At 36.0% G+C, this 72,089-nt stretch overlaps 1 pseudogene; it reads right to left on the bottom strand.

The window, feature by feature from the left end:
* Positions 1-32,887: 32,887 nt before the first annotated feature.
* On the bottom strand, positions 32,888-61,075 carry LOC114081405 (zinc finger protein 721-like; annotated as a pseudogene).
* Between the last annotated feature and the right edge of the window lie 11,014 nt (positions 61,076-72,089).

Below are 72,089 nucleotides of genomic sequence, written 5' to 3'. Positions count from 1 at the left end.
GCGGCTCTACTCTGCCCCTACTCCAAATGGGGTGACGTGTCTGTCGTACCGGCAGGCCACTGGGCCTGTCCCGCTGGTCAGTCGCAGATCTGCCCACCTTTCGGGCACGGGTGGAGGCTCTGCTCTGCCCCTACTCCAATTGGGGTGTCGTGACTACCCTGCCTGCAGGACGCTGGGCCTGTTCCTGGCACGGGCGGCGACTCTGCTCTGCCACTACTCCAATTAGGGTGGTGTTTGTACCACGCCGGCAGGCTCCTGGGCCTGATCCGCCGGTCTGTTGTAGGTCTGCCTACCTTGGAGGTGTGGGCGGCGGATCTGCCCTGCCCTTCCTACCACGCCTGCGGACCCCTGGGCCTGATCTGCAGGTTGATCACTGGTCTGCTCACCCTGCGGGCATGGGTGGTGGTTCCGCTCTGCCCCCACTCCAATTGGGGTCACGTGACCACCACACCAGCAGGGCCTGATCCGGGCTTGGGAGAAGGATCTGCTCTGCCCCTACTCCAGTTGGGGTGACGTGTGTACCACACTGGCAGGCCACTGGGCCTGACCCGCCAGGCTGTCACAGGTCTGTTTACCTTGCAAGCGCGAACGGCGGCTCTGCCCTGCCCCTCCTACCACGCCCATGTACCACTGGGTCGCGGGTCTGCCCACCTTGCGGGTGCGGGTGGCGGCTCCGCTCTGCCCCCTCTCCAATTGGGGTCATGCGGTCACCACGCTGGCGAGCCGCTGGGCCTGCTCTGGGCGCTGGCGGCGGCCCGGCTCCTCCCCTCTGGCTCGACGACAAATTGAGGAGACTCGGGTGACTTTGCCTCACCCCCCCTACCAGGAGACCAACTGCTTATGTCACCGCTGGTATTGATGAAGTTCTCTCCTCCGCCGCTTTCTGCTGACATCAGATCTCTGCCATGTTGGTATCCTATGCGAATGGCAGCATTTCGTTCCCCTTGCTGGGCAACCAAAGCAACGGGTGAGTCCTGACCGGCCCTCAGCAGGACCCGGACCGAGAAGCAGTTTCCGCGGGCTCCTAGCCCCGGGCCAGGGAAGTTCCGGGAGCTGGAACTCGGCCGCTCTGTGCTCGGTGTAAGCTCCTATAAGTGTAAGCTCCAAGAAGCAGTCCCCGCGGGCTCAGTTCCGGGAGCCGGAATTCGGCTGCTTAGTGCTTGGTGTATGCTCTGATAGGCGCAGGGTCCAAGAAGCAGCCTCCGCAGGCTCCGCAGCCCTGGGCCAGGGCAGTTCCGGGACGGTTCCGGGAGCCAGAACTCGGCTGCCCCGCGCTCGGTGTTCGCTCTGATAGGATCAGGTTCTAAGAAGCACCCAGACGCTGAACCCTAGCAATCTGTCTGCAAGCCGCAGGCGAATTGCAGCCTGAAATTACCTGATCTATGGCTGAATGAGCTGCGGTCAGTCGAAAACAGGGAAGGTGACGTCAGTTTACCAACATGGTGGCTGCTGGCCTCCTCTGTGGTCTGACCGGTGTGGAGAACCGAGATGGACCGCTTCCTTCCCCCGTCTCGAACCCAGAATTCAGCCCTGAGTACGGTGCTTGCGCGGCTGGCAGAAACTGCAGCGCTGTAACCCTGCGTCTCTATCCCAGCGCGCGCTGCAGACTCTAGCCGCGGGGCGATTTGCTGAATAAGCAGTGTTACCCTCCGTGCGACAAACCTCTCACGTTTGAGTCCCCGTAGCTCATCCTCGTGCAATGGAAATCCTTCCTCCAGGTTCCGGAGCACCCCACTATTGCTGGAAATTCCTAACAAGATATCCTTTAGCCTTCCTGACTTGTCATTCTCCCACACAGTGAAGCAGCACACGGGGGCAATGCACTCCCCTCGCCGCCATCTTCCCCCTCTCTGATTCAGCACATTTGTTTTTAAAGACAAGCCAAGTTATCACGAAGATCCTTAAGGCCCCACTGAGTTGCTGAGTCTAGCCTTGAACTTAAAATCCTTCTTCCTCAGCCTCTTGACTCACTGAAATTACAGACATGCATTACAATATTGGCTCTTGTTTCATGGTTTATGAATAGGCAAAATTGAAATGCTAAGCAGAGAAGCAGCTGGTTTAATCACCCCTTTATTAATTCTGGCGCACTTCCTAAGGTTTAAATATTGAAACCCATATTTCAATGTATATTGAAGGTAACATTATCTATTGTAGTCAACAGTCTGTTGGTCTCCATTTTATCCAGACAATTTTTTACTGCCTAAACTTTGATTTAATTTGAAAATGTTACTCAATTTGTTTGAACTTCTGTTTTTTCTTCTGGCATTATTAGGATACTCAGTTCAAACCATTCAGCTTATGGAAAATTATGGTGTGGTTATAGCTAAAGAGAAGAGTATATGATAAATAAAATTTAAAACTCATTAGGATGAGGTATTTTCTTTATTTTTATGTATCCTTGGAGTATAAGATACAGAGTACACAGCCAAATCTTAAATCATACAGAACAGGCTCTATCTCTAGTTAATAAAGAAAAATATCAAATACAAAAAGTTGTGTTGCAAAATCACATAACAGTTGGTTTGTTATCAGCAGCACAGGAATGGGTTTCTGCCATATTCAGTTATATATATATATATATATATATATATATATATATATATATATATATATATATATATATATATATACTAGATCACCAAAATAATATAAATATGACTTCAGAATATATGATATCATTAGATGCAGCCATAGAGCAGTTTATCAATGATAAGTTGCAAGAATGATGAGCATGTTTAGATACCATCTGGAGATGGCTTTTAGTAATCCTAGACAGGGGGATTGTGTTCTAGTCATATCACAATACAGCATATTTTTGAGGCCTGTGGATGCAGAGCTCTTACCTCCTTGCTAATAGATCATTGCAGAAGACTTCATGTGTGTAGATTTTTGATGACAAATCCTAAAAGGGTGGATCATTGGAAAGGCCAAACATGGCTATAGCTACACTGTTGTTGATGCTTCCAACAGTTTACTGTTATTATGTTGATGATGATGATGATTAATATAATTATCATTTATTCAAGTAATAAATACCTTGATTTAGTGTATACATTCATTGCATTGTCATAAACATTTTCTTCTGAGCATGTGTTCACTATGTAAATTATTGATCATGCACTTTTGTTTTCTGGCCTATATATGAAAAGGCCTATGGAATGATGCAGGAGTCTGAGGGCTAAATGCTCTGGGCTACCTGGGAGCTATTGTTACCTCTGCATAGGCATGACTACACTGTCAACTCTGTCTCACATCTCTCAATTGCTAGAGACCAAAATTTTACATCCTGGGACTCAACACCCACACAGCAACTGGCGTAGTCTTTAGGATATTTGCAGGTGAGAGATATCTCAGTCCTGATAAATTAATGGAGATTGTTATGGGAGTAGTGGCACATGTGGACACCCAGAAGCATACAACACTTAGTTGCCTCAGTCCTATTACAGTGAACTGCTATGGAGAGCTGTGACATAATGGGATGGGTTCCTTGTAAACAGAAATAAGGATTCTGACAGCACAGTGTGCAAACATGAACCTTGAAAATTGAACTATCAATGAATTGCTGAATCCCAGGCCCCAGCCCCTGGCCAAAGAAAAAAGTGGCAGCAGTGGCAGCAGTGGCATAGATGATTTGGAGAAGTAGTCAAATGAGTCATGTGCAGCTGCTCTGGCCATGGGATGAATGGTTTCTATAGATCTGACAGCAAAAACTGATGCAAGTGTATGAGAGACTACCAGAATGAGGAATTGCAAGATAATCAAGAAGTCTAGGAATCCAAAGTATATCCAGTAGAGTAAGATCTCTGTATTTTGAAAATACCCATCAACCTTCCTCATTGTGATGATTGAGTCTGGGGAGAAGAAGAAGGATGAAGGCCTAAAAGTCCAGTCAATGGATGATGCATACAATGAAACAACAGCAGCCAACAGCTCCAGTGAACAACTGGCATGGCCAGCCCAGGTATCCAAGTTTACCCCATTTTACCTGTTAAGCATAACTGGTGGAGTTAAAAATTATTTACCCAGGTGGCAAGAGAGCAAGATTATTATTTTTTGTCTGTAAGAGTTAGAGATACACAGCATTCTGTGTTGCACACTAAAAATGGAGAGGTTAGCATTGCTCCTTACAGTAGAAGTTGTAAAATGCTCAATTCCATGAGGCATTTAAGGACAAAAAAAGACCAAGTATGTTAGTACCTGGCCAGGCTTCCAGAGGGCTGTATTTTTAGCAAGTAGCCAAGGTCATAAACACTCAGATTCAATTTATGTACTCAAGGTCAAAAGCATTTGTTTGTGAGCATGTTCTTACATCAGTCAAATGTTGTTGATGTGCCTTCTTTGTCTGACCTGAATAAAAAAAAAATTCTATTTAATAACTATGGGGGCTGAGGGATAGAAGCTAGAGGCTGGTTATGGGCTATTGCTGCCTTCAGAAGTAGCATGTCTACCATCCCAAAAGTTCTTCACATCTTCTTTCAAGTGTTTGAGCCCCAAACCTTGCTTTTTTGATATGAGTCACTGCACAACAGCCACAGATGTGAAATCATTTTTAATTTGAGACTATCACAAATCCTCTGCATTATGCAAGGAGTATTGTGTTGTTTTGTAGCATTTCTGTCTGGTAAAGATCAATGATGTTTCTGATAGGGATAGCTCTGATTAATTGCTGCTGAAATTCCTGAGCTGAATGTCAGAGCCAGGAAATTAACTCTTAAATGAATTCAAACATAAGAAGCACACATATCTTGAACTTGATACAAACCAAGAGATTGCAAAGAAAAACACAAGTAGCATTTCTGTCTGGTAAAGATTAATGATGTTTCTGATAGGGATAGCTCTGATTAATTGCTGCTGAAATTCCTGAGCTGAATGTCAGAGCCAGGAAATTAACTCTTAAATAAATTCAAACATAAGAAGCACACATATCTTGAACTTGATACAAACCAAGAGATTGCAAAGAAAAACACAAGAGACTGCACTGCATTCATTGTGACACAAAAGGTCCTCATTCTGTTTGTGAAAAAAAATGTACCAGGTCATTGTTCACCAAGAGTTGTTCTTTTGATATTGGCCTGCCTGATATGTAAAAGAAAAGAAAAAGTTCAAGACCTAAGTCTTGAATTCACTCATTAAACATATATTAGTTCTCCAAAGTTCTGGCTCCCAAGTCTTAATGCTCAAAGTCATATTAAAAAAAATAAAATAAAATCCAGTCAAGTATGGGGCATGCTTAACTGTCTCGGAATTAAGTTAGCAGACAGAAAGAATAAGAGCTGACAATAGTAATTGGTAAATTGCTATCGTATCCTGGCTGGGAGCTTGGTCTTATCCCAAAGGAACCACAGAGGACCACCTATAAACAGTGCCACACAAGTGTCACTAGATGATAATTTCATATCTAAAGAATTGGGTGTCCCTGAACAAATCACTTCACATTTCAGTTTTGTTTCAATCTTCCATAAAATGGATATAACACTAGTCTTGCTGATAACAAAGTGGGTTGTGAGTTGAAAAGAGGTACCGGATGTAGCCTACTTTGCAAACTATAAGACATGGTGCATGCCCAGGGCTCTACTATCGTGGCTGCTGTGTGTGGCTGCTCTCTGCTCTTTGTCCAGGTTTCTTGCCACCCTGGGGAGCAGCTGCAGTTGACATGGGGAAGAGATTGGGGGAGGTGTTTGAGGTCTCAAATAACTGTCTCCAACACTTGCAACAATCACTGCCTTGTAAAATGCTTCTTTTGATATAGTGCATGTGTGGAATCCCCTGCATTTCTTTATTCACGATGTAGAAAGAAGATGTGAGATGTCAGGTGATAATGCTGCTTTCACACAATTGTGATACAGCTCTTGCAAAAATTAAAAAAAAATCAATCTGCTGCATGTATATGAGGCTTAGCAATGATAGATGAAATGGCTTTCTTAGTTTTAAGATAGTGACTGGTTAACATCGTTGGCTCAAACACATCTCTTGGGAGAAAATGAATAGATAGAAAACTATATAAATGTACATGTTTTCACTCTGATTATAGAGAATGTTCTGAGTTTGGAGACAAGGAGAAAAATGTGATATGGTAGACAGATTGAAGTCTAAAGGGAAAGGCTATAGGAAACAGTACCACCTCTAAGAGAAGAGAAATTTTGATCAGGAGAGACCATATGAACTGAAGAAAGATAATTTCCAAGCAAAAGCTGCGATATGGTATAACCAAAGTATGATGGCCAGAAAACATCATATATATGGAAAAAAATTTTTCAAAGTACTTACTGCTCTAGCTTGCACTTCACTGTTTCAGGCTACCCACTTCTATTACCTGTCCCTGCTGAAGGTGATAACTGAGACCCTCTTGTAATGGTTAATTTGAATTGTCAACTTGATTGGATTAAGAGAAGCCCACAAGGCTTATGAATGTGTCAATAAGGGTGTGTCTACGAATGATTGGAAAGTGAGATAGCCAGCTGCATTGGAGACTTTCCCTAAGCATGGAAGCACCATCCAATAGGATGATGGGTTAGATGGAATAAAAGTTAGAAGAACAAGGAAGCAGCAGCAGATGGAAGCTTGAATCTTCTTGGAGGGGTTCTTGATTGCTGTTGGGATCCTCTGAGGACATAGAACTCTCACTTCTTCACTCTTCCAAAGCGGACTCTGCCAGTGATTCCCCTGAAGCGTTTGGTCTTGGACTAGGGTAGCACCATTGATCTATTTTGTTCTGCAGCTTCAGCTTCTTGGACTGAGCAGCTGCTGGTTCCTCCAGCTCTCCAGGCTGCAGATGGCCATTGTGGATTCTCCAACTTCTGGTTGCATAAGCCAGTCTAATAAATACTCTTTTTATAATAATACTTCCTTTTGATTCTGTTCCTCTAGAGAATGCTAATACTCCTGTCAATATTGGCCTGGGCCTTGGACTTTGCTTTGACCAATAAAACCATTAGAAGTGATCTGTGCTGTTTTGGAGCTGAAGCTTCATTGTAGTGGAAAACACTTCTCCAAAGAAAATCTTAACTGGGCTTCTCCAGAAATCTTCACCATAATTGATTTTAGGACTATCAGCAAAAGAGTCTCTACAAAAGAGTTTAAAGTAGGTAAATTTTCTATTTTCCTGTTGTTCTATTTTACTTGGCCACTGGCCTGGAAGGAATCAACACTCCTGGATTTGGAACCCCCTTAACTGTTTTTTCACAAACTTGTATCCAGTATAGTAGTTTGTTGAAGGGTGTTTGCAAATGCAAAATGTGATTAAAATATAGACAGGTCCTTTAACAAGGCCTCTGATCTTTAGCTGGAGCTTCATATAAATGTCTACATTTCTAAGATAAGAGAATTTACCAGCTGGATTCCATGGTAATAGCTTGCAGGGGGGAAAGAAAGGGGAGAAGAAGCCCCCCCCCCTTCTCATGTGTTGTCCTTGAAGGTTTAACTTGCCTAAAACAATGAAAGAAAAGTTGTTTTTTTTTTTTTAATGTGAACTTCTTCAGACTGAACTTCTGAGCCCCTTCCTTTTACATGCTGGGTATAAAGTTCTGAAACTACCTTAACTCGGGGTTCAGGGGATTATTTGATTATAGAAAGCTGCACCCTATGAACCTGGCTGCAGCCAAATACAACTGTTTCCACTGTCTTCGATGTCATGCCTCCTTTATCTCCACAACATCAAGAGTCATCACCTCATATACAATCACTCTTCCCCATTTGCCTTGAGACAGGGATTGCCTCAGATCACAGATCACAAGTAATTGGGAAATTGCTATCAAATCCTGTATTGGAGAGTCTGTGACCATGGTCATGGTCACATGACGTGAGAATAAAGTGTGTATTTTCTGGAGTCTCTAAGATTTGGGACTTGCTGTTCCACCATAACCTCTTGAGACTTGGAGAACACAGTGTGTTTATTCCACTGCCCTCTTTCCTACTGTGTCTAAGAGCAACATTTAACTAAATGCTGAGGAGGAAACTTTGGTGAAAAGGTTGATGCCTCCATCTGGAAAGTCTTCTACTGAGGGACTGGCTTGAAGGAAACCCCTCTGCCACATTTTGCATGCAGCTTTATCCAGCCCTGCCTATGGATGATGGACAAAGACAGTGACAACATACATTTGCAATAAAGAATAATTAAGAAGATTATCCCTCATAATCAAGAGAAATTCATCCCAGGGATGCAAGAAGTTCAACACAGGAAACTCAATAACCATGATATACCACATCAACAGAATGAAAGACAAATACATATCACCATCTTAGTAGATGCAGTTGGTGCCTTTAATAAAATACATCAAGTCTTCATAATGAAAACATTGGGTCTATTAGGGACATAATTTAACATACTATGGCCATTTTAGTAAACCAATGGTGAGCACCATAACTAATGGAAATTAGCTGAAAGCAGTCTCAAGATCTGGAGCAAGACAAAAATGCCCATCTTCATCATTGTCACTCAACAGAGTTCTGGAAATGCCAGCCAGAGCAATTAGGCAAGAGAAAAAAAAAGGCATCCAAATTGGAAAAAAGGAAGTTGAACTGTCACTGCTTACAGATGACATAATATTCTATATAGTAAATCCCTAAGATCCATTAAATTGCTTTTAGATCTAATAAATGAATTCACCAAAGTTGTAGGATGCACAATGAATACAAAAACTACTAGCATTGCAATATGCCCATAGTAAATTATCTGAAATGAAAATCCAGAATGCAATTCTATATATAATCACTAAACACACACACACACACACAAACACACACACACACACACACACACACACACACACATATAGCCCCCACATACATCATGAGGAATAAATTTAAACAAAGAAGTGAAAGAATTCTGCAATGTGATTATAAAATATTGGTGACAGAAATTGAAGAGAACACACACACACACACAAAAAAAAAAAAAACTGGAAAGAAATACATTTTCATGGATTGGAAGAGTCAATATTGTTAAAATGCCCTAGTGCCAAACTTAACATACATATTTGATGCCATTTATATCAAAACACTAAGAATTTTTTTTGTAGATATAGAACCAAACAAATCTAAAATGTATATGGAACCACACATTCAAACACACAAAAAAAAAACCTCCAAATAGCTGAAACAATCTTGAGCAGAAGAAAAAAGTATGAGGGGGCATTCTGCTACTTGATTTTTAAACTATCCCACAAAGCTGTAGTGATAAACACAGCACAGCAATGGTAACCACAGGCACAAACCACTGAAACAGCATAGACTAGAAGTAAACCCACACACTTGCATCCAAATGATTTTTGACAAATCCACCAAAAACATTCATTAGAGACAGGGTAGTCTTTTCAATAAATGGTGCTAGAAATTTGGATATCTACAGGTACAAGAATGAAAATAGATATCTGTCTCTCAGCAGTTACAATCAATAACTCAGAATATATTACAGACTTAAGCATAAGACCTGAAACTATAAAGCTACTAGAACAAAATATAGAAGAAATGCTTCCAGATGTTGAAATGGGCAGTAATTTTTTGGACAAGATTACAAGAGTTCAGGAATCTAAAAAATAGTTTTGTAAATAATATGAAAGTCAAACTAAAAATCTTTTATACATCATAGGAAACAATTAGTAGAGTGAAGAGACAACCTAAGAAATAGGAGAAAATTTTGTAAATGTTGATTGGGTTATTTGTTATCTTATTGTCTAATTTTTTGAGTTCTTTGTATACTCTGGATATTAGGGCTCTATCTGAAGTGTGAGGAGTAAAAATTTGTTCCCATGATGTAGGCTCCCTATTTACCTCTCTTATTGTTTCACTTGCTGAGAAAAAAATTTTCAGTTTAAGTAAGTCCCATTTGTTGATTCTTGTTTTTAACTCTTGTGCTATGGGTGTCCTATTAAGTAATTTGGAGCCCGACCCCACAATATGTAGATCCACATCGATGTTCATAGCAGCACAATTCACAATTGCTAGACTGTGGAACCAACCCAGATGCCCTTCAATAGATGAATGGATAAAAAAAAAAAATGTGGCAATTATACACCATGGAGTATTACGCAGGACTAAAAAATGACAAAATCATGGAATTTGCAGGGAAATGGATGGCACTAGAGCAGATTATGCTTAGTGAAGCTAGCCAATCCCTACAAAACAAATACCAAATGTCTTCTTTGATATAATGAGAGCATCTAAGAACAGAGCAGGGAGGAAGAGCAGGAAGAAAAGATTAACATTAAACAGATATATGAGGTGGGAGGGAAAGGGAGAGAAAAGGGAAATTGCATGGTAATGGAGGGAGACCCTCATTGTTATACAAAATTACGTATAAGAGGTTGTGAGGGGAATGAGAAAATAAACAAGGAGAGAAATGAATTACAGTAGATTGGGTAGAGAGAGAAGATGGGAGGGGAGGGGAGGGGGGATAGTATAGGATAGGAAAGGTAGCAGAATACAACAGTTACTAATAGGGCATTATGTAAAAATGTGGATGTGTAACCGATGTGATTCTGCAATCTGTATTTGGGGTAAAATTGGGAGTTCATAACCAACTTGAATCTAATGTATGAAATATGATATGTCAAGAGCTTTGTAATGTTTTGAACAACCAATAAAAATAAATAAATAAATAAATACATAAATACATAAATAAAAAGAAAATAATACAGAAAATCAAACACTTTAATATGGAACTGTATACTAGAATAAAAAAAAAAAAGATAGAGAGAGTGACAGCTACCCAGGAAAAGAGTACAGTTTGTGTAAAAAAAAAAAAAAAATTGTAAATGTATACATCTGGTTGATATCCAGGATTTACAATAACTTCAAAAACTCAATGACAAAACCAAATAGGCTGATTAAATTGGTGCACTACATCTAAATAGGCATTTCTCAAATGAAGATATACACATGGCCAAAAGATGCATGAAAATGATAAATATTACTAATCATCAAGGAAATACAAATTAAAACAATAATGGGATCTCACCTCACCCTAGAGAACATGGCTATTATCAAAAAGACTAAAAGAATGCAAAGAAATAGGAACCACTGCACCCTGTGAGCATGGATATAAATGTGTAGGTCCACTATGGAAAACCTATATATGTTCCTTAAAAATTAAAATAGAACTACCATATAACCCACCAATCCCACTTTTGGGTATATATCTAAAGGAATTAAGTCAGTATTTAAAAAAAATCTATACAACTATGTTTATTGCAGCCCTGTTCACAATACCTAATAGTGGGAAACCACCTAAATGTCCATCAAGTAATGAAACAGACAATGAAAATGTGTTATGCCAGCACAATGGAATACTATTTAGCTATAAAAAGCATGAAATTTTTGTCATTAGCAAGAACATTGGATGGGCCTGGATGTCATTCCACTAAGTGAAACAGGCCAGGCACTGAAATACGAGAACTGCATGAGTGAGATCATGTGTGAAATCTGAAAGAGTTGATTTCATATGAGTTGAGAGTAGAACAGTTGTTACTAGAGGCTGGGGAGGTGGTGGGGAGGGAAAATGGGGAGAGGTTGATCCGTGGGTACTAAGTTGTGACAGGGGTAAACACTTGTGGTGTTCTACAGTACTGCTTGGCTACAGATGATGGTAACATGCTACATATGTCACAAGCAAGAAGAAAGGATCTTGAGAGTTTCATCATAAAAAATTATGTTTAAGAAGAAATGATGTTTTAACTTGATTTAAACTTTACACAATGTATACAGATATCAAAACACCATAGAGTACTTCATTAACATGTATTTTTTATGTTTTTACATATCATTTAATGTTATGGTTTAGATATGAAGTGTCCCCCAAAAGCTCATGTGTGACACAATGCAAGAACATTCAGAGAGTTGTAACCTAATTAATGGCTTAATATACTGATATGCATTCATAATTAACTGGCTGGTAACTGTAGGCACGTGGGAGGTAGCTGAATGAGATGGGTCCCTGGGATCATATATTTTGTCCATGGTTAATGAAGTTCTCTCTGTTTCCTATGGTCTTCTTCCATGATGGTCTGCTTCCTCTTGGGCCCAGAGCAAGGAATTGGGCCATCTATGGACTGAGATCTCTGAAACCAGGAGCCCAAATACATTTTCTTCCTCTAAAATTGTTCTTGTCAGTTCTTTTGTTTACAGCAGTGGAAAAGCTAATAAGACATTTAAGAAGTAATTGAATTCAATAAATAAAAAATATTCAAATTCCATCCTCTGAAAATAATGAACAAGAAAAGCTGTCATAACTTGTGATGGGGACATAGGAAAGGGGGCTCCAATATCCTGCCAGGGAAAGAAATACCTCTTTGAGATGGTATTTTGTCATTTGCAGACCAAGGCATGAGGATGAAGAGATAAAGGCCTCCATGCAGGCAGAGCCATGAACATGGTGTGTGAAGGAAGAAAACATGGAATCATTATGGGGAGAGTCCTGGTAGGTAACTAGAGGACATGTGGCAGGAAGGGTGGACATGAGGGGAGCAGGTGTGTGTTGGCATGAAACCCTACTCCATGCTCAGTGCAGGAGTGGTGTAGGTAAGGACGCCTCAGAGCAGAGGTGATCTTCCTATACTGGGTTTAGGGTATAGGTACTAGTATAGGTATATATTCCTATACTATTATTAATGTCAGCACCACTGCCCCTTCAAGACAAAACCACAAAGCTCTCATCACTTCATCATCTCTAAACATCTGCAGTCCACTTTATTAAGCATATAACTCAAGGTGGGAAGGGTGCCTAAGGGATTCTTTGAGGCCACAGCATCCCTCCCTGGCTTGGGTTCCTGACCCCAGAAAGTCAGTATAGAGTAGACTGTGCTGCAGTAATGAGTAACCCCAATTGAAGTGGCTTAGAAAATCAGAAAATGATTTCTTGCTCACACTAAGTGTCACCAAAGGTGAAAGGACAGGCTCTGCTTAGCAGAGAAAATTTGGAGAAACGTGGGTTGGCAGTTAAATATTTATATTTGGAAGTAACAGAAATCATCTTAGCTCACAGTTTGTCACCTAGAGCAGGTAACTTGGACAGGAATAAATTAAAGGGGATAGAGAAATACCAGCTTTTCAAGTCTGCTGCATTATCTTCAGGTGTTAACCTAAGAATCCATTCTAATTTTAGTGCCATAATTTATACCTCTCTAAAATATCTCCAAAGATTATTGCATTCAATCTGTGCATCAATGATTCTTTGATGCTTTTAGCATCCTCCTGACTGATCAATTCTTGGTTCTTCTTCCTGGGATATAAGAGGCTGCCCATGAATGGATGGTCATGTGATTAAGATTTACAGAAGCTTTTGAAATATTACAGCTTGAGCAAGAAAGAAAGGGGACTGGACTTCTGACCCCTGTCACTATCACCAACGTGGCCACCACCCTTATCCTCGTGACCTTTATATTTACTGACATTCTTTATGTGCCAGGCACTGTGCCCTTATCAGTGCCATTATCTTCACATTTTACAAAAGAGGCCCAGGAAAATGATGTTATCAGCTGAGATAATCTCCAGCAATTAACTAGAAGAGATTGGGTTCAATTTGAGTCCAGCATACACGATGACTGAAATTCTCAACAACCCCACCACCATGAGGGCTGGGAGAAAGTGATAAATATATGAGAATTTGGGTTATCATTATGAAGAATAGAATAGATGGAATTGGATACAGAAAATACTTCAAAAACAAGTGACCAATCTAGAATCTAAGAATTGGGATAGGGAAAAAAGTACCAGAGAGATTTGAAATGCTTTAAAGATATGGAGTTCAAAAGACTGATATAGAACAAGAGAAAGAGAGGAAATGAAAATGACCCAAGGTTGCAAACTCATTATTGTTAGGGAAAAGCTGGGTAAAAACTGAGAAGAGGAGCTATTCTGCAGGTGCAGGTGGAGAAACAAATTCATTGCTGGATTAATTGAGTTTGTCAGCAAATGGGCTATTTGTAAAAAAAAAATAGCTATCAATTCATTCACTCATTCATTTAGTATGTGAAAAACACACATCTATGCTAGGCATTAGATAATACATTAAACACAGCTCTGGACACATAAATCCCAGTGATGTACATTTGAATGAATCCCACTGATGTACATTTGAGCTTCAGTGGTGAATTCATTCAGGCATGTACTGGGGACTCTCCAAAGTATGTGATAAATAGATCATAGCACAGAAGAATTTGTGAACATAGATGTGATAATCAAGGAAGTCAGCTAAGAAGGTGGTGGGTGAGGAGTTTGAGGACCTAAACTCACCTGAATGCCTAAAATCAGGGACAGGGCAGAAATATGAGAAACAGGAAAATGAGCAGTGGTAGGGGAATTGGAAAATGAGTCCAAAACCAGATATTAGAGAGATTCTGTTGGGTGTGTGGGAGACTCCCCGCTGAAGTTAAGTTTTCATCTCGCAAGAAAATCACATAATCCCTTACCCCTACCCTTCCTCTCCAAAGGACACCAAATTCAAAAGTTTTCTTGACCAACCTCCACAGGACACAGTGTCTACTAGTTGTTCCTGAGTCATCCTGCCAATCTGCACTTGCCATGTCACTTACACAACCCTACTTAAGCCAAAGCTTGGAAGCTCACACTCTCTGACCTCTTCCTCTCTGCCCTCTTACTCTTCGTTTTCTCCTCTCTCTACTCTCTTCCTCTTCCTCTCTTCCCTCCTCTCTCCTCTTTCTGGTCTCTGCCTCTCCTTTTCTTCCTCTTTGGGCAGCCCCCCAATAAAATGTCTTAGTTGAATCTTCATCTCGGGTGAGACACTCACATTTCAGATTCTAGGAAAAGTAGGAGGCTAGGGAGGACCCAAGACCACAGAGATTTCAAGGAGGATGAGAAGCATCTACAGAAGTGGTTTGGAGGATTTAGGAATGTGTCTGATGGAGAGGAAGCACGTAAGGTTAGTTTTTAAAGAGGCTTGGTGGAACGGGGAAAGGAACCAAGATGGTCCTATGAGGAAACAGTGCCACAGGGGAGTTTGTCTTTAGAAGTTTGCAAACAGAGCTAGTGATACGGAGGTGTTCTCAATGTGAGAAAAGGAATTGCAGGAGGTAGGTGTTTTGTTCAAGGACATTTGCTGGGACATGAGAAGGAAAACAGGGTGAAGGTCAAGGGTGACCTGCCTGCTTTTGGAAGACCAAGAGGCAGGATGTCTTGGGCTGCCCTAGCAAGATACCACAACCAGTGTGGCTTCAACTAAATCAATAAATTTTTTCACAATCCTGGAGGCTGGATGAAATAAGATCAAGTTGTCCAGAGTATCCTGCTCCCTCTAGAGATTCTAAGAAGAGATTCTATTGGGTCTTTCTTCAGCTTCTTGTGGTTTCTGGGAATATTTAGCATTCCTTGGCTTTGGGGCAGGAAGCTGAACTCCTTCTCTGCCTTCAGACAGTATCTTTCCCCATGTGTGTTTCCCTGGATCTCTCTTATTATAAAGACATAGGTAATTGGATTTAGGGTCCCATCCTAATCCAATGTGACCTTATCTCAACTTAATGGCAATGTTTCCAAACAATATCACTTTATGAAGGTCTAGTTGGTCAGAAAATCTGGGGAGATATGATTTAGCCCACTACAGTGAGCAAGAACATCTTGGTTTTTTAGCCCCTTTATTTTAAGCTAAATGTTTAAGCTTTTGCCTTAATCATCCAGCAAGTCAGTATTATCTGTCTCAAACTAAGAATACTGGGCTTTAACTTTAATGTTTACAACTTTACACTTATTTTTTTTTTACATAACACAATATCTTTATTTTATTTATTAATTTATGCAATGCCGAGTATTGAACCCAGTGCTCACACATGCAAGGCAAGTACTCTACTGCTAAGCCATAACGTTAGCCCCTTTACAGTTAATTTAATACCTTTTAATTATGATCTGCCTACAGATGATGGCTTTAACTATAACATCTGGGAGCTCATCCGGGATCCATTTCTACCCTACCCTCATGCCAAATTTGTCTTCGATGTTGGTCCTTTGACTTCAGGCCCCAGAGAAGAGGGGAGCTCCTGAGAGACATTCCTCAGCCCCACTCTGGGGAATATTCTAATACATTTTATGACACTCTGAGAAGCCATCTGCTGGCCTGTCAGACCTGGTGAGTTGACTCTTCTGACAACAAGGACAGATTGGATGCAGTCATTTACACAGATTCTTGGAACAGAATGAGACAAGACATCACTGTCTCCCTCAAAGCTCCCCTATGGGGCCTCATCTGTGCCTGGGGGCAGGACAAGAGTAATTATCTCTGTCCCACTGAAGGTCTTCCTGTGTGACCTCATTTGTTCTGTGCCAGGAGCAGGACAAGACAGGCCTCCAAGTGGGGTCTCATCTGTTCCTGGGGGCAGAATAAGACATAGTCTCTGCCCCACTAGAGGTCTCCCTGTGTGACCTCACTGGTTGTTGTTTGTCCAATGTTTATCTTGCTGTTTGTCATTTGTCATTGTCTAACTTGCTGGTTATTTGTTCTGTTTGTCTAGCTGTGTGTTGTGCATGAACCCTTTTTGTTTTCATAACTGCTCTTCTTTCATCAGGACTCTTTCACTCCACCAACATCATGGGACAAGAAAATTCTACAGAGAACTGGCCTCCCTAAGTCACATCTGGCTCTGGTTTTTGTCTTTGTCAGTGTCTTTGTCTGTTGGGTTTGTTTTTGTTTGTCCCCTTTGTGTTGTGTGAATTTCTACCTCAGTTTGTTTCTGATGTTAAAAAAAAAATGGTTAAAAAGGTCTTAACTGTGCTCACCAAAGCTTGCATTAAAATGTTAAGAGCTGCCAACAGGAATAAAAATGACAATAGTAAAAACAAGGTAATAAATAAATAAATAAATAATTCTAGAGATTGCCTTCATTTAGCAACTGGACCAGATGGTCAACAGGGTACATCATGTCATTTCCTATAGAGGAAAGATTGGAAATAGAGTGTTTTATAAAATTATTATTCCTAAATTGAATAACAAAAAGCATATTTTTTTCTAGGAAATTTGGCTTTTGTTTCTCAGTATTTGCCAGCATGAATAACTCCCAACTATTAAAAAAATTGTCCAAATATTTTTCAATGTCTGGCTAAATTTTGGTGGTCACTATTAGGAAAAAACAGTGTAAAATGGAACCCAGGGGCTGGGGATGTGGCTCAAGCGGTAGCGTGCTCGCCTGGCATGCGTGCGGCCCGAGTTCGATCCTCAGCACCACATACAAAACAAAGATGTTGTGTCTGCCGATAACTAAAAAATAAATATTAAAAAATTCTCTCTCTCTCTCTCCCTCTCTCACTCTCTCTTTAAGAAAAAAAATTAATAAATAAAATGGAACCCAAACCTGGGGGACTTTCCCAATGTAGCTGCATCTTTGGGAAGTTTCTTCAGGAAAAAATAAGACCCCTTCATTTGTCTATATTCCCTTAACTCTTTTCAGCTTTGATGACCAGGACCACCTTAGGAAAAAGGTCAGAAAGGCTTTTAAAATTCTGTATTTGTTAAATTGATGATTTTGATCTGAAATTCATAGTTTAATGTTTTTTTGATTACACTCTGCTTTATTCTAAGGCCAGTTTATATGGGTTAACTTTCAATCAAATAGGTTTAAAAAAAAATAAGCTACAAAGCTTTTGTTTGTCTGTTTGCTTTGTGTAGGTGCACCATTATAGTCTCCATCTCCATGCGTTGCCATATCTACATATATTCGATACCAAAAAAAAAAAAAAAAAGACATATGAGCTCATAAATTTAAAAAAAAAAATGGATCCAAATGCCTTTGGTTAATATGATTTAAAAGGTTCAATTTAAATTAAGAAAATAAATAAAATTAAAAATATCTTTAAAGTTACCAATGAACCAGGTTTTTTTCTAGGTGATTAAACAGTTGTTAAAATGTTGTCTACAAAGTGTCTAATATCCATTGTCTGCAGGATTTTTCATTAACAAGAAAAAAATTACTAATGCAATTTAATACAATTGTCTGATACTTTATTTAAAAATATGTAAATTAGATCTGATATGTATGAAATTAATCACAGATATGTTTGTTAAAACATCTAATAGGTTTACAAATTGAAAATGCTAACTGTTAAATATAATATCAAGTACTCTTAACTCCTTAAATTCAATAAGGTAAAAAATTTAAAAAATGTTCGTGTTTTCAAAAATTGGTAAATTAAAAAGAAATTTGAAATTATTTTGTGTTATCAGAAAAACAAGGTTACTATAAATTAAAAGTCCCAACAGGTATAATTCTACATACTAGATGTAAAAAGTTTTCAACTGCATTTCAATTCAACTAGTATAAGTAAGAAAATATTTCATCTTATTAAAATGGATTAATTTATCTAAATTCATAAATTTATAAGGGTTATTTAAGGTATAAATAGAAAAAAAATCAATGGATTAAAAATTATTAAAATGTTCTAAATATAAAAATATTTTAGTTAAAATATGCTATAGTTAAAGATGTTACAGTTAAAGCATCATCCCACTCATGCTTAATTGAATCAAACATTTATGGAAGCACAGCAGTGATGACTAACCAGAACATAAAGTTGTTACTGTGATAAGCCCTGAACAATTGCAAGGGCGCTCTTTATAAGCCTGAAAACTGCAAAAGGGACATTTGGTGGGTCTAGCCAATGCAAATAAGCCAAGTTTCTGAAGCGAGACAGTGCAGTCTGGTGGTGGGGCACTTAGCCAGTAACAATTTGCCCAGTCACCCCAGTTACAGAAACAGAGGCCCATTACCCTAGCTTTAGAAACAATGCCCCATTAGGTAGTTCCACGTTCTTAAAGTTTTCTATAATAAAAAGAAAAAGAATATCTTGCCCTGATCATGACCCTTCTACTTGGCATGATTGTTTTACAAAATGGAGTCACAAAACCAAATGGAGTCACTTTTGTTTTACTATCACAATTCTTGTCATTATACTCAGATATTTGGCAAATAGAAAAATAATCTTAGGGTGTATTTTTATAAAGCAAGACATAATTATTATGCATATATGTAAAATTATAGGGTAAATGATTGATATAATTTTTACTTGCTGAATTTTCAAATTTGCCAGAGCTCTTTCAATCTTATTTGCTTGTTCTTGTTTTTATTTTTGTTTTTGTACCTGGGATTGAACTCTGAGGCACGTAACCATTGAGCCACACACTCAGCAATTTTTTTTGTATTTTATTTAGAAACCGTGTCTTGCTGAAGCTGGTTTTGAATGCATAATTCTCCTGCCTCAACCTCCAGAGTCACAGGAATTACAGGGGTTCATCATAGCACCCGACTTTTTAACTTTATAAAGCATCACATTGACATTGGTAATTCTTTCTGTGTGTGATCATTTACAATATTTTCTAATTTTGTTCTTTTGCTTAAAATTTTTGATATTATATTTATAAAATTTACTATTTTAAGCTATTGAGATAGATGATTTGCTAATACATTTTTAGTCATTTTATGGCTTACTAATTTCTACCTGTATATTTTCTTTTTAGCTTCAGATTTAGATACATCCTAATTTTGACACTCTTATGAAGGTTTAATTTGAAAATATTAAACTGTATATATCTTAAGTATAAACTGTTATGATATGTGTAAAAATGCACAATACAAGTATCACAGTCAACAAATTTCTCATATCAATTTGTATAATGTGTTCCTGAATGTCATTTTAAATTTCTCCATTTACTCCCTCCTACAAACTTTTATGTAGCAAATTTGATCTTACTGTGCACAAGAAGAACAGGCAAACATAAAAATGATAGAGATCCTTGAATTACCACAAACAAACATACCATGTTATATTTCCTATATCAAAAGATACAGCATTAATCATGCCCAGAAAACCACTTGATTCCCTTTTTCTCTTAATCCCCTTCTATAGAGCTCAGTGGTAAGTATTATTATTCTTTTCTATCTAGTGTTATTTTTTTTTCTTTTTTTAATAGTTTTTGTTAGTTGTAGATAAACATAATATCTTTATTTTATGTATTTATTAATTTCTGGTATATAAACCAGTATGAGACAATTGTTCTACCACTGAGCAACAAACCTGGCTCCTATGCATTTCTTTTAAACAAAACAAGCAAATAATAAAAGAGAAGTGTTACTTCCTCTCTACTCATTAATACAGAAAAAGGAAAAAAGGGGGGAAGCTGTCCAATTCTTTTCAAACCTGACCCTTTCCCAGCTTGTAGATGTCTGATAGAAGAGGATTTGAAGTAAATCTAGAGATAATGGAGAGGGCTCGGTGGGATGTAATGCAGTGGCCTAGCATTTCTGGTGCTATTCTTCAAGCTACAAGCAGGTAAAATGTTCACATCCTAGGTTTTTTTTTTCCCCACTCTTATTTTCCAAGGGAATTTGCATCCCAAAATTCATGGAAGGGTTCTCCTCCTGTCACCTCAATTTCTGATTTCTGCCAACTGGGCTTTGCATTATCTTTTTTTTTCCCACATCTTCTACATCCTATTTATTCCCCTCTACAACCTCAGCAGGGTTTTTTTCCTTCCCTCAGCCTCCTTCTCTACCACCTTTTTATTTTTCTCCTTCTAGTTTGTCTTATCCTTCAGGTCCTTGGCATTCAAGAGACCACTACCTTTTGCTTTTCTCTGAGATGTTGCTAAGGCTGTGTTTGAACTTGAGTGAAAATTGTGTTTCACTGTCCATGTATAAGAGTCCTGAACTGCTGAGTTTTGTGCCAGCTGGAGAAACATTTCCCAGTAGTAAAGGCAGCAGTGGTATGGGCCAGTTAGAGCATTCTCATAGATTTGTTTTTTTCTACTTCAGTTCTGACTAAGGTTAGAATTAATGGTTCATAATGTATACCTGAGTAGATAGAACCACTCATTTTTCAAAGTGGCTTTGCCATTTACTTTGCCACAATATACTTGACAATTCCAATAATTTAACAAGTCTGTGACATTAGTCGTGTTTGTGTGTGTGTGTGTGTGTGTGTGTATGTGTGTGTGTGTGTGTGTGTGATTTATTTTCTTCCTGGTGAGTGTAAAATAGTCTCCATTGGCTTGAATTTTGACTCCTTAAATATTACCTTGTACATTCATATTAATATGTTTAATGTGTCATTTGAATATTTCCTACTTTGTGAAATCTTCTGAAATTTCTCATCTCTGCTGTACACTGTTGAAATCTTTCCCCAAAGTAAATGCTTCAGAGTGGGATTCTCAACCTCTTATCATATGCAACAAGTATCAATCATACCCCAAAGGAAGGAGAACTCACTCTTCACTGTATGGGCAAGCTGTTCTGACAAACAGATCACTGATCACAGTATGTCTTTAATGTGTGTATGAGAACTTCAAGGATATACCTTGGTTCTCATTTATACATATAGTATTAACACCTTTTCTGTTTCAGACATCTTAGAGCAGGAGCTGCTATAAGACTGGCAATTTTAACTTGTCAATGAAAGCTTGGAATTCTGGTGTATGAGTCAAGTATTCTGTGTGGGGGCTGGGGATGTGGCTCAAGTAGTAGCGTGCTCGCCTGGCATGCATGTGGTTCAGGTTCGATCCTCAGCACCACATACAAACAAAGATGTTGTGTCCAACGAGAACTAAAAATAAATAAATAAATATTAAAATTCTCTCTCTCTCTCTCTCTCTCTCTCTCTCTCTAAAATAAAAAAAAAATATTTTGTGTGTTCCTTTGAAGGCCTCACAGGAGTTTTGCTCAAATATGGGAGAATTTGACCGTTTTATTTACCTTTTGTATGGCTGTGACCAAAATTCTGTACCAGAAAAGTTTTTGAGAGAAAAGCTTTTTCTAGGGGCTAACAATTTCAGAAGTCTCAGTTCAGAGATACCTAACTATATTTCTCATGGCCTGAGATGAGGCAGAACATCATGACTGGAGAGAGTGATGAAGGAAAGTAGTTGGGAAAATTGTGCCAGTAAGCAGGAAATGCTGTGCTCAAGAAGTTCACAACATAAACCTAAAAAAGCCTGAGCCCAGGGACTTTCTTCCTCCCACCATTCCCTACATGCTTCAAGTTACCACTCGATCCCTATTAGAGTATTAATGCACTGAATAGGGAAGACTCTCATAAACAAATCATTTAAAATCTAAACCTTCTTTCATTGTTTTGTGCATGAGCTTTTGAAGGAAAACTAATATCTAAATTATAACACTGACATTTCTAGAAACCTATTTACCAGTTTTTGGTTCCTGACTTCAATAAGAATCAAGATGACCAGCCTTAAATCTGACATTAAAATTATGCTCATTGCTAATCTGGAATCCCAGATAGGTGACTTATTTACAAAATGGAGCCATCTCAGTGGACACCTCATTTCCACATGAGGTGAGGTGGTTTAATGGAGCAATATATTATTTGAAAATATGAGTGAATACTTGGGGTTGGCTGCAAGCAGATCATCCTCATATGGTGAAAAATTTCTTTCTTTCTTTTTCTTTTATTTCTTGCTCTTTTTTGTACCAGGAATTGAACTCAGGGGCACTCAAACACTGACCCACATTCACAGTCCTATTTTGTATTTTATTTAGAGACAGGGGTCTCACTGATTTGCTTAGTGTCTTGCCATAACTGAGACTGGCTTTGAATTTGGGGTCCTTCTTTCTCAGATTCAACAACTGATAGAATTACAGGACTGTGCCACCAAGCCTGGCTAAGAAAAGGATTTCTTTATTTAACCATAACCCTCAAAGCTAACATTTTTGATAGACTTTCTTAAATTCCATTTTCATACACCTCAGTAAGTGGCTATATTCCTGCTGCTGTGCTAAAGAGACAAGGCCTTATGTGGAATGGAGCTTTCCATTATCTCAAAATCTTCTGGTCTTGCAACAAAGTTTTCTATCCAGGATGACTGCTCATCAATTTTAACACTTTTCAGGTTGATGGCATCCCATTTGTGGATGTTTGATTTTAATACTTGAACTTTATGAGTGTATTTTAGGAATTCAGTTCCTGAGCCTAGATGTTAGAGTGTTGGGCCTACATTTTATTCTACTAGATGCAGGGGGTTCTTGTCTACTTCCAAGGCTTTTGATATGCTTTGAGTTCTGTTCTGATAGGGATTAAATTTCATTTGACTATATAAGAATTTCCAGTTTTTCCAGCACCATTTGTTGAAGAGGCTATCCTCAACACACTATAGTGAGGCAGTTACATCAATGTCTTCAGCAGCACAATTCACAATATCTAAGCTATGGAGTCAACCTAGTCAACCTAGGTGTGTTTGTGTGTGTGTATATATATATCAGCAATTATTTAGAATGACTTTATAACATTTGCCAGTAAATGGATGGATCTGGATATTACCATGCTAAGTGAGATAAGTCAATCCCCCAAAACACAAAGATCAAATGTTTTCTCTGACACTTGGAAGCTAACCTACACTAAGGAGGGAAGAAGGGAAGAATAGAAGTTCCAAGTATTAGACAAAAAGAAATGAAGTAAAAAGAGAAACCGGTAAGAAAAGGAAATAGTAAAAAAATGAATGAACCTGATAAAATTTTTCTATGTATATATAGGAGCACAACACAGAGAATGTCACCATTGAGTGCATCAACAAGCCTGGGGTCCTAATCAGAATAAGATATATTTTATGTTTGTATCTGATATCAAAATGGGCTCTACTCTCAGGTATAACTAAAAAGAACTAATAAAATAAATAAATAAAATATGATACTTTTCATTTTCATGTCTAAGTTAACAATCCAGTTTTGAGTTAGACTTGTTCCCCATGAAAATCCCCAGAGAAAGATCTATGTGCTATTAACTTAAAAAGGCCACATTCCCAGCAGAAAAATGTAATAATGTCAAGGAAGTCAGGTACAGAAGGTTAAAAAGTATGAAATTTAAGGGAAAGTAGCATGTGTCTGAAAGATGCTCATCATAGGGTTAGGACCCTAACTGACTGGGCTTCCTCATGGCAGTTATAGGGAATAACAGGAGAGCAGGCATGAGAATAGAGCAGAGTTCAGAATGTAAAAAGAAAATGTAGATAGAAGGGCAGGCCAGGGCTACAAGGCCGTGGAAATACAGATAAGACCAAACACAGGCTCTATCTGCTGTTGGAGACAAGCAAAGATGAAGGCAAATCACTACAGAAGTAGGAGCTACAAACTTATATAGAGATAAAAGGAGTCAATCGCATTCCAGAGCCACCATACCTGATCCTTGATGGCCAGAGAATCTGCATACAATTTTCCACTTGCTAAACAGAATTTTTCTTCTGATTATCTTCTGTTTGCAGAAACCTGTAGCATCGTTAATGACATGCTCTGGAAAATCATGTGTGTTGTCAGGTGACCCTTGTGGCTTTTGTACACAATGAAATTTTCCTCAGCATTAAAAATAATAAAATCATGTCATTTGCAGGTAAATTTATGATGTTGGAGAAGATAATGCTAAGCTAAGTTAGCCAATCCCCCCCAAAACAAATGCCAAATGTTTTCTCTGATATACTGAGGCTAACTCAAAGTGAAGTAGGGAGGAGGAGCATGAGGATTAGATAAAGTCTAGATAGGGAAGAGTGGTGGGAGGAAAAAGGAGGGGCAGGGGATTAGCAAGGGTGGTGGAATGTGATGGACATCATTATTCAAAGTACATGTATGAAAACTCGAATTGGATGTCAACATAATTTATATACAAACAGATATGAAAAAATTGTGGTATATATGTGTAATAAGAATTGTAATGCAAAAAAGTACATGGATAAAGGCATTAATTTGCATTAACATACTCTATATACAAAGGTATGAAAAATTATACTCTATAAGTGTAATAAGAACTGTAATGCATTCCATTGTCATGTATTTAAAAAATAAAATTAATAAAACTAAAAAAAAAAGAGCATCACTCTCTATCTTGGCATAATTTTTCATTGGAATGGAAGCACCTAAATTCATCTCTGAAAATAAAACTGCAGAAAACAGGTTCAATTATCACCTATGACCTTACTCTGACACACTCTTCCACAAAGAGGGTCACCAAATGAAGAAAGCAGCTTTGGACAAGGAAGTCCATGAGTTGATATGCAACTTATAATGACTCTAATATTTTATTTTCCCTTTATTTTACTTTTAGGCTTCTTCCACATTTAATAATGATAATTTTTCCAGGAGACAAAGGTACTCAAAATGATAAAACAAATGTGCAAATAAGAGAATTTGTAAAATCCAATAGAGCCTAGATATATTTGCCAAATACTAGGAAATCACACAGAATGTAGGTTGTGCTTTTGGAAAGAAAGGTATAATAAAATTCAAGCAAAATCAAATTAGAAACAAACACATTAAGGAAAAGAAAATTCATCCTAAGGCACTAAAAATATGCATAATAATGATATAATCCATGTATACCCATTATGTACAATATAACCTCCATATATGAACAATGTGTAATACACACATGGTGAGTCTCTATATTTATCTGATGGACAACTGCTCTTTTGGGCTGTTGACTCCACCTGTGCATGGGAAACTTGCATTTATGATATGTACAGACTCATATGTCCACTCTAAGGCCCTTGGGCCTTCTATGAGGAAGTTGAAAGGAGAAGAGGGTTCAGTAAAAATCCCAGTTTTGTGGCTCAGTGGTAGAGCACTCTCCTAGCATGGGTGGGACCCAGGTTTGATTCTCAGGACAACATAAAAATAAAGGCATTGTGTTGTGTCCATCTACACCAAAAAAATGAATATTTTAAAAAACAACCTTTTAATAAACAAACAAATAAATAAATAAATAAAGTCAACCAGTTGATAAAGAAGGCTTTGAAATAACAATGAGTTCATGTTTATTATCCCAACATGATTAATCCTAGTCAATTATTTTGGAGAGAACATTCTACAAAAACACCAGGGCATTAGATGAAATAAAAGGGATTTATTGATCTTGATCCATAGGCAGAAAAGATCATGGAAATAAATGGTGGACATAATTTTTGGGGGAGATAGCAGAGAATGAACTCAGGAGCACTCAACCACTGAACCACATCCCCAGCCCTATTTTGTGTTTCATTTACAATTAGGGATTCACTGAGTTGCTTAGCACCTCACTGTTGTTTCTGTTGAGGCTGGATTTGAATTCATGATTCTCCTGTCACAGCCTCATGAGTCACTGGGATTGTAGGCCTGAACCACCATGTCCAGCACAGTGGACACACTTTAAGTGTAGAATTAGTCAGAGTCTGTGAAGTGCTCATGATGCCTTCCATCTTAATTGCAACCTACATGCAAATATATGGCTGACATAGCAAAGGCCACAATAAAGAAACCTGACCATGCCATAGGAAAATAGCAAAACTTAAGATTCACCTGACCTCTCTACCTACTCTGAAACAAAATGAGTCTCCTGGATCTGCATGCATATGTCTCAGTCTACACGGTAGAGTTGAGAGTAGAGAATTTGTGCTTTCCCAGGGAGACAATGTGGATTCACCTGAATTATGATGGAAGTACTCACTGCCACCATTCACAGCAGAAATGACTTTAGGCTCATCTGATGGGAATACAGAGTTTCTGACAAGTTCTTTTGAGTCAAATGAGTCAGGATGACTAGAGGGTTAAAAATATTTTCATCTAGCAGGAGATCACTCTCTTTATCCTCGTGCAGTTCAGCTCAGCCAGAAGCCCTGGCAGTTAAAGAGTAAGCAAAGACCCAACCTGATACCTCTCACCAACATAGTCTCCAAAACATGAGCAGGAACCATCTAATTCAAAATGTCCTTGCTGAGCCTCGAACTAGAGGCTATAGAAAGAATTAAACAACATGTCACATCTGGTGCAGGAAACTAACCCACAGCAGTGAATTTGCTTCCTGTGAGAGCCCTGAGAAGCAGGCAAGCCTCTATGACCAGCACAGAGGTGGCCACAGGTGGACTTGATTTTAAATGGATGAGTTGGACCAGTAAAAAGGGAGCAAAGAGAGTTGAAAACAGGAGAGTCAGTTTGAGCAGAGGTGTAGAGGCATAAAAGACATAGAGCACTGGAGATACTGTAGGAAATAGCTCTAAGTATGGAATGGGTGGCTGCAAATGTGATAAAGATGTGAGGTCAAATGACAAGATTACAACAAACCTAGTAATAAATTTAATTGGCTTTTATTTATGATTCATTAATAGGATCCAACTGCATCCTACAAAATGGAGAGCTCCCTCTGGAAAACAATTGTGTTTGGAAAGGGGGAAATGATGAAAGACAACAATTTAAAAGGACATACATTGGTTAACTTTAGTATTTTTTTGTTGTTGTTGTTATGGTTAACGCAGAGGGACTTCCTTATTACATTTACTCAGATATAATCTCATATTTTCAGCAAAACTTATTTGTTTTGAAGTATCTCCTTTATTAAAGCTTTGGTTACCATAAATCACTCCATTTTGGTTTGCTCTTGTCTGTTGGAGCCTAGTGTAAGAGCTCAGTCCAAACAGTAACCTAATAGCCTCGCATAAATTTTTGTTTAAAATATGTAACCTCAAGGAATTCACAGTTGGAACAGAGGATAAGATCTCACCCAACTGTGTGTTTAGAGCATAACATGTCATGAAAATGGGCTTGGATGCTGACTAATTCAAGGAAAGGGCTGGGTCTCCAGTTTCTTTCCTTACCCAGTATTTTTCAGGAGAAAATAAGTCTGTACAACTGAGTTCCTCTACCTTCCACTGGATTGCAACTGTATTAGTAGCTTTCAGGGACACCTGTTGAGAGCAGGATTAACTCTCATTCACCTTGTATAGGGTGATCCCCACACTTTGAAGAAGAATATCAATGGTCAGTCATAAACAAAGGAACTAAAACTGGAGGCTAAAGGGAAAAAATAATAATGAGCACTTCTTCCAAAGCAAAGGTCTATTTCAAATATAAATGACCTTGAGCCTTGGGCTAAGGTGGGGTTAGGGCTCAGTTTTAAAGCACCTGCCTAGCATGTGTGAGGCTCTGGGTGCAATCCTCAGCATCACATTAAAATCAGTCAATCAATAAATGGTTGTGTCCATCTACAACTAAAAGAAAATATTAAAAAAAAAAAAAAAAAAAAAAAACTTGAGGCTCACCTGTGGGAACACCTCCAGCCAAATCCTTTATTCTAGAGGTGGAAAACAGAAGGTAAGGGTGAACCCAGATAAAGTTATAGGAAGAAAGATCAGGGTAAACCCACAATAGTTTTGGTACTTCTTCATGCCTATTAAATATATATCTTGCTCTATGCTCTACCAAGAACCATATCTAAACTTCTAAGTTGGCACAACAGAATGGGTATTTTGCTGTCAGGTCTTTTCACACTTGATAGGAGTTCTATCTCTTTTCACTTAAATACATCCTGCTCTATTGAGTCTTCCCTTCCATGAATGACTGTGAAATTCATTCTTCAATGTTTGTGTGAAAGAAACACAGAGGAAACTGGAAAATTGGGAAATCTAGTCTCAAATCAAAACTCTAGTTTTAACATGACTCTCAATAAGCCCTCCTGCCCAGCAACTCTGCTCTGGAAGACAGCAACTTTCCTCTTCCCCTGAACTGAGCTATGCAATCAGCCAGTCTCTTCTAGAAGGTTTCCTAGAGGAGAAAACTCCTCAGTGAACAAAGAGGCAGATAAAGAGGTAACATCAGGTTCTGGGGGATAAAGATGTGTTTGCAAGAACACACACAGAGAGAGAGAATTTCAAAGAACTATAGGGGTGGTTGGGTGACACACTGGCCAGAGAGTTGAGACAGAAGAGGGACTTGGGAAAAAAAGGAATCAATGTTTCCAGGATTTCTGTGGTAGGAAGGTAGAAAGTGCAGGTTAAGATTCCCCTGCAGTAAATAGTCCTGCCTGAGCCAGGCAAGAAATCTACCCCAGCCTCCCAGAGATCTGGAAGCTTCCATGCCCCTGCAACTCCTGAGGTTGGTTAACCAAAGCAGTATGGCTTCATGTATTATGGCTAAAAGTGTGCAGGAGAGGCCAAACCCGGTATTTGTATTAAAATTAATTGGGAGTGCAGTGGGTAATGGAGGTTTTGAGAAATTCATCCCCCCCAGTGTGATCCATCAAACAATGGTGTAACTTATGATCACTCTGGCCCCCAGAGGCCCACATCAGCATGTTCATGGAAACTTCTGGATGAAATAATAATAATAATACATAGGAATATTTAAAATCCAAAGCAGATACTAGTGATGTGGAGGACTCAGGCAAGAACCCCTTCCCACCTCCAACTATTTTTAACTAAGTAAGCAAAGACAAATTTCACCAGGGAAGCAGCTTGTCAATCAAAAAAAGAAAATCCCTCTGCTCACACCCAGCCCTGATTTATGGTGATTCACAGGTGAGATGATGCCAGGAATGGTGCAGGGCCAGGACAATTTTATCTGTCTGGAATCTTACAGAGAACAAGAGGCCTGGAAATTTCTGAGGAGGTTGGGATCTGCTGTGGTCAAAGCACCTCTGTGTTTTCTCAGCCGGCTCCTGTTATTAGTTAAGAATTTGCTGAGGGGCTGGGGATGTGGCTCAAGCGGTAGCACGCTTGCCTGGCATGCGCGCAGCCAGGGTTCGATCCTCAGCACCACATACAAACAAAGATGTTGTGCCCGCCGAAAACTTAAAAATAAATATTAAAATTATTTAAAAAAAATAATTTGCTGAGGAAAAGAATCAGGTGAGGTTTTTTCCATCATTCCAGAAACTTCAGCTTGATCCCCAGGCAGCAGTACTCCTGTGACCTCCTCGCCTAAAAACCAGGAACCCTCTCCAGGGGTCTCCAACCTCAGCTTCAGACTGTAGCTTAAATCAAATTTTTTTTTCCTCTTTTCTCTTACTATGGAAAAATGATAGCAAATCGAGTATATCTTTTGGTTGTTTGTTGCATCCTATATTTAGCACACTCAAAAAGCAGGGTTCAATATGAAAACAAATTAATTAATTTACTTTTAATTCTCACCTCTGGAATGACCCAGTTCTTCCAAGGTGTCCTTTTCACTTATTCTCCCTGACACTGGGGCACCAGAAATCCATCATCACCACCAAACATGAGGCTGTGAGTTTAGAAATGAAAACAGGAATTAGAAATCAGTTCAAAATTCTGCTGAATGGCAAATTGTAAACAAGTATACAAGATAGTGGCAGAGTTTAGGGCCACTATCCCTAAATATGGCCCCTTGGCTCTTAAAGAAAATGATAAAAGCAAGATCTCCCTGCCCTTCTGCCATTCTCCCCATTGCTATAAAAGAGGTAAAATATGTATTTAAATTTTTATCCTCTATTGCCCAACTTTCAAAACAATGAACTGGTAGTTCAGTATCTTCCTAAGTTAGCTAGAGGATTTTCTGTTTAAGGAAAAATATCATGAATTCATAAATTTATACCTAGGTGACAAGATCCAATACATTATGCTAGTTATTTTTAATCAGTTTGAATTGCTAAAAGAAATATTATGTACCAACTCTCTCTGCACCCTTGAACATCCACCTTCTGAGCACAAGAGCAATCAGCCTTCCTAGGGGCGCATAAGGTGACTGTATTTTTTTCACCCCATTGGAAAGTTGACTACAGCTTCTTTATGTACCATCTAAGATCCATGTGTGTGCAGGCTCAAGACTCAAACAGGAAGTCAAAACATTCTAGAACCCAGCCAGGTGGTGAAAAGAACCAGAAACACCCTAGTTTACAAGGGAGACACTGGGATTAACTTTCCCATGGTGGAACTGTATCTGGTAGGGCTAAAGTTTAAATAGACACTGGCTTTAAGCCTCAAAATGTGTGTGCTTTCATGTGCATGCACACACACACACAAACACACAATTACACACACACACACTAGTCCATGCACCCAACTGCTGTTATTGAGAAAAATTATTCCGGGGCTCATGTTCCTACCTGAAGAGCTCAGAGATAATTTTGTCCTTCATAATTGGCCAACTTATCCAGTATGTAAAAGAATAGATTCTTTTTAAGGCACAGATACCTCTACATTTATGTATGTTCAAATTTTTACTAGTCTGATCTTAAGATTCACACTGGCTGGAGCTGAGCAGTGAAATTCTTAAGTAAAAAGTAGATGTCTGATTTAAGAGAGAACTCTTAGGCCATCTCCAAAGCTTTCAAATGTTTACCTGTATTATGGGCATTTTTCTGGCTTACAACAAGATGTCGAAGGTGAATTATTTGTACCCCATAAAACTATAAGAAAGGAGAGAGAGAGAAAGAAGAAAAAAAAAAAACAATAATATTTGTATGGCTGTTTTTCAGTTCACTGCTAATCTCATTATAAATATTTTAGTCTCATTGTACTTTTAAATGGAAAATTCCAATTTTGTACTGTCACTGAGGACAATGCTATTTATTTATTTAAAATACTTTTGCTGAATTAAACATTAAGATAGACACATGCAATACCAAGAGAAATTTATAACAATACATGCATGAATTTTACACTTCAGTATAAAGTTTGAGAAGGCTGTGTGTCTACAAACATCAAATAACACATTTTTTTTTCACTAATTACTGCTACCTGCCACCAAATATTTCAATCCTACTATTAAGTATTTCAGTAACTTTCTGCTCTAATTTATGTGGCAACAAATGAATCTCCTGCTTTATCCAGAAATGCAAATAGCTGTGTTGTGACTTCAGTAGCTTTCCATTTTTATCCTAAAATTTCAGAAAAGAAACCTAGAAATGGCAATAATTGGACCTCACACATAACCCAATGGTTGGAGTTTTCTCAATCTAAAACAAGATCACTCAGAAACCAGTTAGTTCAATACCTGAAATAGAATAGTTGAACACTCAGAAGTTGTGAACATATAATCATGAATTCACCTTTCTCTTTTGTGACTCATGTCGTGTGACCTTGGGCAGTTTGTGTAACCCATCTGAACCTTGAGATGGAGATAAATGATTTGTTCTATTTCATGGAAACATTGTCTAAGTAAAATATTTAGAATATGGGGAATACCTATTTATACTATTTCTACAGTTAATGCTCAGGATCAAACCCATGTTTATTGACTTTACAACTCTTGAAATATTGCTCCTCAATTCAGTTCTCTAGACTTAACTCCTGAAAGATTCCACTGCCTATTCTAGGTCCTGCATCTGCTGGGTCCTGACTTCAAGTTACTCAAAATTTTGTCTTGTCTTACCTTAATCTGAGCTTTTCTCGCTCCAAGACAAACTTTGTATGAAATATATATATTTCACAGTTATCCTGCATTTGGCAAATAGTAGGTAATGAGGATTTTGACTTCTCTGTTACAAAGTGCACATGAAGCTTTTTTATAAAACTCTTAGGGGAGTGAGGATGCATACTCTCATTTTTCCCATGTTATAGGTGAAAAAAAAATGAAACTATAAGGAAAAATGATCCAAATAAATAGAAACAGTTCAAAAAAGAGAATGCAATCAAGGAATATCCAAATTAAATTAATCATTTGAGACCATGTTTCATCAAGTAGATTAGTATATGAATAAGAGCAAAATGACCTCTGGTGCTGGCATAACTATATGAAGTCAGACACTCACATACCTAGTTTACAACAGTATGTTGCAGAAAACTTTACAAAAATTAACCTTAAAATGAACATTACAATTTGAAATGCATCTCTCTCATCAAGATACCACACAATGGAGAATCTATCCTACACAAGTAAAACCAGTGATGCATGAAAGACTTGAGTGAGGATGTTGTTTTATCATGTGGGACTAGGAAAATAAATGATTCTTAGGGCATCATCAAAATACAGAGAGGAAAAAATGAAAACACCTCAAATGTGTTTTAGTATTTTTGTGGAGAATGGAAACAAACTAAATTTTCATGGTTTCTTGAGTGGCTGGATACATTTTAACACATTACTAATTGATACAGTTTCACATACCCCTGTGACAAATACTGCGCATCAGTTCAAATGAATTAATTAAATTTCTGCAGCTGAGTGACACACCAGTGTAGTCCACCCCTTAAAATTTGTCATAGAGCAATTCTTGTGATAATGGGAAGCTTCTCTTTTTTGGCCAAATGCAGGAAGTTCACCTCTTTGTCCAGGCTTCTTTTGGCCTTCAGGACCACCCTCAGCTTCTTCTGCTTCACATGCATCTTGATCACCTTGTTCACAAACTTTTCTTTGGCTTCCTGTTGTCCAGCCCACCCTTCTGGGCCATTTAGAAGTGCTCCAGCTCTGCCTCCAGCCTGCTTAGAATGACCATTTTGGCTGCAGCATCTGGGGCAGCTGCAGGCAGGGCTGAACTCCTGGGCAACTGAGCTCCTTGGCAGAGCTGGGCAAGGTAAAGGACAGTGAAGACAAGCAGGAGGTGAATTCCTTTCTATTTTTGATTTCAACTTTGTCCTTTGAGTCCTTGTCCTCTTCAGGAGCAGATACAGGTCCAAGAATCTCTAGGGTACATGGAGTGACTGTGGTCAGCTTTCATTTTTGCTTCCATGGCTGGATGCAAATAGTGAGAGTCTTGGGACCAAGACAACAGTGGTGATGAGTGGGCTGCTGACCACATTATGTAGGAATGATGGTGCAAGGACCATGGTGCAAGGGCCACAATAATGGTAGAGGCCACAGGAGTCTAGGAGCTCTTGTAGCAGTTAAAGCTGCATTAGATTAGGGCCAGCATATGTGGGGAGCACTCTTTTTCACTTTTTGAAACTACAGGTAACCAGAGTCTGAAAGTAGACAGACACTGGAGAGTGTGAATGAAGCCCAGATCCACAAGCAACTGGACTACTTTTCCTTCTCAGAAGATGCAAGAATACTGGAAGGTAGCAGCATGTGTTTTGGATGTTACAGAGGCTGGGAGGACTTGGAGGAGACCCGGGGCAACCTATTGCCAATTGAAATTCTCCTTTATGTTGTCCACAAGCGGCCCAGGCACACCTGCTACTCCTTGCCTGTGTAGTCCTGGCTCACCAAGATTTGGTGTCCACTTTTCTGACTCCGAGGTCCAATGGCAGGTGCTGTTCTCCACAGCCTTGCGTGAGTGTGCCATGAACTTTTGTGGAGGGCACATGAGGTGGCAGTTGAGGCACTGGATGCAGGCCATGCAAAGCTAATGTAGAGCTTGGCCACCAGAAGCCTCTTGCACTTGCCAAAGCACACAGGATACAGGTGGATGCTGTGCTCACTGAGCTCCAAGCCCAGCCCCAGTGCCGGCCACCAGGTTCTTTCAGGGCAGCAGATTGGCGCTGCCTTAGAGCAGCCTGTTGACAGGTGCTGGGCATCAGTGTTCCTGCTAGACCTGCAGGAGGATTTCCACGATGATGGGGATCTCCTGCTGGTAGGAAGTTGCAACCTGAGAAGCAGATGTGCAGTTCTTGGCACATCGAGTTGATCTGCTACAGCAAGAAGTTGCACAGCACTTAGATGAGGACCTGAGGCAAGAACAGGTGCTTCTCATCACCACCACGAAGCACGAGATGGTCTTGCCATCCAACATGGTCTTGCAGACTAGAGGCATGAAGAAGGGCCAGGGCATCATGAATGGAGGCAGCTGGATGGCGGGTAGGTGCAGCACTGCCGATGGATATAAATCAATGTGACTTTGTAAACCTATAACTAATATGAATAATTATGACTTTCTGCCAATGCTTGCATTTACTTTTTATGTATAGCTTATGACTACAAGTAAAGTACTTTTCATCTCAGAGATTACAAATCTCCTTTGGAAAAGAATTATGAAAAATTATATAATAGGTAGCTTTTAAGTATAAAATATAGAGCTTTTATGTTTATTATTTATAAGTAATTGTTAGTTCTCAAACTTTTAAAACTTAGAAAAAACAAAAAGTACTCACATATTTTTTATTCATTCTAAATTCACTTTTTGCACTTGATATTTAAAATATGACATAGTAACATACAAATAATGCTGAATTCCCAACTGATGGTAAAGTATCTGTTCATCTTGACTGTATATTACCAAAATATCTGTTAAAAATTGGTAGAATTCTGTCTTCACTGCTATAGTTGAGACGTGTGTTCAATTTGGGCCTTCAACTAATTGGATGATGACAATCTAGACTTTGGAGGGATTTTTGCTTTTCTCAGTGTGTATCAGTGAAAGTTATAATTTTAAAAGACAAAACAACATTAAGAAAAAATATTTTACTGAGTATCTAGGAAAAATGGCAAACTGAAACTTAAAGCTAAGTAATATAGTAACTAAATTGGTATTATTTCTAAAGAGGTTCAACAACAGGATTCATTTTGTTGCAGAGACACTCAAAATCTGTAAGAATAAACTGAAGCATTAACTTCTATATAGTACTTAATCAAATAATTTAAAAGTAACTAAGCATAATAAATTATTATAATATTCAAGAATTACAATGCTGTATTATTAAATTTGTAATAGAAAAGCATATAGTTTCCCATGTCACTGAAAATATTTAATACAAATATAAAATTGTCAACTATTTGTTCAATAAGGTAAATTATAACATAATTAACAACAATAAATGATAATAAAAGTCATATGTAATAAAAATGCATTAATAATTTATTTCAATGTTCTTCTTCAACAACATACAATTACCAGTCACAAAAATGGGCCAATACTTTTGGATGTTAAACACTAGTGATTTTTATAATTAATTTTGTGGATTGATAATCCTTTGATAATAAAATTTAATTTTTTTCAACAGTGACTTTTAAAGGATTTAAACCCTACTAACACATAAGACAATGGTGAATTTATTAACAGGAAAAATATTTTAAAATAAGTATTATTTAATTATCTGGATATAGAAATTATAAGTAGGTCATTTATTTTCCAGGTAAAGTTTTCACATTATACTCTATTCCTCTCCTGCCTCTGTGGCCTTACACAATTCACAATGTATTGGACCTTTATGCATCACTCAGTAGTTGTGCTAAGCTGGGGCTGGTGAAGGATGGCTTTGACCCAATTAGATGGATAGTCAGGATCCAATTTTCAGTTTAGACTTGGATGGACCCACAACGGGAAATAACTTGAAATTACTCTTATTACTTCAGGCTAGAGAAAACACTCATGTTAATCTGGGGATTTAGCAACTTGAGGAAAGGTAGGCAAAATGTCACTGTGCAATCAAGAAAATATTAAAGCCACCTCAGTATCACTACATTTCACATAAAGAAAGGTCAAGACCCCTGACAATTTTAATTAAATATAAAAACAAGAGTGAACATTATAGAGCAGAACAGAGGATGTAGAAAAGGACAACATGGTACCCCATGTAGATGGTGGGAAACAGAACTTGTCCTAACCACAATTAGAGTTACTGTTGAAGATAGCCTGGGACTCCTCAGTATTGTATTTTAACATCCTAACTTACAGTACTTAGAATGCTACTTTGTTTGGAACAAGGGCCTTTGAAGTCTTCTGTGTAAACCCTAATTCAATATGGCAAGTGTCACTATAAGACGTGATTGGGACTCAGATATATGAACATAGAGAGAAAAATCCATGTGAGGAACAATGATCAGGCAACTGTTTTAAACTCAAAGAGAGAGACCTCGGATGAAATAAAATTTTCTAATACTAGATCTTGAACTTCCAGCCTCTGGAACTGTGTAAAAATGAATTTCTCTCATTTATTTTATATTATTGTGTTATGGCAGCCCTAGCAAACTTACACAGACTGTAAGTGAAAACAACTTGCTAGAAACATGACAGAAGGACAAAATGTCTCAAGTCTCATTGTCTGGGTGTCTAGTTGACTAATGATTCTTCTTTATAAAACAAATTTTAATTGTAAATAAAAATGTTATATAATTGTGGTTTCTAAGTGCTGGTGAGGATGTGGGTAAAAGGGTACATTATACATTTCTGGTGGGACTTCAAATTGGTGCAGCCAATCTGGAAAGAAGTATGGAGATTCCTGGGAAAGCTGGGAATGGAACCACCATTCGACCCAGCTATTCCCCTTCTCGGACTATTCCCCAAAGACCTAAAAAGAGTGTACTATAAAGATACAGCTACATCGATGTTCATAGCAGCACAATTCACAATGGCTAGACTGTGGAACCAACCTAGATGACCTTCAATAAATGAATGGATAAAAAAATGTGGTATTTATACACAATGGAACATTACTCAGCACTAAAAAATAACAAAATCATGGCATTTACAGGGAAATGGATGGCATTAGAGCAGATTATGCTAAGTAAAGCTAGCCAATCCCTTAAAAACAAATGCCAAATGTCTTCTTTGATATAAGGAGGGCAACTCAAAACAGAGCAGGGAGGAAGAGCATGAGAAGAAGATTATTATTAAACAGGGATGAAAGGTGGGAGGGAAAGGGAGAGAGAAGGGGAATTGCATGGAAATGGAAGGAGACCTGCATTGGTATACAAAATTACATATAAGAGGAGGTGAGGGGAAAGGGGGGGAAAACAAGAGAGAGAAATGAATTACAGTACATGGGGTAGAGAGAGAAGAAGGGAGGGGAGGGGAGGAGAGGGGAAGGGGGATAGTAGGGAATAGAAAAAGCAGCAAAATACAACAGACACTAGTATGGCAGTACGTATAAACGTGGATGTGTAACCAATGTGATTCTGCAATCTGTACACTTGGTAAAAATGGGAATTCTTCACCCACTTGAAACAAATGTATGAAATAAATATGTCAAGAGCATTGTAATGTTTTGAACAATAAAAAATGAAATCATTGTTAGAATTGCTCGATTCAGCTAATCAACATACTCTTAATCTCATTTCTTGATTTTTTAAATAAGAGTATGTAGAATTTGCTCTCTTCATGATATTTGAGTATGTGATATACTAATGTTTACCACAGTAATAATGTTGTAAAATAAATTTCATAAAATATTTGAATTAAAAAAACAACCTCATTACAATAGTTACAAAAAACCACAAAGGGATAAAACTCAACCATATAATTGAAAGATTTGAATGCTGGTAAAAATTATTGATGAATAAAATTGAAGAAGGAAACAAATAAATGAAAGATATCTTGCAATCATGGATTGAAAAAAATTAATTTTAAAAAAATTCCACAAAGTTTAAAATGATTCATATATTCTATGAAATACATATAAAACGAATAATTTGAGAAAAACATCCAAAAATTCACAAAAGACCCTAAAAAATCAAAACAATCTTGAATAAAATGAAGAAAACAGAAGGTGTCACACTTATTTGCTTCAAAATCTTCTCCAAAAAAAGTCATCAAAACACCATGATACAAGCAGGAAACCAAACATAAAGGCAAATTGGACATAGTCAAGATCTCAGAAGTTTCATTTTTTAATTATGTAGCTTTTTAAAAAAAATGTAAGAATTGATGATATTAAATAAAAATTTGCCTTGGAGACTACATTTAAAATATGCTAGAAAATTAATCTTATGGACAACATTATATTCTTAGTAGGAGATATTACCTACCAGATTACTGTCCTGGATAAGACAGGAGTATTATTAATAATTATTACACCATTTTAGGCATTTTCCCTGAAATATGACATTGTCACACACCTGTCCATTCAATTAGTATGTACAATCTCAAAATGTGAGTTGTGGTTAAATGGTAAGTAATAGGCAAAGTGCCTACTTTTCATATGACTATTTTGATGTTTTACCACAGACACAACTTAAGTGAAAGCATGCAGTATAGAACGTAGGCTTCAAACATCAGTTTTCAATTGAGAATACTTCCTAAAATATTTTTTTAAAGTATAAATCTATAAATGCTACACTCTTTTCTGGTCACTTCATCTGCTTGCCTTGGGTATTTCATATAATATTCAAGGAAAATACAGTCTTAAATGTTGTGGTTTCACATTGACCATCTTGAGTGTCAAGATAAGATTCAACAGATCTTAAATTTATGAACCATATAAATTTATTGACCATCAACTATGTGAAAACTCTAAGGCTAGACTCTGGGATGAGAAGTTTTTTAAACCACTGTGCATTTTCTAGCATGCATGGTAATTGCTCTCTAATTTAGAAACTGTGTGATTACCAAGAATTTCTAAAAAAAAAAAAAAAAAAAAAAAAAAAAAATATATATATATATATATATATATATATATATATATATATATATATATATAGAGAGAGAGAGAGAGAGAGAGAGAGAGAGAGAGGCATATAATTGCAAATTACTCATATAAGCATATATTACATTAATACATCTGAATTAATGAAGCATGTGAGATCTCAAAACATAAACATGGACCTAAAACTCCTCACACAGCTATGAAAAGTGCTGTAATTACAAAGCAAAATAATTGTCTTTTAGGTCCAAAGCATGTGTTTTCAAAGTCTTGTAGCTAATAAATGTCTATACCTTCTTTATTCCAAATTTATTTCTGTGCATGCATTATTATAATTTGTTTGAAGGATCATATGTTGATCTAGTGTTTCATTTAAAACAACTCTCTTAAAAGTACTAAGAATTTTTCTTATAACCTCCATCACTAATTGTATTAGTACCATAGTTATATGGTGAATTTTGAGCCTACAGGAGAAGTTTACTTAAAATTTAAAATTCTGTGTCACTGAAAAGGTAGAAGATATATTATATTAAAGCTGACCTTATTGTCTGGGAAATAGAAATATGCCAAATTAATTACTTCCAGGTATTTGGTTACTTTTGAGGTACTGATCTGTGTATAATAAGTAAAATTTAATTGTATTTGCAGATTTATGGAACTATGCTTCAAAATAAATGTGCCTTGAGAAAGAATATCAGTGTATTTAGCTTGTACATCTATGTCTAGAAAATTTACATAATATCATAAAAATTACATGATTTGTGTAGAAATGCTATTCCTTTTATCTTTATATTATTTTGAGGAGATTCATGGATTTGGTATTTTTGCTTCAAATATATTTTGACAAGAATAAACAGAACTTGTTCATAAAGCTTTTTGTTTCATATTATGTAATAAATTTATGGTGACATTATTATTCTTTTTCAAGCACTACTATATATAAAAAAGTAGTGATTCTTTTTCTTGGTGCCATGTTATCTTCCAAAATTCTTATCATTTTTGAAAAAGAATAATAATTTTGTAGTGCAGAATTACATCATTATAAAGCCTATTTTATTTCCTCCAATTTTATTCATGGATCTAAATTCATATTAAAATGTATTGAAATTTTGTCATTGTGTATTATAAGCCCATAAACTAAGCTAACTATTTTACTTAGAGATCTGGATCTTCAAATATACAAGTCTATTTAACCCACTATGAATTAAAGTAACAGTCAAAGAGAAACATTAAATGAGATAAACATCCACATGAAAAGAGGACGTTATCTCCTGTGGCAAAAGGCTTCCAAGAACTTCTGGAAAAAAGAATGTCTGAAAGTAAATGAAGGATGCATTTGAGTTTTAATTAGGGCTCCACAGGATGTAGATTAATACCATGACTAGGCATCTTGGAAGTCTATAAGTTAGGGTGCTTCAGATAAGCTCAATGGAAATAAAGGGAAGGAAGCATGTTTGAGCACACAGAATCTGAGGTTGCAGTCTAATCTCAAAAGAGGCTTCAACTTAGTCAAAGTGAAATTTTGGAGTTGTCTTGAACTCTAATATTTGTTCCTACTTGAGACATGGAGTGTGATTTACATGATTTTCAAATAGTCTTGAGTGTAGGAAGCCTAGAATGGTCATAGCCAGAAAAAACTCTCTTCTATTGAAGAAAATATTTTGAAAAGACCACTTTCAGCAATTGTCTGGGAAATGAATCCTTCAGTCCCAATGGTGCCAAAAAGAACAGTTCCCTATAGTGACACCACAAAAATGTACTTTTCAATCTAAGTTCTGTACTTAGTTTATGGTACTGGTGAGACTCTATTCCTGAAGAAAACTGATAAGAAGGGAAAACAGTGCAATTATTACAGTTTTGACAGCTGTGTAGACTGAATGTCAAATTAATGGTCATCTTGTGTCTTTTCTGCTGTTCATTTTAGATCCCCTAAATGTACTTCTTTTGGTATCTATAACTTAGCTGATTGAGTGAAACTCATACTCATCCTCAAATCAGTTGAGCCTCCTCACCATAATTTTCTCAAGACACAACTACTGTACTGGTCTGTTTACAATTCCTGTAGGGCAATTGAGTACTAAAAAGTAGAGAATTGGATCATCTCTTTTCAAATTAAATCATCTGATTCTTATCTCCATTGCAACACGGAATCAATGTCCTTCGGATAACGAGATTGAATTTACCTAGCAAGGATTGTAATTTCTCCTCTTGCTTTCTGTTTTCTTAGTACATAGAATTTAAAGTCCTCAGGTGTAGTTTAAATTTTACTTGGAATCTTGTTAGGCATCCTGTTGGAAAAGTGTCTACTTAAAAAAATAGGATTTCTAAAACTGGAGTATGCAGAGGAATGGTTTAAGAAAATATAATTGCCAAGTGGGTTAATGGGAGTGATCATAAGTGAAGACTCTTCAACTTTGACACCCTATTCCTGGATCTATGTGGTCTTATCTCTTGGTAGCACAACTTGATATAATGATGTGAAATTTAAGAAGTATTAGCAACCCCATCACCTGTTCTAGAATTCTACCAGGGCAGCAGCTTTTGTTTATTTTGTTATTCATAGATCAATAGTAATATCTTTATTTTTGTTAAGTGTGGTCTGATTCAATTTTAGGCATGATCTATTGGCACTTTATTAGTGATGCTTGCTTAGCATTTATTGTCTGTAAAAGCAAAATGTAAAAAAAAAAATGTTTGGGTTTTTCTGGTTAAAATTATTTCTGGGTTAAAAGAGGTCCACTTGTTAATTTATTATGAAAGAATGATGAAAAGAATGATGCTGTATCAAGAACCTAGAGATAGACCCCTCCTCTTAGCTGGCTGGAAATTTGGAAGAAGCATTTGATAGCTAAAATGCAGTGACTGGAAACCACTATGGTACTCAGTCCTCATTCATCCTGGGCATCATCCAAGGCTGGATAAAAAACAATGAGGCAAGTAAAGTTGTCAACTTTGTTGTCTACTAGAATGTCCATGATGTATGTGCTTTGGTATGTGATAGCATGAAATTGCATGATATTTACAACGCATTTTCTTGCTCAGAGATCCATCCTGATTACTGTATCCCCCAAATTTTATAGTCTTCAAAAGTTTCTTCTAGACCCTTGACCAAGTCTTTATTTCTTCCTATTAGTTTATGTACCATTTTACCTGAGGTAACTTCTTCTTCCACGTGAAATTAAGGATGAAGTATGCTGCCAAGTATTCTACTCTTTGGAAAAAAGTTTTTTTTCATTTTTTATTTTTCAAGGCTATACCTAAAAGATACTGTGCAATGGCGTTATTTTATTTCAGTTTACTTCTAAATGAAGCTAACTCATACTCATTTCTAGTAACATTTTGATAAAGGTTGGCAAATTTCCTCTTTTATCTGATTAAAAAAAGGGACCATTTTCCAAAGAAAAAATGAATAGGTGTTGTATCACTTCTTTGCTTTGAAATTCATTGGGGTTTTCTGAAAAAGAGTATAACATCAATGACTGTCTTCTTGGTTAGTTATTTGCTTAGTTATTGGTCACACTCTACAATTGTGACCTCAGGGGAAATGCCAAGGGAGATAGAGAGTAAAATAAGTAGAAGCTATCAATTGATTATACTTTTGTAACTTAAGTAAGGTTTTTGAAATACTATATGAATTGCATATTTCTCTGCCTTCCATTTAAAATCAAAATATAAAATTCATCTTTATTTTTATGTATCACCAATAAACTTCTAAAAATAAAACTTACACCTATTTTTTATAATCCTGTTCATGACTTCTCTATTTTCTTGATAATATAATTTTTTATTACTGATATTAATTTAATAATCTATATAATTTCCTGATTTACAAACACTTATTGATTTTTCTCTCTTTTTAGTTATAGTTGGCCTCCAGTAACAAATGGAAAGACCCTTTCCTCCTTGGTCCTCCCAGCCCTTCTCCAGCCTCTCAGCTTCCCAGACCCTCATGCAGTTGGTTGTAAATTCTTCCAGAAGCTGTTTTACTGTCTACTTTTCAAGACTAAAAAAAATCAAAAATTTTAAAAAATAGTTTAAATAGCAAAATGTGGATGAAGAAAGCAGCAACATGCTTTTTGGTAATTAGGCTTTTTAAATATCTTTAATATGTGTCTGTATTTAATGTGGGTGAGCCACTGATACTTCATCAAAACAACAGTTTCTGTGCTGAGTTCAGGTGACCAAGAAATAGCCACACCCTCAGAACAAAATAAAACACACACAAAACAACAACAACAACAAGAACAATGAAAAAAAAAAAAAAACAACAACACAGAATCATCTTTAACTTTTTATATGATGTTTCAGATCCCCGTAATTTTTCACACAAGATTTTGTGTTCAGTTGAATTTTAACTTCTTTTTGTATTTGAAAAGAGTGGGACTATTGAACTTGAAACCTTTTATTGTAAGCATCTTGGTTGTTTCTGGTGAGGTTAAATGGGTGAGAGGGTGAAGGGAAAGTCAGGGATTCTTTCCTATCATAACATGAAGTTTCCCCCACAGTCTGCTCTCAGGTGCCAGACTTCAAATTTTTCTTACAGTGGTATGCTTTGATTATTCTTACTTCCCCTTTGCCCATAAGTTTTAACTGCATTTTATCAAACTGCACTTATTAAGAACAATTTTCAAAATATAGTTATAGTTCACTTCACCAGTCTGAACTTATTTTTTATGGTTTAACTCACCTGCTATGCCTGTTTTTGGTGTCTGAAAAACAGACATATTATTTTCCATATTTTATCCAGTTTCCTACATGTATATACTGGAAAGAAGATCAGGTCTGGAAATATTCCATTTTGATTGAATGCTATAATCAAGAAAATAAAATTTAAATATGATAAATATATGTCCAGAATTTCTCAAGTAGCTATGCTTAAAAAAAAGATAATTTCCTGCAAAGAAAAAAAAATATTCAGCTTTAAAAAGCAAGAATAGGACCCAAGTATTTATCACTAATGATGAATTATAGATGGTAAATACAGAATAACCTCATGAATTAAAGGAAAACTTGTATTCAACCTAGTATTCTAAACTGAAATAGACTGTCCTTTAAATGATAAATAAAAATAGATTTTCATAAATGATAAACTTTTAAAAAGCTGTTTTTTTGTGCCTCATTTCAAAGAGAGTTACTCAATATAGAAGAAAAATAAAACAAAGGGAGCAGAGTTTGTGGACAGAAATAGTGGTGCTAACTACAGAGCTCAAGAAAGTTATTCTGATTCTGCAGTAGATCTTAAAAATAGTTTTGTTAGCATACCTCAGTCCTACCATTAAAATGATGGTTTAATAGAAATGTTAGCTAGTGAGTAGTCAAGTGATTGAATGTAGCAATGTTAGAAGATTCTAGTGATCTATTTCCTCACCACACACAAAAAAAATAATTAGAAAATACAGAAACAAAACAAAGTGATGAAAAGAAAGTAAAAACCCACTAAACACAAATGATGGAAAGTAAAGTTCCGAATTGAAACACAGTAAAATGTGCACTTTTTGTAACATTTGATGGGACAGAAGAAAGTAGTATTGATTGTTCTTGATGGGAAGAACATCCCTCCATGAGCAGCATTCCTGTCCTGATATTGGATGTCAGAAAGGCTAATAAATTAGAGAAATAAATCATTCTTACTTCTGGTGTGTGTTTTGTGATGAAAAGTACCTTAAAGTCACATTTGTGAAAATGCTTATGGGTTTTTAACCTTCATAAATTTTCTGTAGACAAAGAATGCAACACATAATCATTTTTAAAAGAGAATAACTAATTGAGGAAGCATGAACACAGGGACTTGTAACTATTAAAAAATGAAGTGGGGTGTGGTGGTCTGTACAGATGCTGATAATCAGAAATAAAAAAGTGTCCAAAGTAGATTAAGCAGAAAATCACAGAACACATATCATAAATGATAATTAATTAAACACTAAATCCTTTTAATATTTGATTCATTAGGCCTGAAGAGAAAGAAGTGGCCCCATAAGCTAAATTGGTTTTCCTCCCTCTCTCATTGCAATTATAAAAAATAATGGGAACACCTAATACACTGTGAAGTGTCTTCTAGGTATATATTTCAAGATTGTGATCAATATAATCCGACAACTAGTACTAGGTATGGTTAAATTTAATGGCCTTTTAAAACTTTACATAGTTGCAGATAGAGTGTAGGCTTCTGATTTGGGTGTAAATTTTGGAAACTACTGTTTTATATGGCACTGGGGATTGAACACAGGGGTGTTTTATCACTCATATATATTCAAAATTCTTTGATATTTTATTTTGAGACTTGGTCTCACTTATTTACCAAGGCTGGCCTTGAAGTTGGGATCCTTCTGTCTCAGCCTGTATGATATTTGGGATTACAGGTGTGTACCACCACATCAGACCTGAAAACTACCTATATTTTTTACATGCATCTTATAATCAAAACTATTTTAAATATTCCTGCCTTTTCTTTGATATAAAATATTCAACACTATCTTTCCAAATTGGTTTTCACCCTAATATTTTTTTTTTCTTGAAAAGGCCAATATTCTTGTTGAGTAGTTATACTTTTTTTCTTACCATAACAAGATTTACTCATTAGATTCTATCCTGAGTTAGCAAGTCAATTTTATCCATGTTTTAGAAAAACAAATTGCTGTAAATTGTTCTGGTAATGGTCTTAATAGAAGTACCATCCTCTTAGTTATCATCAAAAGAAAGATAGGAGAAAATTTAGTAAAGTCAAAAGCTAAGATCCAACAGTTGACCAGTTCTTGTTTAAACCAGATGTTTATGATTTGATTGTTTCTCTTTTAAATTTCTTCTTCTGATTACTCTGATGGCCTTTTCTATGATATTTAATAGTCAGCTTCATTTAAAAGCACTAGTTTATGTGAAAAGTGGATACTAAGGGAAATAAATATCTGGAACAAATTAATAGTACTCAATATGTTTCTCGTGATTACATACAGCTTCCTCTCACCATTCTGGGATTACAATTCATAGAGCTTTAAATGACTTCCATTCCTCACTATATTTCACTATCAGCACATGCAGAAATAATTTCTCAACTAATTTATATTAAATAAGTAGCAATTTAGAGAAAACCAGATATAATTTACACCTCTGAAATTAAAAAAAAAATATATGTGGAAGTTTGCCAAATAATACTTGGCATATTCAAAGAATAAAATGAAGAAATTTACCAGAATTGTTGCTTTCCGTTATGTGATAGGGCACAGTTTATTGTCATGTTGTTTCAAAAAGACATTAACAGTTTCCTTATGAAAAAATAGCTGTTATTCTTTAACACAAATTTTACTTGATATTTTTTTTAATTTTTACCCATTTATCTTGCACACTGAGAAGGTATTTGCTGCAGTCAAACACAGTGAGACACTGAACAATCAATTGTATTTTCAACTAATGTTGTAAAATGCATCTCTGACACATTTGAAATTGTTTTCATTTTATATAATAGCATCATGCACATTCAGCATGAGAAGAGGTTGCTCATTAATTTTGGTATCAATAGTGGGTTAGGTACATTGAAAAGATGTTGAGAAAATTACATCTATAATGGTGGCATCTCCCAATTCATTGTTTTCATCTTTCCTGTGGTGATTCTGCTGTTAATATTAGTATATTAACTTTAATTTGCATTCTCCATAGTTTCTTAATACATAAGACACGTAGAATTGAGTAAATCACATATAGCAAGTTTACTTCATAAACTGATATAAGACTCAATGAAAGACTTAAGCATTATTATTTTTTTATATAATTTTTTATTCTTTTTTTTTAATATTTATTCTTTAGTTTTCGGCAGACACAACATCTTTGTTTGTATGTGGTGCTGAGGATCGAACCCGGGCCGCACGCATGCCAGGCGAGCGCGCTACCGCTTGAGCCACATCCCCAGCCCCAGACTTAAGCATTATTAAGGTACATTTTATCAAAATTCCATTATATCACAATGTGACATAGAGTATTAAAATTTTATATAGCTAAAGGTTTTTTAACAATGAATGATAGGCACCCTAAACAAGTATGTAGTTCCAATTATTCATTTACTGAGCTTCATTCATTCATAATATAATAGTTGACAAAAACCACACATCAGATTGTCTGTTAGTGAAAAAATTGTTTGGTGAATTACTAACAATGCAGCATGCAATTTTTATTTATTATTGTTTCATCATATCTACATAGTAAGATTGTTATAATATTCAATAATTTGTAGCTAAAATCATGAAATACCACATACCATATTGTACAGATTATATAAATGCTATTATTATTTCTTCATCCTTTTCACAAATATTTATTGTGCACTTAATATATGCTAATTAGAAATAAGTTCATTATAAATTTTCAGATATTTCAAAAAAACTGCAAGACCTCATTTGAAAAGAGCACTATAGATTTCAGAAGTAACTACTGTTTCTCTAGTGAATAATGTGTATAGAAATCTGCTAAGGTCTTGAGGTATGCAAATATATATGAGATGCATCAGAGATAACATATGAAAAAACAGTACTATTTATCATGTTATATAAATAAAGTGAAATGTCATACCAAAGGTTAAAAAAAAATTAACTTTTGGGGAAAAAAAGCAAAAGGTTGCACTAGTATTTGAAATAAGGTAATAATAATTTTTACCATAATTAATTGTTTCTGAGTCTCATTTCACTCTTTAATTATCTATCCATTTTGTTAAGAACCCCTATAGGTGTTAAACTATATAAGGTACATATATTGTGGTGTGAGGTGTTATTGGAAAATATTGGCATTCAGTGAATAATGCCATCAATTTTCTGTTCTGCAATATTAAAGAACTGTTTCAGATTTATTGCAATGGATAGTTTTGTTTAAATGTAATAGTAGTTTTTCAATGTAGAAATTACTAAGATAAATTTAGGTGTTCTCAAAAAGTCTGTAACAACCATATTTGATGAACTTTGTATCATAGTGTATAGGAAAACTTGCTTCCCTACCCCAAACTAGACATCATTAAATAACCTTGTGTAGTATCAGCACATACAAGTTTAGATGAGGACTTTTGCATCTTTTTTCCTTTTACTTCCCATCTACTAAATAGCTTATTTTTCATAAGCAAATTTCTATGCTTGTTCAACCTCTCACACATCTCAGAATTCACTAGGAGGGATCCCTGACAATCTAGAAACAAGCATATGTGAGATAGTGTATAGATTAATGTATGAAGAAGTTCAAGAAAATATTGATCTGGCCATGAGATGGTGTGGTAACTACATAGAAAGCTAAAAATTGAAATTGAAAGAAACATAATACTCCTGAGAATTACTATGAATCATGTAGTATTTGGAAGCAGATATTTTAAGTAGGAAGCTCTTGAGACTGATGTTCACTGCATCTTTCATATAAATATTTTCTCTGGTTTTGAGGGCCACAAGATTTTTTCCAGTAAACTTTTGGCTTGATATAGCATAATCATAAAGCCCAGCATTCTCTTTTTATTCCTAGGGCATGGTTTACTAAACATCCATTGAGGTTTTGCACAGAGTTTTCCCTTATTTTAATATACTTAGCCCATTAGTCTTGTCACATTCAAATTCATTCATTCTTCAAAAAGTAATTTAATTAAATCCCCTATTGTCTTTAAAATATCAACCTAAAATAATTTCTACACTCTAAAGCATTTTATAGTAGTATCTAGAATCTTTATAACTACTAAGAAATGGCATTTATGTCTCATTTTTACCATTGTCTCTCTCATATTACTTTCATTATGATTTGAGTATGTCCCCCAAATGCTCATGTGTTTGGAACTTAGTTTCAAAGGGAGAAAGTTGGAAAAAAGTGGAATGTTTAAGTGAGATCTAGTAAGTTGTGGTCAGATTACTGGGGGAGATGCTCTTGTAAAGGGTTAATGTAACTTTCATGAGACACAGGAGAGTTTTTATTAAAGCCGGTTGTTACAAAAAGAGCAATTCTTCTTTATGAATTTCTGTGACTTCCTTTCTCATTATGTTCTCTCTACCTCTCAAATGAGCCCTCACCATAATGCCATCTCATGTGTAGTGCAGGTGAAGGGGCTGTCACAGGAGCTGAGAAGATTCTGGTACAATGCACATAAATCTTCAGAACTTTGTACACAAAAAAAATATTTTTAACTATTTATAAGTTGTAGTTGGACACAATCCCTTTATTTTATTTATTTATTCATTTTTATGTTGTTCTGTGAATTGAACCCAGCTTCTTGCATGTGACAGGTGAGCACTCTACCACTGAGCCACAACTCCAGCACCTCAGAAAATATTTTTATGCATTTATATCTCTTTTTATACATTGGCATGTATCTGGTATTTTTCTATAGCATTATAAAACAGACTAAAACAAACTCTGTGTCTTATTTCTAAAGAAGACAGGTGGGATTTTGCAATGTATTATCAAAAAATTCTGTAAAAGCTTTAGAATAAGAACTGTTATGCATTCACTGAGTGACCTTTTGTGAGTGATTAAATATTTTTGAGTCTAAGGCCTCTTACTATGAGAGTGAGTAGAACATCGAAGATTACATTTTAAAATCTCTAGTATAGTTTAGATGGTAATGGCTGAGCATTTATGATTCTTATTTTTTTATATTTCAAAGTGATATCTTGTAATTCTTATATTCCTAATGGTGCTTAGGTTAATGCATTGCCATTTACTTTGGGACTTAAATATGTGGAATTTATTTTGTTTAGTAAAGCAAAATCAAGAGTGGTTCCTTAGAATATAGCAAAGACTCTATGAGAATGTTTTTATTTTTAATGGGAAGAATTATCTCATTGCTACTGAACATAGAGGGAATTTACATCTTGATGACACCCGTTAATCAGAAATGGTCTGAACGGACTAGATCAAAACCATTAGAAAGCCATGAATAAAGAGGCAGATTAAAAAAAAAAAGGTTTGTCTAGCACCATTTTGAGTCTCCTATTAGAGTACAAATTACAGTATTATTTTACCAGTGAAAGGACTCAAACACATGTAGCTGCATTTTAAGCCTCCTCTAATCACACAAGTCACCATCAATCATAATACCATTGTAGGAAGAGAAATGTAGATCTTCACAAGCCGATAAATCAAATACAAAAGGTGCAATTTGCCTTATGCAAAAAAAAGACCTCGTTATTTATGTCATACTTCTTTTAGCTCCCAGGTTCCATACCACTGGGCTCAAGATATTCAATCAGAAGAACGTGGATTTGTTTTATGCTAGATGAGTTAAGAACGGATATATTTAGAACGTAGAGTAAACATATTTTGATTTGGGGTTCAGTTGTTTCAAGTATGATGGCTTGCCCAGGAAAAAATTCAGGAGATTTTGTCCACCATTTCACCCAAATTGTATGGAAAAATTATTATATTTTAAATTAAAAGTGGAAGCCACAAGCAATCTACAGCAGGTATTGAAATGTCATGAAGAGACACCAAACTGCAGTAATTTTCTCATGTTTTTTGTATCATTGATTGCTGTGGAATTTGAGTTGAATGTTTGAAATATAAAAACTATATTTAAAAATAAACATTAAATATTATTTTTTATTTTAAGGTAATTTTAAGGCTCATAGCCAAATGTCATAATACACAGTATAATTACCTCATATTTTTTCTAATGTAATCCCAAGACAAAGGAGTTGAGATATATTTTTCTTGAAAAAAAATATTTTTACTAAGTAAAATTATGTTGTTCCATGTAAAATTATGTTGCTCCATGTATCATACTTTTCTATGCATTATATGTTTGGCCTTAAAATTAAAAGAAGTGAATGCCTTGATGGGGCTTCCAAAAGGTTTATATTATCTTGTCCTCATGAATATTGTGGCAGAATATATGGAGGATGAACCAGAAGATTTCTGAAATTGTGTATTTTTGTGGCTGGAAACTGTTGAAAGGTACATCATTGTTATTAATGAAAAAGACTGATTAAAAACAGCAATGTTCTTTAAGCTGTATGTAAGTGAACAAATTCTTTGGTAAGGGAAAATGCCCTGTGAAGCCAGGGATGGCTGAAATACATTATACTTAGACTCTGGTAATCTGAGTTCTTTTTTTAAAAAACCTCTAATTAGTAATTTTTTTCTACCTCAATAAATCTCTCTCTATTCCTTTTCTTGCTTTTAAAACCAGAGGAGCAATACATGTCTGGATTGTTTCCCAATTTGACAGCAATAAAATATGTAGAAAACTTTTGGAAAATATTACAAAGAATACAAATGGATTTGAATAATCTTTGCTTACTTTGTGACTCTTTTTTCTTTCAAATGCTGTTCTAACTAAAAGTGGGTAACTTATCTTTCTTCAATTACCTTTAACTGATTCTATGTCCATTTTTCCCAAACCATTTGGAAGCCACACTTCATCCACCATTGGTCTCTTGCTTAAATATTTGCAAGTTTTCATTTGTATATTGTTCTGTGTTGATCCAATTGATTTTTCTTCTCATTTAGTATAGTTTCATGTATTGGTATAAATATGTCTATATTGGAGAGTGTACAATGTCCCCAGACCTTGTTATTAGGCATATGTTGTTGTAAACTCAGTTTTTCATGAATTATATAATGTTAATAAAATTGTGAATGATATTCAATATGATTTTTGTATGGATTCTATGTATAAGAAGCCTTTACCCTATTGTAGCTGGTTGCCAACATTTTATGATAAGAAACTTAATCTTTACATACAACCTTCAGTTTACCTCTTACTACTTGGTCCATAGAAAATGAGACTATAAAACATAGCTCATTGATTATTTTGTCATAAGTATAAGGCCTAACACAACCTTGTATCCACATCCATTTCTCTGATTCCTGCCCTGAAATAACACTACCTATAGAATAACAAAGATGTCAAAATTTACTAATGTACAAGAAAACACTGATTATTGACCTCATTAACAGAAAAAAAATGTCTCCAATGAGGGTGAAGTCTAGAAGGCCATTATGCACACACAAGAAAGATAAAGCTCTTCTCTCCCATAAGAGCTACCTTTAAGTTTGTGGAAATTCAGTCTATTCAAATCACTAGGAAATGTTAAAATTTTAAAATTTATAATTCAAGATATGAAAATCTGGGGCTTATTTTCCTATATCTCTATCCTTCTTATAACTCTTAATTTCACCATAAATACAAACAGAAAAAATAATGATATGACTTATGCAAATTGTATTCCACATTAAGTTTGATTAAAATCTGTAGAAGTATTAAGAGATGCTAGAATATTATTTACTCAATAGTATGTGTTACTGTCACATAGAACATTTAGTCAAGTGGAACACTGTGATGTCTGTCATTTAACAACAGGATGCAATAAATGAGTGTTAACATATAAATAAATTCAGTCATAAAGACATATTGCATACATAAGGTAAATATAGGTAACAAATAATGCACTGTAAACCTGGCATGATGGTTCATGCTTGTAATCCAAGCAAATTGGGAAGCTGAGTAGTTTCAGAAGTTTAAATTCAGCCTCAGAAACTTAGTGTGGTTTCAAGCAACTTAGCAAGACAGTCTCAAAATTTGAAAAAGTGGAGAGAGGGCTTAGGAATGTGGCTCTGTGTTTAAAAATACCTAAATTTAAACTGAAATACAAAAAATACAATTTAAAATGTTACAATTCAGTGTCAAACATCAAAAACATATTTCATATAATTCTTTTCTCAGTATTCAAAAGTGAAAATAGTAATTTTTTTGATTTAGAAAAACAATTATATTCTTTCAAAGATGAGGTTTCTTCACTATGCATGTAGGATATTTATGACTGATATTTCTACAAAATAACTTGATAATGCTTAATAAATTTAAGCAAAAGTTAAAAGACAACTACTTATTTTCTATACTTAAATGAGTTCTGTATTTTAATGATCCTCATATACATACATCAAGCTGTAATATATAGATAATAACTTTACTATACTCTCACATTTGTCAAGTCGTTTATTACAAATGTTTCATTGTTATATAAGGCATACATTTTGGACAAAATCTGTTTAATGTTCACTACTAGTATGAGTTTTCAGATGTTCAAAGAATTTAAAATTTGAATAAGTTATGGAAATATTATTTAACCCTTTAGGATTTCTGGGCACAATGAATTCTCCAAAAATCAGCAGTGTTTAAGAAACATGTGGCTACAATTATTTTCCCATTTGTATTGTCTCTAACCAGTATGTATCTACAGGTGTTGAGCATTGGTGAATAAATTTTAGAGGCATTGTCACATTGTCAATTTTCACATTTCAAAACTTTGTCTATGCTATGGTTATTGTGGTGAGGATTAAATGTTATCCCTTTCTTAGAGGAATAGTACAATGGTCTCATTTGTAGAGCTTCTCTCCAGTGTGTTTTCTCTGATGTCCAGTAATGTATGATAAATAATTTAAAATGTTTCTACATTCTCTACATTTATATGTCTTCTTTCCAAAATAAAGAGCCTAGTGGTGAAAAATAATTGATTTATTATTAAAAGCTTTGCTGCATTGTTTCAATTTATAGGAGTTCTTTTCTGTATAAATTCTGTTGTTAATAAGGTTTAGTCTTTCTTTTTTTAATGTTTATTTTTTAGTTATAGTTGGACACAATACCTTTATTTCACTTATTTATTTTTATGTGGTGCTGAGGATTGAACCCAGGATCTCACACATATGAGGCTAGCGCTCTACCACTGACCGAAAACCCCAGCCCCAAGGTTTAGTCTTTCTTTAAAAGTATGATCACTTTATTCACATTTCACCTTCACCAGGATGTCTTCTGCTGTGGTGAATAAAGTTTTATTTTTTATTAAGTTTTCCATATTGTTCACATTTGTAGGTCTATTCTCCAGTGTGAGTTCTGTTGTGGTGAATAAGGCCTGTTTAATTGATAAAAGCTTTGCCACATTCCTTATATTTGTAAGGCTTCTCTCCAGTGTAAATTCTGCTGTGGCAAATAAGGTGTAATATTTGAGTAATAACTTTGTCACATACTTTGCATCTGTGGGGCTTCTCTCCAGTGTGACTTCTGCTGTGTCAAATAGGTGTGATTTTTGACTGAGTGCTTTACCACATTCTTTACACTTGAAATCTTCTCTCTAGTGTGAGTTCTCCTGTGGCAAATAAAGCCTGCTTTTTTGAGTAAAAGCTTTCCCACATTATTTATATTTGAAGGGCTTCTCTCCAGTGAGTTCTGCTTTGGTGAATAAGGTCTGATTTTTGACGAAAAGCTTTGCCACATTCTTTACATTTTTAGGGCTTCTCTCCAGTGTGAGTTCTCCTGTGGCAAATAAGGTATGATTTTTGATGAAAAGCTTTGCCACATTCTTTACATTTGAAGGGCCTTTCTCCAGTGTGGGTTCTGCTGTGGCAAATAAGGTATGATTTTTGATGAAAAGCTTTGCCACATTCTTTACATTTGAAGGGCTTCTCTCCAGTGTGAGTTCTTCTGTGGCAAATAAGGTTTGATTTTTGACCAAAAGCTTTGCCACATTCTTTACATTTGTAGGGCTTCTCTCCAGTGTGAGTTCTGCTGTGGTACATAAGGTGTGATTTTTGACCAAAAGCTTTGCCACAATCTTGACATTTGTAGGGCTTCTCTCCAGAGTGAGTTTTGATGTGGCAAATAAAGTTTGATTTTCGACCAAAAGCTTTGCCACATTCTTTACATTTGTAGGGCTTCTCTCCAGTGTGAGATCTACTGTGGCAAGTAAGGCCTACTTTTTGACTGAAAGCTTTGCCACATTCTTTACATTTGTAGGGCTTCTCTCCAGTGTGAGTTCTCCTGTGGCAAATAAGGTTTGATTTTTGACCAAAAGATTTGCCACATTCTGTACATTTGTAGGGCTTTTCTCCAGTGTGGGTTCTGCTGTGGCAAATAAGGTATGATTTTTGATGAAAAGCTTTGCCACATTCTTTACATTTGAAGGGCTTCTCTCCATTGTGAGTTCTTCTGTGGCAAATAAGGTTTGATTTTTGACCAAAAGCTTTGCCACATTCTTTACATTTGTAGGGCTTCTCTCCAGTGTGAGTTCTTCTGTGGCAAATAAGGTTTGATTTTTGACCAAAAGCTTTGCCACAATCTTGACATTTGTAGGGCTTCTCTCCAGAGTGAGTTTTGATGTGGCAAATAAAGTTTGATTTTCGACCAAAAGCTTTGCCACATTCTTTACATTTGTAGGGCTTCTCTCCAGTGTGAGATCTACTGTGGCAAGTAAGGCCTACTTTTTGACTGAAAGCTTTGCCACATTCTTTACATTTGTAGGGCTTCTCTCCAGTGTGGGTTCTCCTGTGGCAAATAAGGTATGATTTTTGATGAAAAGCTCTGCCACATTCTTTACATTTGTAGGGCTTCTCTCCAGTGTGTGTTCTGCTGTGGCAAATAAGGTTTGATTTTCGACTGAAAGCTTTGCCACATTCTTTACATTTGTGGGTCTTCTCTCCAGTGTGAGTTCTCCTGTGGCAAATAAGGTATGATTTTTGATGAAAAGCTTTGCCACATTCTTTACATTTGAAGGGCCTTTCTCCAGTGTGGGTTCTGCTGTGGCAAATAAGGTATGATTTTTGATGAAAAGCTTTGCCACATTCTTTACATTTGAAGGGCTTCTCTCCAGTGTGAGTTCTTCTGTGGCAAATAAGGTTTGATTTTTGACCAAAAGCTTTGCCACATTCTTTACATTTGTAGGGCTTCTCTCCAGTGTGAGTTCTGCTGTGGTACATAAGGTGTGATTTTTGACCAAAAGCTTTGCCACAATCTTGACATTTGTAGGGCTTCTCTCCAGAGTGAGTTTTGATGTGGCAAATAAAGTTTGATTTTCGACCAAAAGCTTTGCCACATTCTTTACATTTGTAGGGCTTCTCTCCAGTGTGAGATCTACTGTGGCAAGTAAGGCCTACTTTTTGACTGAAAGCTTTGCCACATTCTTTACATTTGTAGGGCTTCTCTCCAGTGTGGGTTCTGCTGTGGCAAATAAGGTATGATTTTTGATGAAAAGCTCTGCCACATTCTTTACATTTGTAGGGCTTCTCTCCAGTGTGGGTTCTGCTGTGGCAAATAAGGTTTGATTTTCGACTGAAAGCTTTGCCACATTCTTTACATTTGTAGGTCTTCTCTCCAGTGTGAGTTCTGGTGTGGCAAATAAAGTTTGATTTTCGACCAAAAGCTTTGCCACATTCTTTACATTTGTAGGGCTTCTCTCCAGTGTGAGTTCTGCTGTGGTACATAAGGTGTGATTTTTGACCAAAAGCTTTGCCACAATCTTGACATTTGTAGGGCTTCTCTCCAGAGTGAGTTTTGATGTGGCAAATAAAGTTTGATTTTCGACCAAAAGCTTTGCCACATTCTTTACATTTGTAGGGCTTCTCTCCAGTGTGAGATCTACTGTGGCAAGTAAGGCCTACTTTTTGACTGAAAGCTTTGCCACATTCTTTACATTTGTAGGGCTTCTCTCCAGTGTGAGTTCTCCTGTGGCAAATAAGGTTTGATTTTTGACCAAAAGATTTGCCACATTCTGTACATTTGTAGGGCTTTTCTCCAGTGTGGGTTCTGCTGTGGCAAATAAGGTATGATTTTTGATGAAAAGCTTTGCCACATTCTTTACATTTGAAGGGCTTCTCTCCATTGTGAGTTCTTCTGTGGCAAATAAGGTTTGATTTTTGACCAAAAGCTTTGCCACATTCTTTACATTTGTAGGGCTTCTCTCCAGTGTGAGTTCTTCTGTGGCAAATAAGGTTTGATTTTTGACCAAAAGCTTTGCCACAATCTTGACATTTGTAGGGCTTCTCTCCAGAGTGAGTTTTGATGTGGCAAATAAAGTTTGATTTTCGACCAAAAGCTTTGCCACATTCTTTACATTTGTAGGGCTTCTCTCCAGTGTGAGATCTACTGTGGCAAGTAAGGCCTACTTTTTGACTGAAAGCTTTGCCACATTCTTTACATTTGTAGGGCTTCTCTCCAGTGTGGGTTCTGCTGTGGCAAATAAGGTATGATTTTTGATGAAAAGCTCTGCCACATTCTTTACATTTGTAGGGCTTCTCTCCAGTGTGGGTTCTGCTGTGGCAAATAAGGTTTGATTTTCGACTGAAAGCTTTGCCACATTCTTTACATTTGTAGGTCTTCTCTCCAGTGTGAGTTCTGGTGTGGCAAATAAAGTTTGATTTTCGACCAAAAGCTTTGCCACATTCTTTACATTTGTAGGGCTTCTCTCCAGTGTGATTTTTGCAGTGACAAATTAGGAGTGATTTTAGACTGAAAGCTTTACCACATTCTGTACATTTGTAGGCCTTCTCTCCATTATGGGTTCCTCTGTGGTAAATAAGACCTTGTTTTTTACTAAATTCTTTGCAACATTTTTTATATTTGTAGGGCTTCTCTCCAGTATGAATTCTCTGGTGGTGAACAAGGCCTGATATTTTATATGATTTCTGGTGTTCACACTCACTTGTAGTTTTCCATATTTTCTTTTGTTGTAAATAGTCAAGACCACAACTTCTATATTTTGCACTTATCACTTCATGAAATATATGTTTTAGGCCCTTTTGTGGTGGATATTCTTGGGTATGATTAGGAGTCATGGCTTAAGTAAACAAAAATTAGAAAAAAAAATACCTATTAGACTGGGATAAATATATTTTGCATACATAACATGAAATTAAGGTAAAATAAGTACATCAGGAGTGTAGCAGATTAGTAAGTCCAAAGTCACCATAAATCAAAAAATAATATATTAGTTCAATAAAAATGTACAGACAAAATTACCTTGAGAATATTAACCAAATTCTTGTAGAGACCAAGTATCCATTTGGAGTACATCATTTAGAAGAGTAATATAATAAAGTGTAGAAAAGTATATTATGTTTATCATTAACAGCCTTCTGTCCTGCATAAGATAGTATTGTGTATTTAGGAAATATCTACCAGCTACCTTCACTGTCAGTAGAATAAGAGAAATGTAAAACATATACAAACATTTCTAGCTTTTTCAAAGAGTGTCCACAAATGGTTTCTGTCTACCTTGACATAGAGACATGAAAATAACTAGTAGATTTTGAGTGATAATACCACAAATATTCAACAAGTGTAAAGAGACAATGGACTTTTAAAAATAAATATGAACAAAAAATTTACTAAGAAATATACACATATATGTCTATAAAATTTTTCATAAAGACATTTTAAAAGACTATAAAAACCTTGCATAGCCTATGGCCATAATACTTGGATGAAGTCAACACATGACAATCAAGAAAAATAAATTGATTTTTATATTCTTACATTTGTGTGATATGAGAATTTTCTTTATTGATAAATACAACTATTTATTTATAAATATATCATGGTATTTTATACTATATATACAAGGTAAAATGACTAAATAGAATGAATTAACACAACCATTATTTCATTTAATTATCAATTTTGTTCTTACAAGCTATTATATTTCTTCTACTAGTATTTATGAAGAACATAATACACTCACTATGTGGTAACATAAAACTCTTGACCCTATCATGCTCAATAAAATAAAAATATGGAGACTTTGACTACAATATCAACCTTACACAAAAGACAGTACCTGGTGAGCAAAATTTTACTCAATAAATTTCTGACTTCCACATGTGAATTAAATGCTCCTGCAACTTAATATCTGCCTGCCACCATTCACTTAATGCAACGTCCTGCATATATTCCTTATAACACATTAAGAGACAAAATATTTTATTATTAAATAATAATAGTATATAATTACATATTTTTATACATTTGATATTGATGGGCACACACATTGAAACCCTAGATTTAATACTGAAAAAAATGTTTGCACTAAACACAAAAGCAGAGGTATCTCTTCAATTTTGTGATTTAATTGTTCATAGATACATATTTAGTACTGGCAATTCTGGATCTTTAGGTCATCTAACTTTTAATGTTTCATGTGTAGTGCTTGAGATTACCCCCAAAATTCTATATCATGAACTACAACACAAGTCTTTTTAATATTGTTTGAGCCATGCTGTTTCTAAATTTCTGTGACTTCCCTCAAACATGAAGTACTTTTGCATGGCCTCCAAATTAGCAAATATTACAGGGAGGCAGCATTGTTCTTGCCTATTTTTATTTATTTAAAAGTTTTTATACTTTTTTCCAAAAAAAAATGGACTATATAATCTACTGATGGCCCCTTTATGAACAAATAAAAATAGTACAGCAAATATAAACAAAGAGAAGCATGGCTTAATCCAAGTGACAAAAAAAGAAAAAAAAAGACATTAAGAATTTAACATTAGGATACTGACAGTTTTGAATTACTCAAAGAACACTAAATAACTATTTAAAGAAAGTTTAGAGAGTGAAATTGAAAAAAAAATACTAACATCAATAAGCATAATGTTTATGTGAATAATTCTTTAAGAAAAAATGACAGGGGCATTCCTAGTGTGCAAAGCTGAAATTCTACCAATATGGGAGAGGCTTATTAAGCAGTACCAAGTTCAAGACAAGTCTAAACAACTTGTAAACTACTGTAAAAACTAAAAGACTTATAGGATATATAAAGAGAAGTGGGAAGTGTAGGGTTGATAGTATAGTCAAAGACTATATATATATATATATATATATATATATATATATATATATATATATATATATAGTGAAAAGAATCCAAGCATGCCACAATAAAAAACAATGATCCAGAAATTAAATCACTAATCAAAATATAAAAAAAAATTTAAATTACAAAATAGAATTATAATGATTTATTCACATAAAAATATTTATGATTACTAATGCATTATTGAAAAAAAAAGAAAAGAAAAGAAAAATTACTAACAGAATTGAATCTAAAACAAGAAAATTTCAAGTCAGTTCCAGCAAACAGCATGGAAAGAAACCAAGCATGATCTGCTCCTGGAGGCCCTATTTGTTTAAAGATGGATAATGCCCCTGCCTTTACATCTCATCTTTTTGCACAATTTTTAATCAATAAGATAGAGTTTTAAATCATAACATTTCTTATAATTCTTTTGGATGAGCTTTTGTTGAGTGAGAAAATTGTATCCTAATACTTTACTTTTAAAACAGAAACAAAGAAAGATCTAGCCTGTCTTATGTTAATATGCATTAAATTTTGTTTTATTTACAGTTAATGTGCTCAATATACAACAGAAAGTTAATATTCATAATTGGTCATCTGCATTGAATAGATATTTTATTCTCAAGAGGTTCCACCTGACCAGTATGACAAGATCCTATGCCTTTGATCATGTGGAGAAAAGCATAGAATGCTACTCTTATGCCAACATGTCCTGTTTGGACTCTATCTTCATGCATGAAAAATAGCAATTATAAATGTACATTAGGGACTTCACAACCTGATTCCTAAGTTTCATTTAGCCCTGGAAGAGAAGAGTCCATCCAAACAAGAGAATAATCATTCTCCTCAAAAGAGGAGAAACATTAAAAGAGGACCCCAAGATACTATAATTCTAGTTAATTGGAGGAATTTAAAACCATTAACAGCCTCAGCTCAAGAGGTGTTGGCTAAAATAGGGTTAGAATGTACTCTAGAAAACTTTGTTACTGCTTTGATTTCTAAACTCACACAAAACTCTGTAAATGCTTTTGTCTGGAATTATTATATACCTGCAAAAATGTCTCATGGTATTCAGTGTTGTCTTAGCAGAATAATGTGTCCTTACCATCCACATAGTATTTAATAGGTCACCATCCTGTGCAATTTATTCATAAATGGTCTATTCCTCTTGATAAAAACTGTGATGATTAAGTGAAGCTTCTCTCTAAGGCAGAATTTGACGCTTTGACATTCTCCTTAGTGGGTTTCCCTGAACTAGCTATACAGGCTTATAAAACTACTATAAAGCTCACCTATGCTATCATAAACAGTATTAGTCATGCCTCCATGGATGTAAATATGCTTAATGAAGAACAAAAAAAAAAAAAAAAAACATTGTAAAGCCATACTTGACAAAAATGCTGCAATTGATTGTCTGTTATTGTTACATCATAAAGGATATCAGAAGTTTAGTAACATGTGTTCAATCAATTTAACTTCTAATAGTAATTTCATTTCAAAAGGCTTATATTACCTTAAAGATATCATCAATAAGTTTCATCAATATGATGGATTTTGGATTTGTTGGATTGGTTAACTTCATGTTTACTCAATTTCATCTGGGTCAAAAATATTCATACGTGGATGTTTACTGATGTTGGCACTGGCTATTGTCTATTCCTGCCCTATTTTTTGCCCCCACCATTATTAAGGAGATAAATAATATTATTTATTCAAAAGGCCTTGAAAAAGAGGGGAGATATTAGGTATTCCGACCTTGGAAATAGACAGGAAAGTGTCGGGGTGATGGTAAAAGGCACCCTGAGTCCCACAATTCTAATGCCCAGCAGTTTCTACTTGAAGCAATTAAGACAACTATACAGGTGCACTATCTAGTTTCTGTGGTAATGTCCTTAGGGAGAAGGGGCTCTATTTCTGTATAATAACTGTACCTAATCTTGGTTAGCTAGCACTTGGGGTTAAAGAAACACTGGTTTAGAATGTAGTCATGGTATCAGAAGCTATGTAATTTCGGGGCATTATATGTGCAGCTGTGAAGAGGGGTGGCCTTTTTTTTTTTTTTTCTTTTTTTCCTTTTCACTGTGTGTGTGTCTCTCTCTTCTGTTTGCTTCTTTAAGGGTTTCCTCACAAGAAGATTTGAAACAGATCATTCTGGCCCTAACAACAAAAGGTAAGTTTTGATGGTTAATCTGAATGAACTGGGACATCACTAAAGAAGAAAGCAGAGAACAACAAGGAATTTAAAAATGTGATAAATATAGGGCAGTATATGTTCAATGATTACAATCAAAATAAATAAACCTAAGCTTCTGAAAATTTCTTCTGCTGAATAACAACTATTTCAACATTTTTTAATTTGGTATTCTCCTTGACATTACAATAGTTTTCATCACTAAATTATGCTAGGTACAACTTATCTAAAGTGAAGGATGTGTAACACACCAAGAAAGAGACAGATTAAAGAGTAAAATTTTATATATATATATATATATATATATATATATATATATATATATATATATATATATATAAAGAGAGAGAGAGAGAGAGAGTAAAATATCTGTACTAAAAATACTCTTTTTCTTTGAAACAAAAATCTGAAACTCATCCTTATAGAGAAGTTCCCAGAAGATACTCTGCAACAGAAGTAAATTAAATAATAATTATAATTTAATAATTTTAAAGGGAAATTAAACTTACCCAGGAAAGCCAAGTTTCTATAGTTCTCTAGCATCACATCTCTATATAAATTTTTCTGAGCAGGCTGAAGGCATTCCCACTCCTCTTCAGTAAAATCAATGGCTATATCCCTAAATGTTAACCGTTCCTAAAATAAGAATAGGTAAATAAATAACACATTTACCACATGAAAATTTGCACATTCTGTAATGTACTTGAAGTGGAAATGAGAGTTAGTAGACTATCATGTAGGAAGTGTTTTGGAACACAATGATACTATTATCTACTTCTGCAGAAAAAGTGTTTAAAGTTCAAAAAAAATACACATACTCCAAATTTATGAAACACAATATAAAACTCAGGCATTATCACAAAAATATATATTTTGTAATTTTTTATATAATGATCTAAATTATACATATTTTTCAGATGAGAAAATTATGGTAATTAAGAAAGGGAATCCTCAGATTTTTATTGTACCACCACTAATCAGAGATTTACTAAAATGTAAAATCTTATTTGTTATTTCTCTGATAGAGCTGGCTGTTCTGAATGTGTAGTGATATCTCTAGTAATTCCAATACCAATGGTATAAGACAAATTTTGAAATGTAACAAGATAGACCACTTAATGGAAATATTCAAGAGTTTATTTAATTTCAAATATTTTATTGGATTTATGTATGTCATTAATATAAAAAAGCAACAACAATCCTGTTTGAATCTTTCTTTTTATAACTTTAACATTTTTAACATACAATATATATATATATATATATATATATATATATATATATATATATATATATATATAGAGAGAGAGAGAGAGAGAGAGAGAGAGAGATAAACTGATCAATGTTTATATTGTATGATATTTATAGTAGAATGTACATATAGCTCTTCAAATAAATATGATTTTTTTTTATTTTATTGGTTCTTTCTAGTTCTACCTGACAGTAAAATCAATTTTATAGTATTATGCAAGCATGGGATATATCTTATCCTAATTAAAATTCTGTTCTTGTTGGTGGCTATGATGGTAGAATTCACTTAGAGATATATATCTTTTATATTTCTTTCCCCGTCCCTTTTTATTTATTTATTTATTTATTCATTTATTTATTTTTTGTTTACCATTGTGCAATCTATTGATCTTCTTTTCTTACCCTTCCCCACTTTATGAGCTTTAGATTTCACATATCAGCAATAACTTTCAACCTTTGGTTTTAAAGAAATTGTTTTATTTACTTAGCATAAAATCTCCAGATTCATCCATTTCCTTGCAAATGTCATAAAGTCAGTCTTCTTTATGGCTGATTCATAGATTATTGTGTACATAAACAACAGTTTTTTATCCTGTCATCATTGAATGGACCCATTCATTATTGAATGGTTGTTTTTATAGCTTAGCTACAGTGAATTGTGCTGCTATAAACATTAATGTGGTTGTGTCAATGTACTATGCTTATTTTATGTCCTTTGGACATATACAGTCCAAAAGTCAAAAAAAAAAAAAAAAAAACTGGGTAAAATTGTGGTTCCATTTCTTTAACAATATGCATACAGGTTATTATGTTTCACTTAGACCTTCATACAGCTGCAAAAATTGGATTTCATCTATACCTGAGATGAAAATAAAACATACAAAAATATTAGTAAGTCATAAAATGACTAGAATTTATTATCAAATCATCCACCCCAATGAAAAGTAAATTTTAAATAATGAAAGTATAGAAAGTCTTAAGAAAAAGAGCAAAATTAGAAACTATTAAAGATAAACATAACACAGAGTTACCAATACCAATATTGGTGCTTTTTTTTTTCTTAAATATTTATTATTTAATTTTCGGCAGACACAACATCTTTATTTGTATGTGGTGCTGAGGATCGAACCCAGGCCGCACGCATGGCAGGCGAGCACGCTACTGCTTGAGTCACATCCCCAGCCCAATATTGGTGCTTTTAAAGAGCAAATGAGTCAGGTCTAGTGATGGACAACTGTAGTTCCAGGGACTGAGGAGGATAAGAAAAAAGGAGCATAAATTCTAAGACAATATTATATTTGTTTTATATATATTGTATTGAGCAATGTAGTGAGGCACTTAGCAACTCAGCCCTACTCTGTCTCTAAATAAAATATAAAAAAATAAGGACTGAGGATGTGGCTTCATTGTTAAGCACCCCTGGGTTCAATCTTCAGTACAAATAAAAAGAAAAGCAGATACAATTAAAAAAGCACTAGCAAATTTGAAAATTCAACAAATAAAAATTATATCAATTATACAGTATATAATTGCAAATATATGCATATATAATGATTTCTCACTTTATGGAAATACACTCTGGAAAATTTATCCTAAGAATCTTCTTCAATTTTCCAATTTTCTGAGTGCAATGACAGAATCTAACTGGTATTAACTAGTACATGGCTAAGATATTTGCTAGATCCATGGTTGGACATAAAGTCTACTGCTGACCAAAATACCATGATGCCACATGATTGATGTTATGAAGTTAAATCAATCAGGGTAAACCTCATAGTAAAATAAATGGCGGAACTACAGAAAACAACAACAACAACAACAAAAAAAACTCTTAAAACATCCTAGGATATTGGGAAAACAGTGTGATAATAAAATGAAAAGTAAAAAATAAATATTAAAAAATTCTCTCTCAGGGGAAGGGAAGATGGCGGCGAAGGGAGTGCATCACCCCCGTGTACCACGTCACTGTGCGGGAGAATGATGAGTTAGAAAGGCTAAAACCTATCTTGTTAGGAATTTCCAGCAAAATTGGGGTGCTCCAAAACCTAGAGGAAGGATTTCCATTGCACGAGGATCAGCTACAGGGGCTCAAACACAAGCGATTTGTCCGCACGGAGGGTCATGTTGCTTATTCAGCAAATCACTCCGTGGCTAGAGTCTGCGGCACACGCTGGGAAACGATGAGATAGCAACACAAAGATACAGCGCTGTGGATTCTGCGGCCTCCTGCCAGCTGTGCAGTCACTGTGCTCAGTGCTGAATTCTGGGTTTGAGACGGGGAGGGAAGTGGTCCAATTTGGTTCTCCACACAGGTCAGAACACAGAGGAAGCCAGCGGACACCACCTTGGAGAACTGAAATCACCATCCCTGTTTTCAACTGATTGCAGCTCATTCAGCTACAGAACAGGTAATTTCAGGGTACCATTCGCCTGCGTCTCACAGACAAATGACTCAGGCTCAGTGCTAAAGAACCAGTGGAAACTGCTTCTTGGAAACTGCTCCTATCAGAACATACACTGAGCACGGAGCAGCTGAATCCCAGGTCCCAGAACTGCTCTGGCCCAGGGCTAAAGAACCCGCGGAAACTGCTTCTCGGTCCAGGTCCTGCTGAATACTTTGGAGGTAAATACCAACCGAGCCTTCATAGGCAGTGGCAACAGGATTGAGAAGGGGCTTGTGAGGGCCGATCAGGACCCACCCTTTGCTTTAGTCACCCGGCAAAGGGAACGAAATGCTGCCATTCACATGGGATACCAACATGGCAGAGATCTGATGTCATCAGAAAGCGGTGGAGGAGATAATTTCATCGATACCAGTGGCGACAGAAACAGTTGATCTCCTGGTAAAGAAAGTGAGTCACAAACACCCGAGTCTCTCTCATGTTGTCATCAAGCCAGAGGGGCAGAGCAGAGCTGCCGCCCATGGCTGGAACAGGCCCAGCGACCCGCCAGCATGGTAGTCACGTCACCCCAATTGGAGTAGGGGCCGAGCAGAGCCGCCGCCCGCGCCCAGAACAGGCCCAGCGACAAACCGGCATGCTAGACACATCACCCCAATTGGAGCAAGGGCGGAGCAGAGCCGGCACCCGCACCTGCAAAGTAGGTAGACCTGCTACTGACTGGCAGAATAGGCCCAGGGGTCTGCGGGGGTGGTAGACACATCAAACCAATTGGAGGAGGGGCAGAGCAGAGCCGCCGGCCGCACCTGCAAGGTAGGCAGACCTGCGACCGACTGGCAGAATAAGCCCAGCAGCCCGTCAGCGTGGTAGACAGATCACCCCAATTGGGGGAGGAGCACCGCCGCCGCCCGACCCTGCAAGGGAGACTTTTCAACTATACAAGAGCAATATAAATATATAGGGGGGAAATTTCAATAACACAACAGTTTCACCAAGCAGAAAGAAATGTGAGCAGTATGAAAAGACAAGGAAAAAAAGGACCACAAGCAATGTAAGTCAACTCAACTTTAGAAGTGGTAATAGCTGTAGCAGATGGAATGTCAGATAAAGAATTCAAGATATACATGCTTCAGATGATCTGGAGTCTCAAGGAAGACATTAGACAGCAAAATCAGACAATGAAAGATCACTTCGACAATGAATTACATAAACAAATGCAAGAAGCAAAAGATCAACTATACAGGGAGATAGAGGTTATAAAAAACAAACAAACAGAAATCCTAGAAATGCAGGAAGCAATAAATCAACTTAAAAACTCAATTGAGAATACTACCAGCAAAGTAGAACACTTAGAAGATAGAACATCAGACAATGAAGACAAAGTATTTCAACTTGAAAAGAACATAGACAGCTCAGCAAGACTGTTAAGAAACCATGAGCAGAACATCCAAGAAATATGGGATAACATAAAGAGACCAAACTTAAGAGTCATTGGGATACAGGAAGGTATAGAGGTCCAAACCAAAGGAATGAGCAATCTATTCAATGAAATAATACAAGAAAACTTCCCAGACTTGAAGAATGAGACAGAATCCCAAATCATAGAAGCCTACAGGACGCCAAATGTGCAAAATCATAAGAGATCCACATCTAGACACATTATAATGAAGATGCCCAACATACAGAATAAGGAGAGAATTTTAAAAGCTACAAGAGAAAGGAAGCAGATTACATTTAGGGGTAAACCAATCAGGAAAACAGCTGATCTTTCAACACAGACTCTAAAAGCTAGAAGATTCTGGAATAACATATTTCAAACACTGAAAGAAAATGGGTTCCAACCAAGAATTGTGTATCCAGCGAAATTAAGCTTCAGGATGGAAGATGAGATTAAAACCTTCCACGATAAACAAAAGTTTAAAGAATTTTCAGCTAGAAAACCACCTCTTCAAAACATCCTTGGCAAAACATTACAGGAAGAGGAAATGGAAAATAACAATGAAAACCAACAGTGGGAGATAGTACAGTAAAGGGGGGGAAAATAATCAAAGAGGAAAACAAATATGGCTAGAAGAACAACCAATATCTCAATAATAACCCTAAATGTTAATGGCTTAAACTCACCAATTAAGAGACACAGGCTAGTAGAATGGATCACAAAACAAGACCCAAGAATATGCTGCCTACAGGAGATGCATTTGATATTAAAAGACATGCATAGACTGAAGGTGAAAGGTTGGGAAAAATCATATCACTCATATGGACTTCAGAAACAAGCAGGAGTGTCCATACTCATATCAAATAAAATAGATTTTAAGGCAAAGTTAATCAAAAGGGATAAAGAGGGACACTACATACTGCTCAAGGGAACCATATACCAACAAGACATAACAATCATAAATATATATGCCCCAAACAATAGTGCAGCTCTGTTCATCAAACAAACTCTTCTCAAGTTCAAGAGTCCAATAGACCACCATACAATAATCATGGGAGACTTCAACACACCTCTCTCACCACTGGACAGATCTTCCAAACAAAAGATGAATAAGGAAACTATAGAACTCAATAACACAATTAATAACCTAGACTTAATTGACATATATAGAATATACCACCAAAATCAAGCAATTAAACTTTTTTCTCAGCACATGGATCCTTCTCAAAAATAGATCATATATTATGTCACAGGGCAACTCTTAGACAATATAAAGGAGTAGAGATAATACCATGCATCTTATCTGATCATAATGGAATGAAACTGAAAATCAATGATAAAAGAAGGAAGGAAAAATCATGCATCACTTGGAGAATGAACAATAGGCTACTGGATGATCAAAGGGTTACAGAAGACATCAAGGAGGAAATTAAAAAAATTCTTAGAGATAAATAAAAACACAGACACAACATATCGGAATCTATGGGACACACTGAAAGCAGTTCTAACAGGAAAATTCATTGCTTGGAGATCATTCCTTAAAAAAAAAAAAAAAAAAAAAAAAAAAAACAAATAAATGATCTCATACTTCATCTCAAAATCCTAGAAAAAGAAGAGCAAAACAACATCAAAAGAAGTAGAAGGCAAGAAATCATTAAAATCAGAGCTGAAATTAATGAAGTTGAAACAAAAGAAACAATTGAAAAAATTGATAAAACTGAAAGTTGGTTCTTTGAAAAAATAAATAAAATCGACAGACCCTTAGCCATGCTAACGAAGAGAAGAAGAGAGAGAACTCAAATTACTAGCATATGGGATGAAAAAGGCAATATCACAACAGACACTTCAGAAATACAGAAGATAATCAGAAATTATTTTGAATCCTTATACTCCAATAAATTAGAAGATAGTGAAGGCATCGATAAATTTCTTATGTCATATGATCTACCCAGATTGAGTCAGGAGGATATAGACAACCTAAACAGACCAATATCAATTGAGGAAATAGAAGAAACCATCCAAAGACTACCACCTAAGAAAAGCCCAGGACCGGATGGGTATACAGCAGAGGAACTAATACCAATACTTTTCAAGCTATTTCAGGAAATAGAAAAAGAGGGAGAACTTCCAAATTCATTCTACAAGGCCAACATCACCCTGATTCCTAAACCAGACAAAGACACTTCAAAGAAAGAAAACTACAGACCAATATCTCTAATGAACCTAGATGCAAAAATCCTCAATAAAATTCTGGCCACTCGGATACAAAAACATATCAAAAAAATTGTGCACCATGATCAAGTAGGATTCATCCCTGGGATGCAAGGCTGGTTCAATATATGGAAATCAATAAATGTTATTCACCACATCAATAGACTTAAAAATAAATACCATATGATCATCTCGATAGATGCGGAAAAAGCAATCGACAAAGTACAGCATCCCTTTATGTTCAAAACTCTAGAAAAACTAGGGATAACAGGAACATACCTCAATATTGTAAAAGCAATCTATGCTAAGCCTCAGGCTAGCATCATTCTGAATGGAGAAAAAAATGAAGGCATTCCCTCTAAAATCTGGAACAAGACAGGGATGCCCTCTCTCACCACTTCTGTTCAACATAGTTCTCGAAACACTGGCCAGAGCAATTAGACAGATGAAAGAAATTAAATGCATAAAAATAGTAAAAGAAGAACTTAAATTATCACTATTTGTAGGAGACATGATTCTATACCTAGCAGACCCAAAAGGGTCTACAAAGAAACTATCAGAGCTAATAAATGAATTCAGCAAAGTGGCAGGATATAAAATCAACATGCATAAATCAAAGGCATTTCTGTATATCAGCGACAAATCCTCTGAAATGGAAATGAGGACAACCACTCCATTCACAATATCCTCAAAAAAATAAAAATAAAATAAAATAAAATACTTGGGAATCAACCTAACAAAAGAGGTGAAAGACTTATGCAATGAAAACTATAGAACCCTAAAGAAATAGAAGAAGATCTTAGAAGATGGAAAAATATACCCTGTTCATGGATAGGCAGAACTAACATCATCAAAATGGTGATATTACCAAAAGTTCTCTATAGGTTTAATGCAATGCCAATCAAAATCCCAACGGCATTTCTTGTAGAAATAGATAAAGCAATCATGAAATTCATATGGAAAAATAAAAGACCCAGAATAGCAAAAACAATGCTATGCAGGAAGTGTGAATCATGTGGTATAGTGATACCAGCCTTCAAACTATACTACAGAGCAATATTAACAAAAACAGCATGGTACTGGTACCAAAACAGGCGGGTGGACCAATGGTACAGAATAGAGGACACAGAAACCAATCCACAAAACTACAACTCTCTTATATTTGATAAAGGGGCTAAAAGCATGCAATGGAGGAAGGATAGCATCTTCAACAAATGGTGCTGGGAAAACTGGAAATCCATATGCCACAAAATGAAACTGAATCCCTTTCTCTCACCAAGCAAAAAAGTTAACTCAAAATGGATCAAGGAGCTTAATATCAAATCAGAAACACGCCATCTGATAGAAGAAAAAGTTGGCTACGTTCTAAATACTGTGGGGTCGGGCTCCAAATTCCTCAATAGGACACCCATAGCACAAGAGTTATTAACAAGAATCAACAAATGGGACTTACTTAAACTAAAAAAAATTTTCTCAGCAAGAGAAACAATAAGAGAGGGAACAAATCTTTACTCCTCACACTTCAGATAGAGCCCTAATATCCAGAGTATACAAAGAACTCAAAAAATTAAATGATAAGAAAACAAATAACCCAATCAACAAATGGGCCAAGGACCTGAACAGACACTTCTCAGAGGAGAACATTCAATCAATCAACAAATACATGAAAAAATGCTCACCATCTCTAGCTGTCAGAGAAATGCAAATCAAAACCACCCTAAGATACCATCTCACTCCAGTAAGATTGGCAGCCATTATGAAGTCAAACAACAACAAGTGTTGGCGAGGATGCGGGGAAAAGGGTACACTTGTACATAGCTGGTGGGACTGCAAATTGGTGCACCCAATTTGGAAAGCAGTATGGAGATTTCTTGGAAACCTGGGAATGGAACCACCATTTGACCCAGCTATTCCCCTTCTCAGTCTATTCCCTAAAGACCTAAAAAGAGCATGCTACAGGGACACTGCTACATCGATGTTCATAGCAGCACAATTCACAATAGCAAGACTGTGGAACCAACCTAGATGCCCTTCAATAGACAAATGGATAAAAAAAATGTGGCATTTATACACAATGGAGTATTACTCTGCATTAAAAATGACAAAATCATAGAATTTGCAGGGAAATGGATGGCATTGGAGCAGATTTTGCTAAGTGAAGCTAGCCAATCCCTAAAAAAAATGCCAAATGTCTTCTTTGATATAAGGAAAGTGACTAAGAACAGAGTAGGGATGAAGAGCATGAGAAGAATATTAACATCAAACAGGGATGAGAGGTGGGAGGGAAAGGGAGAGAGAAGGAAAATTGCATCTAAATGGAAGGAGACCTTCAGGGTTATACAAAATTACATACAAGAGGAAGTGAGGGGAAAGGGAAAAAAATACAAGGGAGAGAAATGAATTACAGTAGAGGGGGTAGAGAGAGAGAAGAGGGGAGGGGTCGGGAGGGGAGGGGGTATAGTAGAGGATAGGAAAGGCAGCAGAATACAACAGACACTAGTATGGCAATATGTAAATCAATGGATGTGTAACTGATGTGAATCTGCAATCTGTATACGGGGTAAAAATGGGAGTTCATAACCCACTTGAATAAAAGTGTGAAATATGATATATCAAGAACTATGTAATGTTTCGAACAACCCACAATAAAAATTAAAAAAAAAAATTCTCTCTCTCTCTCTCTCTCTCTCTCTCTCTCTCTCTCTCCCCTCTCTCTCACTTTAAACAAAATAAAAATAAATGCTATTTTTCCCTTCACTCATAAAATATAACAACATATTTTGACACATTAAATGCTGAATATAAGTTATTAATGAATAATACTGAAATATATAAGAACGTACAGAGCTGAAAAATTTACATACAGGGCTGGGGGTGTGGCTCAAGCAGTAGCGCGCTCACCTGGCATGTGTGCGGCCTGGGTTCGATCCTCAGCACCACATACAAACAAAGATGTTGTGTCCGCTGAAAACTAAAAAATAAATATTAAAAAAACTCTCTCTCTCTTTAAAAAAAAAAAAAAGTTTACATACAAAAGATAGGGTGCATATGGTGGTGCACACCCGAAATATCTACAATTCTGGCGTCTAAGGCATGAAGTTCAAAA

This window comes from Marmota flaviventris, chromosome 13, assembly GCF_047511675.1.
Source record: "Marmota flaviventris isolate mMarFla1 chromosome 13, mMarFla1.hap1, whole genome shotgun sequence".
Taxonomy (NCBI): Eukaryota; Metazoa; Chordata; class Mammalia; order Rodentia; family Sciuridae; genus Marmota; species Marmota flaviventris.
This window is presented reverse-complemented; position numbering and strand designations above follow the sequence as displayed.